This window comes from Phascolarctos cinereus, unplaced genomic scaffold (genome assembly GCF_003287225.1).
Source record: "Phascolarctos cinereus isolate Bilbo 61053 unplaced genomic scaffold, phaCin_HiC Scaffold_1;HRSCAF=81, whole genome shotgun sequence".
Taxonomy (NCBI): Eukaryota; Metazoa; Chordata; class Mammalia; order Diprotodontia; family Phascolarctidae; genus Phascolarctos; species Phascolarctos cinereus.
Genome location: NW_027555514.1, coordinates 33,889,101 through 33,961,189, shown reverse-complemented (window position 1 = coordinate 33,961,189; position 72,089 = coordinate 33,889,101). Strand labels below are relative to the sequence as shown.

The following is a 72,089-nucleotide window of genomic DNA, read 5'->3' as shown; positions in this document are numbered from 1 at the left end:
TACAAGACTAACAGAATTAATGCCAAGCCCAAAGTTAGAAAGCATACTCATTAATGTGGTTTTACCACAAATGATTTAAGCCTATAAGCATTTAGTAAGTCTTTAATCTGTACTATGCATTGTAATAAATGTTTTGATGATATACATATGTTTATGAACTGTGGTTAGATATTTTTTCTCTTGAAAATGACCAAAAATTGCCCAGGTACCCTAATTCTTTCAATAAGTGTCAACTACATTGAAAATGAGTCATATAGAAATCAATGGACACCATTGTCTTAAACTCTTTTAACATCAGGATGGATGTCTCCTAATGCTTAGTATTTAATAAACTTGAATTTGTTATTGTTAATATGATCTTATATGACATAGTCAAGGACTATAAAAAGTGGAAACCCAACTAGTAAAATTGGTCATAACTATAAGGAAATTTTTTCTCACCATAAATTGTAAAATTACAAGGTAACATGTCATTCTTCTGCTCCACAAATGGACTTTGGACTCTTACTAAGAAAACAAAGTATCAATAACCAAACTTTAAATTTATGAAGATTTTGTCTCTAACTCCCAGATAGGTTCTTATTATTATATACACAAGAGTGCACAAACGATAGTGACATCAATTAATGGCACCAGTGTTTTGGATGGGGGAAGGGAACTGAGAAAAGGAAGAATATGGAAACACCCATGGATTGGTGTTCAGACAGGTCAGATCAATTCAATATATAAGGTCCTTCTGTTGAGATTCAAAGAAAAATAATGAAAGTCCTTGCCCTCAAGAAGTTTACATTTTGAAGGAGAGGGAGGGAATATATAACATGTATCCAGAGAAACATAAAGCATATACAAAATAAGTAAGCTCCAGAGCAATTTCAATTTAGTACTGAAAAGTCTTTTATAAAAGGAGAGCTAGGGATTTGGATCAATCGACAAGAACCTATTAAGTGCTTATGCTGTGGCAGGCATTGTACTCAGAGCTGGGGGAGACAAAGAGGTAGAAGAATACCATCAGAGATGAGAAACCACCTTGCAAAGGCAGAATTTCAGACTCATTCATTAGATGGCAAATAAGCAGAGGTAACATTTAGTGAATGTTTGTTGCATTTAATTAAATAATACAGAACATAAGAAAAGTGAACATTAATCAGATTTTTAAATATATATAAATGACTTGCAGTGAATAATTCTCCTGGAAAATACTAGTTTTTAATTCCCAATTTTTAAAATGCCATTCAAACCATTTCATAGTTACCATATGATCCTACCAAACAGCTCTGAAAGACTTTCTCTGGATTTTTTTTAATGAACTGAATGGTTTCCAATAGCAACCAAGTAGTCCACTTGACATCTGGGACCACAAAAGCCCCAGAGTTCATCCATATGATGAGACCAGGAGAGAGAAAGGGGTTACAGCATTTTAATCATTTACATCTTTGGCAGTCCCCATGAGAAGACTTTTTTAATGTGGGGAACTTGGAGAGGGTTCAGCAGAAAACAGCCAGGATAATTAAAGCTGCATTGTGGATGGCTTTGAAAAATGTGCCACTGTCAAAAAGCCTGCCTGCATCCCTGATTCTTCCCTTTCCTAGTTATCACTACCTATTCATCCCATGCTCTTAGCTCTTATTTAAAACATAAGCAAAACAATAACAAAAAATTTATCAAAACATATGTCATTAAACAAACACTAATTCAGCACCTGGTTTGCCCAAGGCACTGTCCTGTGGTCCCATTTCCACAGAGCCCTGCTCTTCATTTTCAAAATTGATAGTTCCCAGATCCTAATCTCTGCCAAAGTCTTAATTAATGACAGACAATATGCTCTTAATAAGATAACCTTCTCCAAGGTAGCTATTTTCTAAAGAGGCAATTGTTTAACTAAAAGGAATGAATCTGTAATAGTTGGATTTTAAATGCAGTGTTATGCTGTTTTCCATACATGACATTGCATCTTCCTCTTCACCTTTGCATAAGCTATTTCCTATGCCTGGAATGCTCTCTCTCCCTGCCTCTACCTAGCTGGTATTCCTAGCTCCCCTCCAAGCTCAGCTCAAGGGACACCTCTTACAGGAGACTATTTGATCTCTCCATTTATTAGTGATCTGCTCCCTTTTTAAAATACTTCCTGTTTACTTGTATTTTATTTTTATATTTTATATATCATATGTGTGTGTGTGTGTGTGTGTGTGTGTGTGTATATATATATATATATATATATATATATATATATATATATATATATATATATATATATAGTTATTTTCTTTTTGTCTCCTCTATCAGAATGTGATCTCCTTGGGATCAGATATTGTGTTTTTACATTTCTTTGTATGGTAAATATTCAATAAATATTTGTTGGCTTTTCCTGACATATTTGTATACATATTGTCTCCTTCCAGTAGAATGTAAGTTCCTTGAGGGCAGGGTCTATTTCGTTTCTGTCCTAGTCTTTCCAGCACCTAGTACAGCAACTAGCATATAGTAAATTCTTGATAAAAAGCTTATTGACTTGAATTCATTTGAACTCTGAATTGTATCCCATGTAACTGATAGGAAGAATTTTTTTCCCCAGAACTGCTCCCAACATTTATGCCAAATGAACAAACTCAGCTGACTTGCTGCGTGTCTGATATCTTTGATGGACCACTTTGTCTTCTTTCAATAAGGACAGATTTGTTCAGTATGGCTCCTTGCCATCTTAGATCATAGAGAATCTTCTCTCTTACGAGTAGAAAGGGGTACATAGACACCTCAGTATTTATTGACTCTTTATAATTTCAAAACATACCTGTGAACTGGCCAGGATAAAGGGGACCAGAGCAAAAAGCCCCTGCACACACACATTTCCAAATAAGACATCCATCAGTGTGGTTATCTTCATCCACACCAACTCCTCCAGCCCCCACTGAAGAACAAATAACGTGCTTCCAGTGCAGAGGTGCTAGCAACTAAAGGGAGCTGTCCACAGCTGAAGCCCATTCAGAAGAACAAAGAGCTCAGTTAGCCAAAAATATAAGGGTTTCAAAGATACCCAGCACAACCACTATACTACGTGGGTCAGTTTGGAAATGTACCTCCATGTAAACCCAAACTTTTTTGTGTAGCTAGGTTCTTGAATTTAGACCACATTTTCCTGTTTTGCCTTTTGGATTTAGAAAATAAATAATTGGCATTTTAGAGCTTTAAGATTTGCAAAGAAATTTACATGTCATCTAGTTCGATTCTAACAACAATCTTGTAAGGAAGTTGCTGTCATTATTCCCATTTTACGTATGAGGAAACCGAGGCTGAGAGGGGTTAAGTAACTTTCCCAGAACTACACAATTTAAAAATGGTCTGAAGAATAATTTGAACTCAGATCTTCTTGGCTTCAACTGGAGCATTTTATCCACTGCATCCACCACATAACTGCCACTTCATTGTCAACCTGTACTTCAAGATTCTAAATACAACTCCTTTTCTGACCTTTCGCTTCCTAGACATCTTGCCTTAGCCATTCCAGTAACGGACCTTGTGCCTCAAACAAATTGCCTCTTGCTTCTAGACCCTCACTGAGACCTTACTGCTGTAGCCTACTTAGCCAGACTAGGTCAGGCTTCCATTATTGCAGATGGCATGGAAAGTATTCAACCACAGCCCTAGACAGGGCCAAAGGAAATAATACACTAACTCCTGTTCAAAAATTACACGGGAGTAATAAGATTTCAAATATTGCTAAAATCGATGTTGTTACTATTATTTTCCCTAGGATGTCTTTTGGAAGATATGGAAATGTTTTCATGACTGCACAAGTGTAATCCAAATCAAATTGTTAGCCTTCTCAAGGAGGAGAGAGAAGAGAGAGGAAGAGAGAGAATTTGGAACTCAAAATTTTATAAAACAAATGTTAAAAATTTTTGTTGATATGTAATTAAAAAAATAAAATAAGAATGTCTTTGGAAGGAATCCAAGTGCTTCCATTAGCTCATTGAGAAAGATTATTCTCAAACAGAAATCTAAGAAGTGACTGAAGCTTTCCTTCCCCATGGGTGATTTGGAATAATAGTTTCAGAGGGTAGAAGAAATCAAAAGTGGTCCATGGTCATTTTAAGGAGCAATATCTCACCTCAACCTTACCTATTCACATTTATAGGAAATGGTTTACATATGTACTGTCATCCTGGAAAGTATGCACACTCATCTGTGTTCTACATGGCAGGGTATCTAGGAAGGGCTCATCAGACAAAGGCCAAATGGCTGAGCATCCAACAAAGAAATTGCCAAGAAACTGGTGAGCCATTATTTTCCTTGGTAGTTACTACAACAGAGAAACTTTTCCAGGTCGTGGACTTCTTTGGCAGTCTGATGTAGCCTGTAGCTCTCTCTCATCAGAATAATGTCTTTATGTATATAAAATTAAATGCATAGAATTATAAAACAAACCAAGAAGACTGAAACAAAGATGTAAATTTCCCATCCAAGTTCATTGATTTCCTTGGGGTTATCTAAATAATAATAATAACAACAGCAACAACAACATTTCTATAATGTCTACTGTGGTCTGGGCAATGTGCTAAGTACTTCACAAATATTATCTACTTTGATCTTCACAACATTGGGAGATAGGTATTATTATTATTATCCCTTTTTAACTGTTGAGGAAACTGAGGCAAGCAAAGGTTGTGACTTACCCAAGATCACATAGCTAGTACATGTCTGAGACTGGATTTAAGTTCAGGTCTTCCTAACTCCAGCACCCTATCCACTGTACCATCTGCCTGCTTATGTCAGGCTCACTTACTCCATACCATGCTTAGCATTGCACCACTCAAAGCAAATTCTTGTTCAGTGCTTTTGAGTGCTTCCATAATCCTCCTTGTGACTTACGCTATCCATCCCTAACTATCCCTTGTTGTACTTAGCATTCGCGTTCTCTTCTCTTGACTTCAGGGGAGGAAGGAGAGTACAAGTGATGAAACAAAAAAGAATCAGAACCCATTTCATTGGAAAGGTCAATACAACAGCATAATATAATGTCTTTTCATTTAAAAAAAACTATGTGTGGCAGTGATGTCGATTCGGTATTTATCAAGTACTCCAACTCTGTCTTGTCATTAGAACATTCTCCAAATCTCTCCTAGAATGACTAAAACTCTTTCTGCTTTTTCTTTTTTTTTTCTTTCTGATTTTTCAACTAACTCCAAACAAAAAACAACTTTATGATCTGCCATATTGTTCTCATAGCTAATAACTCTACCAGGCAAAAACATTTCATCAACTTTATCAGTTTGTAAATCACTACTTCTAAAAGCCTGTGTTGGCAGCTACTAAGAGAGTGGGACTATAGCATCTAAAGATGGGAAAACCCCCTCATTTTCAAAATAATGAAACTGAGACCCAAAGAAGTTCCATGATTTCCTTAAGGTCACATGGCAAGTTAGTGGCAGAGATGGAATCCAAGCCAAGGTTTCTCTGACTTTCTAACTTAAATCCAATGATCATGTATATAATCACTCTGTGTTCCTTCCTTTTCCAGAGGGCAGGGAAACGTTAGCTTAGATATCAGGGATTTCTCCCTAGGAGAAGTCAATACTTGTACAGCAAGGAAGAGTTTTAGCCAAGCAGCATCAGTCTTGCTTCAGATTTCAGCCATCAAAGGGTTTACAGCATTTGTTACAAATTCCCTTTGTGTGAAAAATCTGATAGTGTCAGCTCAAAGCATGGCATCAGGAAGTGTAATATGCATTCAAATGATAAAATGGAAACTCTTTCCATCTACACATAACTAATGTTAAAAATATTCATCATCTACTTCCCTAGCCATGATTTTATAGGTCATCTGTTTTTGAAAGCTTTCAAAAAACTGTGTACGTCATTTTGTGGGCTAAAATTCTGGGACTGTGGCTGACCAAACACCCTCCTTTTTTCTCATTTTTTCATGCTTCCATTTTATTGCTGAGCAATCAAGAAACCTTTATTTACAAACTGCTTTTTGCATGTGTTTTCCCCTCTTGATTTCTCACAACACTTCTTCAGAACAAGCTTCCATTATTATCCTTTGTTTTCAATGGAAAAAAAAGGCTGCCTCCCTTCTATTTTTAATATATGTTGATGTTTCTTCATCTTCTCTTAAAAAAATGAGTGATCAAAAGAAAAAAATGTCAAACATTAACAGTCAAGGGGAAATGTCACTAATAATCAGAGAAAAATACATAAAAACAGTTGTCTTACCTCATACCCATCAAATTATCAAAGAGGATAAAATATGGAAATGGTTGATGTTGGAAGATCAGTGGTAGTTCGGGCATTAAACCACCACTGGCTGAGCTGAGAATTCCAATTCTCCATTGATTATGCCTAATTCTTACTATAAAATCAATCCATTTTGTTTTCTAATCATCTCTTTATACTTTATACTGTTTTTTTTTTAGTTCATTTGCCTCTTTGACATGTTACATACCTGCTCTTTCACTCAGTTGTCACTGATCTTTCTAAAAGTCAGTTCTGACCATGGCCCCAATCAAAAAACTCCAGTGGCTCCCTATTACCTCCAGTATCAAACATAAAAATCCTCTGTTTGACCTTCAATTCCCTTCATACTCTGGCTCCATTCCACCTCTCCAGTCTTCTTACACCTTATTCCTTCTCCCATGACCTATAATCTAGTGACATCAGTTTCTTTGTTTTCCTCATACAAGGCATTCCTTCTCCTTGTTCCATGAATTTTTGCTGGCTATACACCCTTCCTGGAAATCTCTCTCTCCTCATCTCCTAGTTGTAACTTCTCCCTGAGTTCCTTCAAGTCCCCTCTAAAATCCAACCTTCTACAAGAAATCTTTCCCTGATCCACTTTAATGGTAGTCCTTTCCCTCTATCATCTCTATCCTGTGTGTATCTTGTTAATATGCAGTTGTTTTCAATTTGTCTTCTCATTAGACTATGAGCTTCTTGAGGGCAGGGACTGTTTTTGTCTTTCTTTGTTTCCCCAGTGCTAAGCATACCATCTGGAACATAGTAGGAGTTTAATATATGCTTGCTGACTGACTGCTCATGCCACTATATGCCTCCCTATTCCCATGGTGAATTATATATTCTCTCTTGACACTCAATAAATGTTTGTGAAATTAAATGCATGAAGGAAGGCCATTTGAGTTGGGCATCTGGGTGAGAATTCAGCATAAGGGAAGAGGGAGGGCATTCCAGGTATAGAGAACAGCACGAACAAAAGTATTAGGGCCAGAGAACTCAGGCTATGTTCCCAAGGACAGTATAGCTGGAGTATGCCTGTCAGTCATCTGAAAGTTGTCCTGGAGAAATCCAGAGAGGCTTACAATCATGGATGATGAGCATTCTTAGGACTTTGCAGTTCTTTAAATCACATACTTGGGTACATGAAGGTTATCAGCTGCTTCATTAGAGAGGTCCCTCATGACTGAGATCATGGATACTTAAATATTCAAGTGTCAATTTTATAGTACACTGAAGCATTTTACCTACTCAATGTGTAGATCACCTCTGCACATGTTTCACAGGACTTAGAGCTTAGTTTTGCTGTTTTTATTTTTCTTTGGTCTAGATCTATGATTTTTAACAGTGTGAAGACATCTGTATGGAAGCTCTCTGTGCCAAGGCAAATCAGCAACTAGCTATTACCTGGGGTGCAGAGAGGTTTAGATAACTTGACCAGGATTACCTAGTCATTCTGTGCTGGAGTTGAGACTTGAACCTAGGTCATCCTTCCTCTAAGACTGAGTCTCTATTCACTAGTCCACACTATGCCTTACTAAATTATGATGATATCTACAGTAACTTTGTTACTGCTTTTGTGACTTTGTTGGTTCAATCTATAATCTGTTATAATTATTTGTGCATTTTTATTATATGTGCAGTTTGGAAGAGGGGTGCTAAGGGCTGATATTGCATCTCATTCATTTTTGTACCCATTACAACACACTTGCTCAATGCCTTACACAAGACAAGTACTCAAAAAATATTTGCTTAATTGAATCTGATTTCCAAGTCCTTTTTCAGAAATGCACCTCACCCACCTACCCCACCCCACCCCTGGAAAAAAAAATAGAAACATTGAAATAAGCAAAACCAATAGGTGTTCCCATGGGGGGAAAAAACTATCCTCTCTCCACTTGACAATGTAAAGCTAAGTCTTTCTGTACCTGCACAACCACAACAGGTCCCAAGGGACTTCAGAATTCATCTAGTCTACCCTCCTTATTTACAGATGAGGAAATTGAGTCTTACAGAGAAGAAGAGATGGGTGCAAGATTCCAAGGTAAGTAAGCATGAAAGAAAGGTCAAATTTTATCTCAGGGCTTCTTACTTACCCTGTTCTTTCCACTGTTTGGTACCTTTAATACCCAAGCATCCTCAATATACTCTTTGAACACAGATAACAGAATCATTATGATCATGTTGGGGAGTAATCATGTTCTCAAAGGGAAGGGAAATTTACTTCTCAACACAGCATATTGCCCAGCCAGAAATGTTGGCAAAAGTATTGCCTATAGGAAGACAATTGAATAAGATTTTGAAATCAATCACTTAATTAAGGAAAGAAAGAATGGGTTAGTGACTAGCACACTTGTCCTGGAGGAGGAAAGACATGGGTTCTGATACCACTTCCTATACATACGTGCTGTGTGACCCTGGCCAAGTTGTTTAACTTCTTCGTACCACAGGCAACTCTAAGACTAGAATTCAAAGACCAGTTTCCAATTGGCATCAGTGGAGGGAATTTCCACACCATGATTTCCCCACACTGAAAATCATTACAAGTACAGATTGAGTAATAATAATAATAGCATAACAAACATTTAAATTCACTTCAACGCTCACTTCAGCAGCATACATACTAAAATTGGAATCATACAGTGAAGATCAACATAACCCCTGCACAAAGATGACACACAAATTTGTGAAAAATTCAGTTTTTTTATTGCATATCCCTTTTTTTCCCCACAGAGAGAAGGTAGGAGAGAAAAAAAGTACTTGTTCATTGAAAACATGAAATTTAATTTTTAAAAATGTGAATTAATTCAAACATTTATTAAATGTCTGTTATATGTCAGGTTCAGGGCAGCTAGGTAACACTGGATAGAGTAAGAGCTTGCAATCAGGAAGACATATTCCTGCATTCAAATCTGGCCTCAAACACTTAGTAACTGGGCAAGTTACTTAAACTCCATTAGTGATCCTAGGCAAGTCACTTAAACTCCATTTGCCTCAGTTGCCTCATCTATAAAATGAACAGGAGAAGGAAATGGCAAATCACTCCTGTATCTTTGCCAAGAAAACCCCAAATGAAGTCACAAAGTGTCAAACACAACTGAACAACAAATATGTCAGGCACTGTATTAGATCTTGGGGATGGAAAAATCAGGAAAAAAGGAAGAAATGCATGAAGGAAGGAAGGAAGGAAGGAAGGAAGGAAGGAAGGAAGGAATCCACTCAAAAACCAGAAGTCATCAAATAAGACTTCTGAGCTCTAAAGCTAACTCCTATTCTTCAACTAGCTTTAATTATTAAATTGTAGTAGCTTTTATCAAAGATCCTATTTCATTTTAATTTGCATTATTTGTATCTGCATATACATCATATTCCTCCCATCCTCATTCCCCACAGAATATAAGCTTCTTAAAGGAAAGAGCTGTGTCATTTTCTTAAAAATTTTCACATCCCGTTACCTAGCACATTACCTCATGAATCACAGGTACAGACATGTTATAGATGCTCAATTAACATTTGTTGAATTAATTCCTATCATCCTACATCACATAGTCTGTTACCAATGAAGTCAGAAAGAGAACCCATATCTTGTTCGTTTTTCTGAGTCCCTTGTGCCTTCTGTGCTGTATAAATGCAGCCTTTAGGAGCTCGTTTCTCTGAGTTGCCAATCTTTCCCTTCACTGACAGTAAATCATGTTAATCACCATCCAAAAAGCACTCATTCACTGTGGCCACCCCACTGGTTGACTTTGAGAGCCTCCAGCCCTTCCCCTCATGACCTCTACAATGAGAGTCTGTGGGAGCTGCTCTACCAGGTGCTACTTTATGATGTTGCAGGCAGTCACAGTGTCTTCAAATATCTTTTTTGCTTGGGAAGCTTATCTGCCCTGGCAGTCTGTCAGTCATGTCCAGTGCACCACCATTATTTTCAGCAACCTTGCCACTTGGTACCAACTCCTAGCCTGAAGGCAATTAAGTCCAAAGGCAGTGGGGACCTCATTACCAGAGGAGCAGAATTGAGGAGGGCTGGGAGAAAGGAGTGAGTGGATATTGGGGTGGCCACAAATTAATCAGAATCTCCCCAATCCTCTCCACCCTCTTTACAAAGTAGCACTAACAGGTTCTTTAAGATCATTGTGAGTGGATTTTTGCTGCAACACTCAAATACATTTGAAAATTCACAGGTGTCTGTCAAACATCATGCTTTCATTTGTGAAAAACTTAGATTTTTCTTAAGGGCTACTCCATAATAGGAAGAAGAGATAATAAAAGAAAATTGTTACAGTGGCCCTATTTTTATTGGTGGACCAACTGCATGCTATGTATCCTCCTCTAATCTTGAAGTAAAGCCTTGTATGTTTAGGTTTCAAAATTCTAAATGTTTCCAATAGGGCAGTACATGGCGTGGTGGAAATGATACTGGACTAGAAACTGGGAGGTCTGGATTCTAATCCTGGGTCCATTCCCAGGTCTACCTAATGAATCCACCAACCGTCTACCCTCCTCCACCTTATTTCACCCTGGCCATCTTCCTGCCATATAGCTCTGCTCCCACAGCTCCTATTCTGGTGTCCTACTGCCCTGAATGGTGAGAGCCCAGCACTGAGCTAGCCCAGATTCTGATCATCCTTCTGACATACCACCATGCACATAATGTTTACCCTCCCTTTTCATCTCTTGCTCTGGGAATCATAATCAAGTTAACATTGTCATGGAAGGAGGGAAGGAAGGAAAGAAGGAAGGAAGGAAGGAGGGAAGGAAGGAAGGAAGGAAGGAAGGAAGGAAGGAAGGAAGGAAGGAAGGAAGGAAGGAAGGAAGGGAGGAAGGAAGGAAGGAAAAGAAGTAGAGAAGGAAGGAGGGAGTGAGGGAGTGACTGTGTTAGTTGCTTTACAAATATTGTCTCATTTGATCCTCACAACAATGCTGAAAGTTAGAGGTTATTATCCTATTTTACAACTGAGGAATTTGAACCAAATGGAGGAAAAGGTATGTTAATTGGGGTTATAGAAACCCATAGATCAAAATACCCATCCCTACTCACCACTCCCCTATATGTATTATCTCTCTTTTAGAATCATGGCTAACTGCAGATGAGGACTGTCATTCTTCCATATTGGTATTGCCAGTATTTAGTATGATCCATATCACATCATCATCGCTGCTAATATGTATATAACACTTTATGGTTTGAAAAACATTTCACATATATTACCTCATTTGAACTTCACAATAGCCCTGATGGGTGCCATTATTATCCCTGTTTTACAAATGAGGAAACAAAGGCTTATGGAGATTAAGTGATTTGCAGAAAATCACATAGCTGGTAAGAATCTGAGACGGGATTTGAACTCAGGTTTTCCTCACTCAAGAGTGCAGTGCTCTATACACACCTCAACAACTGTTCTATCAAGACCAACCATAAGGAGAGGTCCCTATCTGGAAGGGCACAGGGTTCCTTCATCAGTCCTTGCTTTCTACCAGAGTATTTTTAGTGCCAAGCTCCCCCATGGTAGACTTAGCTGCTGACAAATTAAGTCCTACCCTGCGTGTCTGGGAAAGAAACCACAACATGGTCCCAGCTGGGTCAAAGCAAACAATCTCGGTTCTTTGGATCTTCATCTGGAAAGATCACACTGGCATCAAGTGAGAAATAATGCCTCAATCACATATTACTAAGGCACAGAAAATACAGAGGCAGATGGCATGGGGAAAGTGCAGAGAACAAGGTGGGAGAGGGAGGCAGGCAGCATAGGTAATAGATGGGGGAGGAAGAGACACATAGTGTCACTTACATAACTGCAGATTAGAGTTGAAAGCCCTAGAGCAACATGGATCCATTACAGTTGGAGGAGCTCAAGGGGCAGAGTTTGGAGGTCCTATTCTTATAGAATTCTAGTGGGGGGATGGTCCAAGTTTTATCTGTACCATCTTAAGGTTATCTCATTAACATATTGTTTCTCTGGTTTTAATGCCAGTCTGGTGCTTATCTGCAGCTTGCAAGTCACAGGCCATTTATTGGAGCCTCACTGGCATCTCTTAATTCATCATATCATCTCTGGATGTGGCCTTGATCAATCTAGGAGGCAGTTTTGGCAAGTGGCTTGGATGTTCTCCCTTACACTCCTGGCCTATTTATATTGTTAGCTTACATTGGCTATTCACATACTTACTATACTAACTGGTGGATAATGTTATATAATTGGTATTCTAGTCCATTAATGCATTGATATTAATGAAGAAGTCTCCAGAGGCATGCCATCAATATCTCTGCTTGGCACTATGCTGCTTAACATTCTTGTCAATGAGTTGTATGAAAGCATAGATGACATGCTTATTATATTTATGGATTACATAAAAATGGAATAGAGAACTAATTTGTTGGCTGGCAGTTGGGATACAAAAAAAAAAAATCTTGAGACACTCGAATACCCAACCAAACCTAATAACACAGTAGGTTGCCCGTCCAACTGCATGTCATAATGGCAGGACAATAGGCACTCTTCATGCATTTGCTGTTGTTTTTTCTGGTCAGGTTGTTAAGTTAGTTACCAATCTATTTTGAATAGTTATGGATTCTAGTGACAACGCTGTCATATTCTGGGCTTTGAAAAATCAGCGTGATGTCATTCTCAGTTGTTGGACCCTACTATTCATTGGAAATCTCCATTTCATTTTTGCTCAACACAGGACATCCTCCACATTAGTGAACTTTTTTTAAGAGAGTACATGTCCTTCTTCTCTGTCTCATTTGATTTTCAGCCTCAGGATCACTGGGCAAAGTTACCTCAGTGGTTGAGTCAATTTAGGAATTTTGTGAGTTCAAGTCTAGTCTCAGAGAAATTTAAGCTGTGTAACCTTGCACAAGTCAGTTAACCCTGTCTGCCTCTGTTTCCCCAATTATTAAATATGACAAATAATAGTACTTACCACCCAGCATTATTGTGGGGATCAAATGAGATAATATTTATAAAGTACTTAGTGCACATAGTAGGTGCTTAATAAATGTATATTTCCTTTTTCTTTCATAATTATGTAAATGTGAAGATGTGTTCTTCTATAATCATCTGCAAAAGCCTATATATGCTCTATTCTTGGGTTTTTCATCACAGAGATGTGCAAAACTTGATGCAGGCATAAATTATTCTCATAATGATTTTGTAGAGTCAAGTAAGTAGGCATATGAATAAGAAGTTGCTCAGTCACTTTTTTATATTATCTATGATACTTTCCATTTTTAATCTGCTCTATGAAGTAGATTGAAAATTGATCCCTTTGCAACTTGAAATTGTGTCATTTCTAGGACAAATTCCTTCTGTATTTCTCTCAGGGGTATGCAGCAATTCTTCTTGACAGTCTTCTTAATTGCTATTTCTATTTCCTCACATATTACATTAGGTACTGAGTTATTAGAATCCAAATATCATCATTCTACCATCACTGACAATAGATCTCTACAGAAATCTTGGCAGATCTGTTCTATTTAATGCTGATTTGTTATCCATCCACTTTAATAAATAAATATTATTGGGCTGATCTAGCCTGGTTGGGAATCATACTAAGATTTCTGAAAGCTGATTTTCTCTTCCATTTCTTTTTTTATTTTTGAGAAGATATTGAGCATGACCTTCTATCATCATCCTTTAAAATGTTTTGCAAATAAATGAGCGTTACCCCTGGGCTGCCAAGTCTTTCCAGTGTCGAGGAGGGCAAATGCCTGCTACCTGAGGCAATTTCTGAGGTCTTTTGGTGTCCTTGTTGTGGAAATCTGGCTAACTTAGCATCAGTTAAATTTCTCTGATAAATGTGATAAGTAAAAGTTTATGTACCAGGCATTATGCTAGGTGCTAAAAACATAAATATAAAAATTAGACAGTCCCTACCCTCAAGAAGTTTACATTCTATTAAAAATTAAAGTAAATGTCATTTTTATCCATTTTCCTTTCTTCAGAGAAATCATATTGCAAAAAACTTGAAATAAATGTGGAGTAGAAAGTGAATATTCAATGGGTTGCTGAAAATGCTTGCACAATGAAATTTTTAAGCTAATTGCAAGGCTACATTAAACCAACATCACATGAACTCAAGTAATATCTCTAAATTAATTGAGCAGATGCTTGTAAAAAGACAGTAAGGCCCAAAAAAATTCTATTTTGCTCCCAGACGCTTTCCTTATCTTTCACTCCAACCATTCATTACTGGGCTAAGAAAGTCCACACAGCTGCTCAAAGCTAATATATTCAGAGTTCCCACAAGGACACATACAATTTTCACATAAGTGTGTTCCAATGTGCAAAGTCACATAAAACATGCTAAAGGACCAATACACGAAGGCAATTCCCAGGAACGGGAAAGTGGCAGAACTGGGAGCAAAGGAATCTGGGTTCTGCCGCTGAGTACGTGTCAGTCAGTCAGAGGCCTTGACCTCTAAAAGAGTCCTGCTCTTAGGAGGAAAGGGAATCAGCTCAGTAGCAAGCTTCAGTCAAGCAGCAAACTTATGAGACAAGATCATATCATTCTCCAATGCCCCCAAATGCATTGTCTGGGCAAGGGTTCACACAATAAAATGAAAGAGAAGAAAAAGAATCCAGGCCTGAAGTTCTCTCTGTTTGTCTGTCTATCTGTCTCTCTCTCCCTCTCTGTCTCTCTGATGGTGTCTCTATCTCTCTGTCACTGTCTCTGTCTCTGTGTCTGTGTTTCTGTCTCTGTCTCTCTCTTTCTCTCTTCCCCCCCATCTCTGTGTATCTCTTGGTCTTTCTCCCTTTCTCTTTTTCTCATTCTCTATTTTTCTGTTCTCTCTCTCTCTCTCTCTTCTCTCTCTCTCTTCTCTCTCTCTCTCTCCTCTCTCTCTCCCATCTCTGCAATTGCTATTGACAAAGTCTCCTTACCTCAAATGAAAGGGTTTTACTATCTAATAAGCCCTCTAAGGCCTTTTCGGTTTTAAAATTTTGATCTCCTCTAACTTCTGAGCCTCAGTTTCCTTATCCATAAGATGAGAGGCTTAGACTGACAAGAATCTTGGAGTTGGAAGGAACCTTAAGCGTCAATTTACCACCTCACACAAGGTTCTCCTAGCTTTTTCTTCTTTTCTTAAGAATAAATGTCAGGGCAGGTAGGTGGAGCAGTGGATAGAGCACCAGCCCTGGATTCAGGAGGACCTGAGTTCAAATCCAGACTCAGGCACATAATACTTACTAGCTGTGTGACCCTGGGCAAGTCACTTAACCCCATTGCCTAGCAAAAAACAAACAAACAAAAAAAGAATAAATGTCGGGGCAGTTGGGTGGTATAGTAGGTAAAACACTGGCCCTGGAGTCAGAAGGACTCCTGGCCTCAGACACATAACACTTACTAGCTGTGTGCCTGTGGGCAAGTCACTTCACCCCAATAGCCTCACAAAAAAAAAAAGAAGAAGAAATGTCTACGGGCTTCCCCGGAGAGGAAGGTAGCAGTACATGATTATCAAGGGAGTTCCATATTGCTATCAGCTGAACAAAGAGTTTAAACCCAAAAGGCCTTTACAAGATGACAAATAGACAGCTGGCGCTAGGTGGTGCCATAGTGCATAGAGTACTGGGCTTGGAGAGAGGAAGACTCATCTTCTGGAATTCAAATCCAGCCTAAGACACTTACTAGCTATGTGACCCTGTGCAAGTCACTTAAATCTTTTTGCCTCAGTTTCCTCATCTGTAAAATGATGTGCAGAAGGCAATAACAAACCACTCCAGCATCTCTGCCAAGAAAACCCCAAATGCGGTCACAAAGAGTTGGACATGACCGGAAATGCCTCAACAACAACAAATAGACAGCTGGGCCTACGAGCTGTCAGCTCTACTAGAGATTCTGTCACTTTCATGCCAGCTGGCTTTCCCAAGAACATCCATAGAGTCTGACTTGAAGAGAAGTTATGAAGAATACCTTATTTAAATAGAAATGGATATTGGTAAGCCCAAGTGATTGATGAACAGGAGTTCAGTTACAGGAGGGAATGGATAAGATGCACCTTGATACTAGAAAAAGCAGATATCTTTACCATTGCAGAGTGGAACACTGGAGATTAAGGATGACAATTCTCACTACTTGGGTAGCTGAGAGTCTGGCAGGATTTTTAAAATTGCCCCTCCAATAGCAGTGTGATACATAGCCAGCTTCACAATGAGAAAACTTTAATTTCCAAAGGAAATCCATTGCAGACATATTTATTTGTAGCATGTGAAGAAGAAATAAATATAATGAAAAGCAGAGTTCGTGCTGTGGCAATTCCTAGCTCCTTGACCATAGAGAATCCTCTATATATCAGTTTTCTCATCTAATGTGATGCAATTGAAAAACACTTATTAAGTACTCTGAACCAAGTACTGTACAAAGCACTAGGTTTACAGATAGAAAACCAAGGTGGCTCCTGATCTTAAGGAGCTCACATTCCTGTTAGGGGAGATGAATATAGAAGAGGGTTTAGTGTCAGGGCAGATGGAGTTCACAGGATGTAGCAGCAAAGCAGATGGTAAAGCCTGATGGATCTTGGGGAGAAATGGCAGAGCAGAAGATCCCCACCAATGACTGTTGGTAATGCCCAAGTGTTGGCATGGAGCGGGGTTGTGGGTTACCTAAGGGAGAGGTGGGGATGGTAAGAGTTCAGCATATCCAGCCTGAATGGATCGTCTAGCACCTGGTGGAAACTGGACAGTAAGGGCTATGGCAGGAAAGAGAAAGCTTCTTGGGATCTGCTCCAATCAGGCCCTCAGGTGTCATCTGAATGGCCAGTTGGTCTGGGTTTGGAAGGAGTTCTCCACAGATAATACTTATATTATCTTCTTCTTGTCTTTTTTCAGTCATTTCAGTCATGTCCATGACCCCATTTGGAGTTTTCTTGGCAAAGATACTGGAGTGGTTTGCCATTTCCTTCTCTGGTTCATTTTATAGATGAGGAAACTGAGGCAAAAAGTTAAGTGACTTGCCCAGGGACACACAACTAGTAGGTATCTGACACCAGATTTGAATTCAGGGAGAGGAGTCTTCCTGACTCCAGGCTCGGCGCTCTGTTCACTGCACCACCTAGCTGCCTAGCATGTACCATACGACATTTTCACTGTGAGTGAAATAAGAGATATATAGTATTTTGTAACCATAATCAATGCCAACAGCTTGGTGGCATAGTAGGTAAAGCATTAAACTTGGAGTCAGGAAGCCCAGAGTACACATCCTACCTCAGACACTGACTAGTTCTTATCACTTAACTTCTCTTAGTCTCCGTTTCCTCATCTGCAAAATGAGTACTTCAAAGGGTCATTGTGAAGATTAAATGAGATAATACATGTGAAGATCTTTGCAAAGCTTAAAGAACTATAAAGTGTGGTTTATTAATAAAAAGTGTAAGACATCATTATTTCTGGCAATACTGGTCTGATTAAAGCAGAATGACTTACCCATTTTCAACCAATAAAGTTTTTGTTGTTGTTGATTATGGGTCTTTTTTTTATAATCAAATACATAGAATGAGTTTATCCCTAGTGTTCCAGGAGGAAGCCTCAGCATTTTGAGTGATGGAAAATTGCCATTTAGCTGGGGAATGAATGAGCTTTAAATAGGTCCCATTATTTTTACAAGGTTATTATTGTAACAGTTTCATAATAAAAAAAAAAAAAGAAAAGAAAAGAAACCTGCCTTTCAATTCTACTCTTACTGCAGGTTTATGATCAGTCCATTAACCTCCAGCCAGCCCCAGCTTTTCACTTCAAGACACGGCAAGTTTTGAGCCATGGTTATTGCACAGAATAAAATTATCCTTTATTGGCCTACATAATGTTTCTGACAAGTTCGCTCTGTGAGTTTGTTAAGTAAGTCAAAGATAAAAAGCCAGAGCTGGGAAGCAGGAGCTTGCTGGAATTTTCAAAACTTTTAACCTATTTCTATGTTTTTGGCTGAGTGTATGGTATTTTGGTTTAAAAGTAGACTTCATAATCCGGAAGAACTGAGTTCAAATTCTGACTCTGACCCGTACTGGCTATGGGACCCAGGGAAAGTTCCTTCACTTCTCAGGCAACTCACTAGGTCTTTAAATTGCGGAGTAGGTGTGGATCGCTATTAGTAGAGAGTGTTTCCTTCCCAGGGGTTCCCTATATCAAGGACATCCCAAGTCTGGACATGAAACAGGAAATTCTGATTCATGATTCGACAAGGATGAAGAATTCATGATTAATAATCTTGTTGGAAGTAAAAACTTGTGACTACAATGCGATGTTTACATCCTGCATTTCTATTTCATTATATTCCCCCTGAGTACCTAGTATAGGTAGCATCTGACAAATAATAGATACGATGTTTATTGATTTTTGGTTAATTTTCTATAGAAGGGTGGCATATGACCCAAACTAACTTCTCTGTTTTATTTTTCTTCCATTTAAAATATTATTCAAATATATGGTTCTTTGCTTTTGTAATGATCCCCTACCAAACAATAGAAGATAAATCTGTGTCTTCCTAGATTCTACTTTCAGGAAAGGGCCCCCATAAGCAACTAACTCTCTCTGCAAAGTCACTTTAGTCCCTGTTTGGAAGCACTGGCTGGACTAGACACTATTCTTCCATGTATTTGGTTTCAAGATCTGAAAGTATTCAAGAGACAAAGTAGGCTTTTCTGACTATGGAAAGGCTAGGATGCCCCCTACTGTTGAAATGTGGGTTGGGGAAAGCTGTTTTATTTGCAGCTACCTACAGTGAGAGATGCTTCTTAACTGCCCTCCAGGACCCTAAAGTAATATTTAAACAAAGCACAAAGAGATGTCTACTACTCAGGTGAATAAATGAATGCATGAAAAATACACATATTCCTCTATATGCACATATATCCACGATGCCCTACCTGATAGAATAGTAGAATTTTCCGATTGAAGTGGACATGAAATAGGTGGAGAAAGACCTGACCTGACCAAAGCATTTTTCTGCCCAAGAAATACTAATGTGATTCACCCCCACCCCAACAAAGTGTATGATTTTATTTTTATTTCTAAGGTCTAGAGAAGTTTTCTGGCAAATAGTAGGTATTTAGTAAATTTTTATGGAATACTAGTTAAATTCTAGGTGGCATGGTGGAGTGTTGGACATGGAATCGGGAAGATATGAGTTCAATCTGGCCTCAGGCATACCCTTGTTGTGTAACACTGGACAAATCACTTAGCCTGTCAGCCTCAGTTTCTTCATCTGTAAAATGGAACTACTACTAATAATAATAATAATAATACCTATCCTAAAGTGTTGTCATGAGGATCAAATAAGATAACATCTGTGGAATGCTTTGAAAATCTTTAAGGTAAATAAAAATGTTACTTGAGATTATTCTATAAGAAAGAAAGAGAGAGAGAAAGAAAGAAAGAAAGAAAGAAAGAAAGAAAGAAAGAAAGAAAGAAAGAAAGAAAGAGAGAGAGGGGGAGGGAGGGAGGGAGACAGAGAGAGACAGAGAGAGAGAGAGAGAGAGAGAGAGAGACAGAGAGAGAGAGAGACAGAGAGAGAGAGACAGAGAGAGAGAGAGAGAGAGAGAGAGAGAGAGAGAGAGAGGAGAGGAGGGAGGAGGGAGGGAGGAAGGAAGGAAGGAAGGAAGGGAAGGAAGGAAGAAGGAAGGAAGGAAGGAAGGAAGGAAGGAAGGAAGGAAGGAAGGAAGGAAGGAAGGAAGGAAGGAAGGAAGGAAGGAAGGAAGGAAAGGGAAGGAAGAGAGAGAGAAAGAAAGAAAGAAGGAAAGAAAGAGAGAGAGAAAGAAACAGAGAGAGAAAGAAAGCAAGAAAGAAAGAAAGAAGAGAGAGAGAGAGAGAGAGAAGAGAGAGAGAGAGAGAGAGAGAGAGAGAAGAGAGAAAGAGACCTGAGTTTGGAGTCAAAGGAGCTGAGTCCAAATCCCAGCACTGTCCCAATCTATTTTGTGTGATCTGGGCTAGTTAGCCTCTCCAGACCTTGGCTTTTTCATCTGAAAAGAGAAATTTATACTAGATGACTTCTAAGGTCCCTATGCTCACCTTATTTTACAGACAAGGAAATGGGCAGAGAGAGGCGTGGTGATTTGTCCAAGGTTACATAGTAAGTTAGCATCAGAGCAGAGACCAGCACCCAGATATCCTGGTTCATCTAGGATGCTTTCAATTTCTCCCTACTTCCACCTTCCCCACCAAAAAAAAAAAAAAAAAGACAGCTGAAACATAACTTGAAAGGTGTTTGATTAGGTGTAAATAAAGTATATTACCTGATGAAATCTTAAAACTGGAAGAGGATAGAAGAGAAGTCTTCTTGGATTTATAGATAAAAAAGTGAACTAGGATCTTACAGAAAGGGAGTGTCAGGGCAGGGAATAGAACTCAGGTCTTCTGATGAAGGTTTCTTTTAACTTCAACCACAAATAAGTATTTATAGTAGTGGTTTAATGTAGACAGTCATTAATTTAATATTTATTAAGTGCCTACTATGCACCAGGCTCAGTTTCACGTGCTAATACAAAAACAAAACACTAAAACAGCCCCTGCCATCAAGGAGCTAACATTCTATCAATCAGCTAGCATTTATTAAGGTGCTACTATGTGCCAGGCACTGTGTTAATTGTCGGGGTTACAAGTCCAAAAGATGAAACAATCCCAACTCCCAAGCAGTTTACACTCTAATGGAAGAAACAACAAAAACATTTAAAATATAAGGATGTAATAAAGTGAATAAATGTTGTTCACCCTTCATTTTCAAAGAATGCCAATGACGTCACAGGGTGATGCTTTGCCTGGTGTGTGAATTGGATTTAAGTGAGGCAGAATTGCACAAAATCTTCAGCCTCACAATCTCTTTGAAGTCCAGTGGCAAGACAAAAGTCAAAATGACTGGCCTGGAATGCAGTGGATGACCTTGGCATCTTTGATATCTTACCAAGCTCTAAGCACTCCACAACGCCTGCTTCAGCCACCTTCAAGGCTGTTGGAACAAATTGTCCTCATCTATCCACTGTGCTTGGGGAAGTCTTCACATTCCTAGAATAGATATCTCCCTAACTCACCAACTGGTTTGAGGCCTATCAATTACCCTCAGACTGGTTTAGCCAGTCTGCCAGGACAGTTTTACTGGGATGGCTACTGCGCAGCTTCTTGGAGCCACAGGTGAGAGTTGGATGGAAGGTGAACACAAAAGGTGGATAAGCAGCCCTGAAAAGGGCTCAGCAAGCCCTCACACCAGAGATGCTAGTCCTCCCCAAACACCCCATACACCCAAAGTGAATAAATGCAAAAACATAAAGTGGGGATATACAAGGTAGTCCAGAGGGAGGTCACCAGTGGCTGGGAGAATCAGAAAAGGCTGTGGGCAGATGTTCACAGTTCAGCCAGTGCCAAATGCATCCAAAGTACACACAGTTTAATTGGAAGGGAGCCAGGGAAATGCCTTAAGCCAGTAGGAGTATTTGTTTTCTTTGAGCTGTCACCAAATTTTTAGTTTTGTGAACTTTTGTGAGCTTTGTCAACCACATATTTGTAAGACAAGTTGGCAACAATATGTGAGGTGATAGCGGCAGCTAGGTGGCGTAGTGGATAAAGCACCAGCCCTGGAGTCAGGAGGACCTGAGTTCAAATCTGACCTCAGACAATTGACATTAGCTGTGTGGCCCTAGGCAAGTCACTTAACCCCAATTGCCTCACCCAAAAAAAAATATATGTAGGGTAACATCAGCTAGTGAAGTTCCCAGATTTTCTGGGTGGGAGCAATGAAGAAAAGAGTTGAGAAAAATTCCCATAGCCTCCACTATTTGGTGTTCATTCAAAAAAGTCATTGAATTCTTAAACCTGCCAACAACTGTTTATTGAATGTTCACTGTGCAAAAGGCACAGTTCAGGGCACTGAAGAACATAAATAAAACAGAACTCCTACCCTACAGAAGCTTAAAAACAATACAGGACGTCAATAGTGTGGGGAAATAAACAATCTCCTCTTCCATTTCAGCCAAGTTTGTTAGGCATACATTTTTTATTAATGTTAAAAACATTCTTCTTGGAAAGATCATGATCATTTTCTCCCAAATTTAAAGTGGAAAAGCCCTCTCTGTTTAGTAGTTTCCAACATAATTTATAGTAATCATGAAACAAAAGATGAGGAAATACAAAGAAAAAAAAAAGATGTTGCCCTCAAATTGCCTACATTCTTTTCATGATTCCAGAAGATTTAGAGATATATCCACATATTTGACTCCAGTCAAACTATTATGGCATATACCAACAAGTAAAATAATGAATATGTATGGGCTTAGTTGATTGTGTTTGCTTGTTGGGACTTAGGATTGAGTTTACTGAATTGGGTCCATAGATCTCCTTCATGGTTCCCACTTTTCTCTCCAGCCCCTAAGAGGGTCTCTCTATGGGTCTATTCTTGGACCTAATTTCTTCTCCCTTGACAATCTGATCTACTACCATGATGTCAATTATCATTGTTCTGTATATGATCTCTCTTCCTTAGGTCTTATTTTCAGTTCCTCTTGGACAGTTCCTCCAACCTACACCCTAAACTAAATACATCAAAGTCGGAATTAATCATTGCCTTTCCCCCTAAAAAAAAGGGCCCTTTCTCCTAACTCACCTATTTTTGTTGAGAGCGCCACCATCACACACCTTCTGCTAACTTCATTAGGGCCAAACTGACTTACTTTCTGTTTCTTGTGTGCGGTATTCCATTTCCCATTTCTATACCTTTATATAGGATGTCTCCATGCCTGGAATGCATTCCTTTCTTATCTCAGCCTCTTGGAATCCCTGGTACTAAGCGTCAAAACTTTGGAATCATTACTCTTCTATATTCCTCACACACCCCAATATACATCCAGTGAGTCACCAAGTTTTGTCAAATTTATCTCTGTAATGTGTCCTGTATCTATTCCCTCTATTACATTTCCACTGTCACCCTACCTAATGTAGACCTTTATCACTTCTCCCTGGGATAGTATCCTAACTGGTCTCCTTGTTTTTGTCTCACCCTTCAACCCATCCTTCACATTGCTGGCAATATAATTTTCCCAGTGAATAGACCTGATCCCATTACTTCTTTTCTAAAAAACCAGGAGTTTGCCCTTATTACTTATTTAACAAAATACAAATTTTACAGCCTTGAGTCAATACCTTCAATAATTTCAACACTTATTATTACCATCACCTTCTTTCACAAGCACTATGTTCCAGCCACAGCTTTAACCAGGAATTCTTGCACGAGGGGCAAATTCAAGTGATGTGGGATATAACATACAACTCAGAGGACAATCTGCCCTAGGTGCATCCATGCTAAAAGAGACTTTCTGTATCCCCCAAAATCTGGACTATACCTCCAAGGCATGACAAACAGATCCTGAACTCCTCAGTTCTCAGAAGAAGGTAGAGGAGTGGAAAGGTGAGGAAAGGTGGACCCTAGAAGAGAGACATGACATTGGACCCCTGAATGATAAAAGCCCAGAAAAGTGGGAGAGAATAAGAAGAGCTATCACACGTGGCACAGGCTGATGGAAGATTACAAGGCTTAGGCCAGAAGATGGATCAGAAGAAGATTGTCTCAGGGAAGAAACATTTCCTCCATCTACCACAGTTTTTTGTGCCATCAAGCAAAGCCCAAATCACTCCACCTTACAATGGACTCCAGCCAAATTAAATGACTCATCATTCCTTCTACTTCCCAATTCCATGTTTACATTCATCCTGCCAGGCTGGAATGGATTTCCCCACCTCTGCCTGTTGAAATCCTTCTCTTCCTCCAAGGGGTCTAGACAGATGGCATCTCTATGATGAAGCCTACAAATACAATTGATCATCTTTTCCTTACAGATTAACACCATTCTAGATACACAGGACAGATCCAACAATCATCTTCTAACATGCATTATGTTTATTTTTGAATAAATCTTATATTCTTCATATTAGACAGTAAGTGGCTTGAAGAAAGGGACTGCATCAATAATTTTGTTGAATTGTTTATTTCTTTGGTTTGACCAGTCTGTACTCTATTTACATACAAACAATATTTTGGAACAGTTTAATACAAACTTTGAAACATCATCAGATCTCTAACTTCATCAAAGTGGGGATTCCCTCTACCAGTGCAGATCACCACCTCATCACACATTCTCACACTTGAAATTCTTGTACATATCCTTCTACCATAAATCCTCCAACAAGGACCTACACAGTGTCCTACAGGCCTTTCTATGGTTCTTTCATTTTTTTTTGTAGGAACCAGTGCAACAATGGAGCTGAACATCAGTTGTCTATCATTCTTGCTGCATGATGGCTCCATCCCCTTTTCCATTTATAAATTTTCTCAATATCTTTTATGCAACCTCTCACTTGCAATATTTTAATTAATCCTGGCTACAAATATAAATGTCTCATTTCTATCACCACATATATGAGTTCTTTTCTTTGAAATATATGTAAAAATGGGTCTCAATATGATTACCAATATATAAACAATTTTACAAGTCCAAAGGAACAGCATGTTTATTATCATAATAAAAATACTCACACTTTGCCTATTGTCACAATTTTGTTTCTACTTCAGATGGCTATCCTCACAGCCATCTTCTAGTGAATAACATATTACAAATGACATGGCAGAAAAAAAGGTGCTTCAAGCAAAATGATTATTCTACAATTTTAGCAGGAAAGCACATTATCATCTGTCTTTTACTGTACTCTTGTCTGAGTGTTTTTTTTAGCTATTTGAGTGGCTTTCCTCACTGAGTAAGTTGTATTCAATCACTGGATTCAGTACATGCCATCAAGCACTCACGAGCTTATGACCCATGCTGTGAAATTGATCAGGAGCCAGAGCCAGTGGACCTGAAGTCTATACACTGGTGGGCACCTCTCTCTTTCCTTTGTGGGAAAATGCTAGAAATATTTCCTTGCAATTTTTGTAGATTTCTGTTCCACATGTCTTCTGAGCATTAGGAAATGGGCAGAAGAAAAATAAATTACTAGGGAAAATAGGAGTATAATAATGGTTTCCATGCTTCCTAATTTTATTATCAAACCAGTCATTTTATACTGAAACACAAACTCATATGGAAAAAGTGGCTACTAAGGTGACAGAATGGAAATTACCTAATGATTTGTTGTTTGAACTATAAAACACATAACCGGGCACACTGAAGGCCATAGTCTATATTAAAATAACATGGAGAACAGACGTCGTAACTTAATATGATTTTTTTAATGGATTGGATTACCCAAATAATCTGGTTTGGCCCAGATTTTCCACTTTGTTTTGTATGCATAGGCCGTCTGAAGAATGATGATTTCTAAAAATATGTATGCATATATATTTGTATGTACACATACGTGTGTATACATATATATTATTTGTATTTATGCATTCATTCTTTTGTTGATTCTTAACTATGTTCATTCCAGAGATTATTGAGTCAATGGTGTCAAATCATTCAAAGTGATAATTATCTTTTGAACACGTGGTCAAACTTTGGCATATGCACAATTTTGCCCAAAAGTATAGACACACATATGGTCATTAGATTGTAAGATCACCCAAGTAGATTATTTAGTCCAATGGCTGGCCTGTACAGAGAAGGAAACTGAGGCTAGTTAGTTATTGGCCAGTAGGACTCTATCCTTCTTCTCTTCTCTTCTCTTCTCCCTCTACACTCTCTTACTCAGCAATCTCATCCACTTCCAAGGAACAATTATCAGTTCTATGTAGATGATTCTGAGATAGACAGACAGACAGATAGATAGATAGATAGATAGATAGATAGATAGATAGATAGATAGATAAAAGTTCTATGCAGATGACTCTGATAGTTAGCTAGATATATCAGAATTATCTGTAAATATATATGTTATATATGTTTATATAAATATATGTGTGTATTCTGTGTGTGCATATATGTGTGTGTATCCAGCCCTAAAACCTCTGCTAAAATAAAATCACACATCTCCAATAGGCTCTTGGACATCTCAAGTTGGATCCCCATAAGCATCTCCAACTCAATGTGTCCAAAATGGAGCTCATTATCTTTATCCCCAAAGCATCCCCCTTTCCAAACTTTTCTATTACTTTTGAGGATACCACCATTCTCCATCATTCTAGACTTACAAACTTGATATTATCCATGACTCTCTAGTTTCACTCACACCAAATATGCAATCTCTTACCAAATCTTGGTATGAAAGTTTATATTTTTACATTTCTGATATATCCCCTTCTCTCCACTCACACTACCACAACTCTAGTTCTGGTCCTTATCACCTCTTGCCTGAACTATTGCAAATGTCTTCTAGTTGATCTCCCTGTCTCATCTCTCTCCACTCCAAACCATCCTCCCCTCAGCTGCCAAGATAATTTTTCTAAAGCATAGGCCTGCCCATATCATCACCCTATTCAGTGAGCTCCAGTCACTATCAACTTCCAAAATTAAATATAATGTGCCTCAGCTTCTTCATCTATAAAATGAGACTGGACTAGGTCTCTCCAGATTTGAAATTGATGACCTTGATTTGGGTGATTTGTATACACGTGTACAGAAGGGACAAACCTCAATCAGGGGAAACTCCAGGTCTGGCACATGTATGAGCTGTGAGGAAGCCCAGACCAGAATAATAACTCTTAGGCCTCCTCTATTAGTATCTAGTGTCCAGAGAGAACTGAGTATCCTTAACATCTGAGAAAGGATAGCAGGAGAGCCAGAACAGATCAGCGATGAACACCAGCATGGAGTGAGTACAACTGGAGGAGACACAGAGAAGGCTTCCTAAGAGACCATAGCAGCCTGTTAGTCTCTGAATATCTGGTGGGAGCAACCCATCACAGAGGACCAGGACAGCTGGAACTGGACTTCCTGAGAATAACAGCACACACAGGAACTGTCTGATGTAATCAATGTAGGCTTTGGATAGTAGATTACCAACAGGGAGATGGTCTGGTTTAAGCTAAGTTTTGAGGGAAGCCAGGGATTCCATGTTCAAGAAACCAAGGCCCAGGGAAGTATAGTTACTTGTCCAAGGTTACATGAGTAGTTAGTGTCAGAGGCAGGATGAGGAGAAAATAAACGTTTGCTAATTGAAAACAATTTTTTTTAATTATAGGTGAAAAAAGACATGCCTTTAAAATATATGCTTAGAAATATGAGTTATAAGGAAAAATTTGGAAGCTAAAATGATCTAATTTATTAGCAATAGGTAGCATATGAGATCACCCACAGTGATTACAGAATTAGAATATGATATCTACTACTAGAATAAATCTGAATGTATATGAAAGTAAATGTTCAAAGTAACATGTTAAGGCTCATTCCTTTTCAGAAAGGAACAAACTCCACAAAAATCACAAGACTCATTATACTTGATTCCTTCTGATTCTTTTGGCATGCTGCATTTCATCCAGGACATTTCTCACAGACTCCACACAAACTTCTCCCTTGTGATGTTTCTTAGAAGCCAAATTCCACACACATTCAAAGTTCTCATCAGTAAGGTTGACACCAATATTCCGTAGTATCTGGGCAATCTATAAAGATAGCATTTTAAAATAAGTGCAAGTGTTATCTCAAAAATCAATATAAATAAAGTGTTCGGCCATGTCTATGCATGATAGAGAGGAAGGCAGTAGGGACCAAGGCTCAAAGACACAGTAGCTTTTGTTTAAGATAGTTCGGATTAACAGACACTCAGGGATAATGAGAAGAGAGGAAATAAAAGGTAGAAAAGAAAAAAGGAAAAGGAAAATGTAGGGTTACAAAGAAGGATGAGAAGCTAGAGAAAGAAAATAAAAAGTCAAAGGAGGCTTACAACTGTGAAAACATTAGGGGAAAGGGGAAACAAAGGAAGAGCAGAGACTGGGAACAGAGAAGAAGGCAAGAGAAGGGAGGGCCAAAAGTTAGCAAAGGAAGGCAATCATGGGCGGTATCAAATCAATTTGAAACAAAACTGGAATAATAAAAGAATAGTTCTGGAAATCCTCTTTTAAAAAAAAAAGTACCATCATAAATCAGAGAAGCAGACACGTCTGCCTTTGCAGAAGAATGACAATACCCCACCTCATTTTCTATTTCATTCACACTCAACAAGAGATAAGTAAGGTGATTGTTGTTGTTGTTCGGTTGTCCTACTCTTCATGACCCCATGGACCAAGGCACTCTAGACCCTTCTATCCAGTGAATAGTCTGAATTAATTTAGGTGTTAACTAATTTGATCTCCTTGCTATCCAAGGGACTCTCCAAGTCTTCTCCAGCACCACAATTCAAAAGTATTGATTCTACAATGCTCGGTTTTCCTTATAGCCCAGTTCTCATAGCCATGCACTGCTACATCACACTGGTCAAAATAATGGAGTCTTTCAGAATTTGTATTCCACATGCCAAGCTTCTCTGGGGGCCTTTCCCCTCATCAATGGCAACCCAATGTAGACTTTATCTTTCAGGTGCCAGGTTATTATCTATAGTTTGTTGCTTGACACATTCTATGGGACTAAAATGGATGTATACTTAAGTCTTAGCTTTCCTTCTCTTTAAGAGACTGGTGTGGCACAATGGGAAAAGAGCTGGATCTGGAATCAGGGAACATTAAATAATAACTAAAATAATGTCAAATGTGCAAAGAAAAGTTCTAGAAGTCCGAAGTTCACAGGAATTGGGTGGGGGGGAGCAGATAGAAACTGAATTATGTTTAAAATAGTTGGTGAAAAGGCCCAACATTTTCTCAGAATAGGAAGGGACAAGAGATGTCTACTGAAATATCCATGCTAAAGAAAGGGATACAGGCTCTTTCAATCCCAAGGGCATCCCAGAAATAAACCTCCAGGAACCTTAGTGGGAGCTACCACTGGCCTAGAGGAAAAAGACCACAGACCATCCCTTCTGAATTCTTTCCAGTTTACTCTAAAAGTAATAACTCAGATATACCTTGAGAGACATCTGAATAGACCCAATATGATTCCAAGGAGGAGTCTCTTTATATATATATATATATATATATATATATACACACACACACATATATATGTATATATATGTGTATATATATGTATATATGTGTATATATGTGTATGTATATATATGTATATATGTGTGTATATATGTATATATGTATATATGTATATATGTATATATGTATATATGTATATGTGTATATATATGTATATATATGTGTGTCTATATATATGTGTGTGTGTGTGTATATATATATATACATATATATATATATACACCATCTGTTTACAATGCCTAAAATTCCTATAATTTTCTACAATTAGGATCATTGATAGAGATTTGGAAGAGAACTTAGGGCTGTCTAGTGCCCTCTTTTTACAAAGGACCAAAGCCCTGTTAAGGTTAAGGGAATTACCCAAGGTGGCAGAACCAGGATTTGAACTTGAGCTCTCTGATTCCACAAGGCAGGAGCAGTACCATTGGAAAGTGAAATTGATTGTTTTTAAGCATACATAAAATACTTTTTAAGAAGTAGAGGAAAAAGTTAAGCTCCATAGTGAATATATGGGGAGAAAGAAACATTTCCTATCATAAGGTCAATTTGACAAACTTGGGAATTTCTGTCAGACAAGGAGGACCACACACCACAATGGCTGTGACTTTATGCTTACCCAACACCCTTGCTGAAACCACAGGTAAAGTACCTGTGAAATGAAATCACATATTGATGTACCAGAAAGATCAGACCTGGAACCAGAGCTCCAAGAGCTTTTTTCTTCTTTTCCTATTTGTTTGGGGTTTTTTAACTTTTACTTTTAGTTGTCCTGTTTTTGATGCATTTTAGATACTTAAAGATTTAAGTGTACACAAATGATTTGTTAATACATACAGATCTATTCCACTTTTCTTTTTCCATAGCTATGCAAAACCTTCACAACCAAATTTAGGGTTACTCAAAAGGTTCTGTGCTTCCAAAAAGCTTCAACTTTTTTTGTTTTGTTTTTTGAAGTCTAAAAAGGAAGATACAGATAGAATTAATATTTACTTGATACTTTGAAAAAAACATACTGTACCTCATCTTTTGTTCTAGCCTTAAAGAAGTCTTTTTCAAACACTCCCTTTTCACTGAAGATGGATGGGTATAGCAATGTATAGGCAGTACCCGAATCACCATAATTGGTTCTGTCGCTAACTCGTCGGTAACGAGGGGAAGCTATGTCAGAACGAATCGTCGGGACACCACACATGGGAATACCTACAAAATGAAAATTCATGAGAAAAGGGAACAAAATCTGCAAATTAGTAGGGGGGAAAAAAGCTCACATCAAGAGAGGAGGCATATAATAGAGAATATTTGACTGAGACTCATTCATATTATAATGGAAAAAGTCATATGGAAGTCTACTACAGACCTCTTGATCAAAAAGAAAAAAGGAATGAGTTTAAGAAACAGATAACAAACTTGGCAAAGAAGTACAACACTGAAATGACAAGGGATTTCAGCTATCTTGACATTTGCTAGAGTGCTCTCGACTCAAAGCAGAATGGCTAATAATTTCTTGATTTGTCTTAATTTTCAATAAAAGGGGAACAGCTTTTCTGTACCTGATGACTAATAAGGAAGGACTAATTAATGAAGAAAAAATTCCAGGAATCACGGAATCAGGAAATGCCAGAGAAAGAAAGGGCCTCAGAGTCCTACCATCCAATCCAATCTGACCTGACCAAGAATCCCCTCTACAATATCAGTGACAACTGGTCAACCAGTGGAAGTGAAAATAAGTAGAAACCTTGGAAGAAAGTGACCCTAAGAGTTTAGGATGAATAAGAAAGGAGTCTCTTTGCATAATCAGATGTACTCTATATTTTTGAAGGGTAGATTTGGGGAAGTGCAGAGAGAGGATTGGTAGGTACCGTGGTCTTAAATTCCATAGGAGATCCTAGTTCTGGAAGTATGGCGTATCCTCAAGAAAATAATTCTGACTTAACAGCTACAAAAGATTCAGAAGAAGGAAGTGTATAAAAATACTGAGGTAAATAGGAAAATATTTCATTGGCTGTGCTGAAATATGCATGACCCTGGCAGGTAACCTCCCAGCGCCCCAGACAACTATCTAATAAATAATCTAATAAACAACTATCTATAAATTGAAGAGCAGGTAGAAATCTGTGTTAGTAAAGTTAGGGAGTTCCCTTTACCAATGAAATCTAAGTCCTATCCAAAAAAGAAAGAAAGAAAGAAAAAAGAAAAAAAGTTATTCCACTGGCCAACAGAGATTTTTTTTAAGGCATATTTAGAAAATTGAAGCAAAGACAGTAAAATTAAAGATGAATACAATACAGTAACAATCCCTGAAAAGCAGTGTCAGGAGCAGTGAAGGTCAACATGAGCTGAGGTTGGCAATAAATCTAAGGACAAGGAAGAGAACAGAAGGGCTAGGCCTACTACTGGGTGGAGGTGGGGGTGGCGCAAAAGTAAAGGATGGTGAAAGACAAGACAGACAGTTAACATGGTGCAGCAGAAGGTTAGCCAGAAACTACAGTCAAAAGATCTGGGTTTGAATCCTGGCACTGCTGCTTTCTTACTTGTGTGACCTTGGGCATCAGTTCTTCATCAATAAAATAAGAGGGGCAGACTAGATCACCTTTAAGGTGCCTTGCAGTTCTTAATCTATCAACAACTCAACTCTTATTTCACTTGTATTTTCTCTGCCAAGGAAAAACATCTTTGAACCAAAAGGATAGGACAAAAATGGTTAACAGAGTGGATGCTAAAGGTAAGTGAAGGGGTGATGAAAACACCTCACCATTCTCAAAATGTTCGAGGCAACAGACCAGAATGACAAGCTCCACCCAGGGTCCTGAAAGAACTTTCTAAAGTGACTGCTGGGACATGGTCAATGACCTTTGGCATCCCAGCTGCCTAAGGGCTTGAATGGGCCAATAGCCCAGTTTTCAAGAGTGGGAAGAAGTTGGATTCTCCCAACTACGGGGTGCTGAGCTTCACTTTGACTGCAAAATTCTAGAGCACTTTTTAAAGGAATGGTTTATGAATACTTAGAAAGGAAATTGTAACCACTAAGAGACAGTACAAGTTCAAGAATGTCAAGCCAGACTGATGCCATTTCCTTTATTCATAGGATTCAAGCCTGGATTTTATGGAGGAATTGGACAAAGTCTCTCATGTTATCTGTGCACTAGATTGAGATATGGAGTCTGGGTATTAGATAGTCAGGAGGATATGAAACTTGTAGGGGAAAAGAAGAAGGGAAGGAAAGAGGGAGGGAGGGAGGGAGGGAGGGAGAGAGGAAAGAAAGAAGAAGGAAGGAAGGAAGGAAGGAAGGAAGGAAGGAAGGAAGGAAGGAAGGAAGGAAGGGAGGGAGGGAGGGAGGGAGGGAGGAAGGATGGAAGGAAGGAAGGGAGGGAGGAAGGAAGGAAGGAAGGAAGGCACAGGAGGGAGGAAAAGAAGGAAGGAAAAGAGGAGAGAGTCACCAATCTACAGAAGTTTGATGATAGCAATGGTGGTCATTGCCTTGGTCTAAAGTCAACTACTCTTAACCTGTAGTGATATAACTAGGGCAGGGCAAATAGGACTTTGTTCCAGGCTATTAAAACTTAGAGGGGCATATACCCTCTCCTAGTGGACTTCCAGCAAGCTTTCCTCCTCTCCTCCAGCTTCTACCTGGTAAACATGATGGCCTCTTACATGGTTCTCACTGCATCCTGGCATAAAGAGAAATGACCAGTGCTGCACCTTCTCCAACTACCAAGCCTCCCTGGAGGTCACCTACTTCTCTCCTCCACCTCCTTCTAGGAGTTAGCAGATCAAGTTCATTTCAGGGGTATAAGCCGGGCTCTATGGGTGAGAGGTCCCCTGCCCTGGCATTAATGAACACAAGTAGCTTGCCTGAAAGCCACCATGCCACAATGAAAATGAAGGACAGTGAACTCTGGAGATGGAATTCTGAGGCCTTCCTGTGCACCAAATGGGCTTCACCAATGCCTAATCTCACCCTGCTCCCTGCCCCAGCAGCAAGCCCCCAAGGAGTGGCCTGGAGCAAGGAATCTCACTCCCTCAGGCTTTTCTTTGGGATCTGTCCCCCACCCCTGCCTTCTCCACCCCCTACCCTGTACTTTCCCCAAGCATGGAAATTTCTAGTTACCATTCTATGGATCTACAAATATTATGTATGTTAATATCGACTTAACATGGATAGATTTGAGCTAAAGCATAAAGCTCATTATTCTTTCCTCCTCAGTGGAGAGATGAGAACCTCTCTCCCTCTACAAGGTCTCCTTCAGCTCTCTGAAGATGCGCATGATGGACAAAGGAATTATGGGGCTGGAAACTGGCAATGACAGTGAAGGACAGAGACAGTCAGTGCCGGAGACCCTTGGGAGAGAATACGCTCTTAGGGGATGTGGCAATGGATCGAACAATTTGGAATTATGCAACAGTAACAACCGTTCATGCCCTTTGACCCAGAAACTCCACTAATAATAATAGGTAACCTTCACATAGCATTTAAAGTTTTACAGAGCATGTTAACTATATTGTATCACTTAATCTTCACAACAACCTTATGAGGTAGGTACTATCATCCCCATTTTGCAGATGAGGAAACTGAGGATAAAAGAAGTTATGTGACTTCCCCAGAATCACACAACCTACTATATATATAAGGCAATATTTGAACTCATCTTCCTGACTCTAGGTGCAATGCTCTATCCTTTGTAACACCTAGCTGTCATTGTAACACCTACCTGACACTACTAAACAATTACCTCAAAGAGGTCAAAGGCATGAAGGTCATGTTCTCTGTCTCTCTCTCTCTCTGTCTCTCTCTGTCTGTCTTTCTCTGTGTCTGTCTCTGTCCCTGTCGGTCGTCTGTCTCTGTCTCTGTTGTCTGTCTGTCTGTGTGTCTGTCTCTCTCATTCTCATATACACATTTGTATGGGTATACATATATACAGTCAGAGCAAAAATTTTTGTGATAGCAAAACACCCGAAACAAAATATCGTGTGAATGTCATGAAATTTTATTTGGGCCATAACAAATGTTGAAGAAGAACTCAGACAAAAACACAGGAATAATAATAGCTAAAATATATACAGCACTTTAAGGTTTGCCAAAAGGACATGTTAACTTATTTGATCCTCTCAACAACTCTGGGAAGTAGGTGCTCTTATTACCCCCATTTAATAGATGATTAAACTGAGTCACCAAGAGGTTAAACAGTTTGCCCAGGGTTACGCAGCTACTAAATGTCTGAGGCAGCATTGGTACCCAAGGTTTCTTGTGCTCTGTCCACTGTACCATATGTTTTGATTGAAGAGAACTTGCTACTTCCTGGGGCATCCAGTTCCACCTCTGGCTAGCTCTTACATCAAGCATAAGCTTGCCTCTCTGCAATTCCTCTTCCTCCCTTCCCCCTCCAATGCCATTATAATGGGGTGTATGAAGCACTAGAGTGAAGCCAGCAGAGCCAGGAACTCAGTCTCCACAGTGACTACAACGATATAATTTCAAGAGCACCAAAATGAAAACCTCCGAGCAATTCTAAAGCTCAATCTTGGCCCCAAAGATGAAGAAATGCACTTCCATCCTTTCTGGAGAGAGCTGGTAGGTGACTGTGAATGTGTAATGTTGCAGATACTTCCAGCAGCCATCACTGCATCAACTGGCTTTTGAATGACTCATCATGAATAAGAGATCTGGAAATTACTCTGATGGAAAGAACAAAAGGAAAAAGGAGGAGGGAGCAAAGGGAAGAGGAATGAGGAAGAAGAGGAGACTGAGGAAAGAGGAAAAGATGAAGAAGGGAGGAGGCCAAGGCGCCAGCAACTGGGAGGGAACCAAAGAAGGCATTTAATCCTCCCCTTGCCAAAGTAATTGATGTCTACTCTATTCTCAAAGAATTCTGGGATGGGTAAATACCCTTCATAACTAATCACAGTGAAAGTCAAATTTTTATAAGATGTTCATTTTGCTAAGCTCCTGATTTGCCATTGTTTCAGCCTAGCTAAAATACAGAGAATGTTGTCTTGATGTTTCCATGTGTCTCTTAGTTCTTTAAAAAAAAAAAAGTCTAATATACTCACTCATTGGAGAAATGCCTCCTACAACTGAATTAATCTGAGAAGATGATGTTTTATAATCAGCAAATACTTTATCTGTTGGTCGTGAGAGAGTCAGAGGAGTTTTCATTGGTTTCCCAGGTTCTTCTTGTACAATATCTTCAGGTTTGATCAGAGGAGAGACCTGGCCCTCTAATTCTGTACCAGTAATAAGGAGGCACTGAGGATCTTCTGACATTTTTTTCCCTTTTAAAAAAACAGCAGAAAATGTCTACTGTGATCAGTACCAAGCATTTCCAGCTGCCATTACTTAGGGTCAAATGATGAAATTTTCTACTTCTTGCCAAAGTCAGTCAGTTGTTTACAAAGGCTTACTATGTACCAGGTACTGTGCTAAGCTCTGGGGGGAAAAAATGCCCCTTGCCCTCAAGTAGCTTCCATCTTTATTTTTCTTGGGATTTTTTGAGGCTGACTCTCCCTAACTTGTCCAGGCTGGAAATACAATGGCCACTCATGGGCCAGTTCCAATACTGACGATCAGACCAGCTTTAGCTAGCTCCATTTTTCCAACCAGGAAAATCTGCCCTTCATTATGTAGCCCTCCAATCCTGGGATCACCATATTTGTGCCATAGTGTGGCAATCAGCATAGCCCACTGCAGCTCAGAGCTCCCAAACTCAAGTGATCCGCCAACCTCAGCCTCTTCAGCAGGGACCGCAGATGTGAGCCACTCCTGGCTAAGTAATGCCATTTTAATGACAACATTTAAATAACTTGGTACACACAAAATACATACAGAGTAGATGGAAGACCATCTCAGAAGGGAAGGCATTAGCAGCTGGGAAAACTAGGACAGACCTTCTATAGAAGATGTAGCCTTTCCATCTTGCCCAGGCTAGAAGCCAGGGGCTACTCACAGGCCCGATCCAATCACTGACCAACACTGAAAGCTTGGATCTGCTCTTTTTCCAACTAGAGCATGATTGTCTTCTAGGCAAATGACTGGCCCTCTGTCCCCAGGGGCTCACCACACTGATGTTGTACTTAACGAGGACACCCAATGGGCATAGCCCACTTCCATTCAGAGCTCTGGTGCTCAAGAGATGGGGCAGCCTCAGCCCTATTAGAAATGGGAAGCACAGGCATGCACCACCAGGCCAAGCTTATCAATGCTTTTTTATCCATTCATTCGAACCATTTTAAAAATCACATACCTCGGATGAGGATCTTTTCTTCAAATTCCTTAATGGGTAGTTTGTCTTTCCAGTTCAGAAAATTGGTGAATTCTTGGTAGTTAATTTTGCCGTCCTTATCCAGATCACAATAATCCAACAGTTCATCCAGAAGCACCTCATCTAGTTCTAGGTTCATCTGAGAACAGGCTCTCTGGAGCTCTTGTTTGTCTATCAACCCATCTCCTTTCTGTTAGAAAAAAGGTAAAAAAGCAAAAGCATGTTCTGCTCCTACATGCTTCTGCATGGGGGCTATCTCTCACCTTGTGCAAATGAAATGAAAGTCACTTAGCATTACTGCAAGCTTGCTACTGCATAAAGTTACACGTCTACATCAGGAATTGATGATTAAGCTGCATTGGTCTTTATTTTGTAGATATTATATCAACTAGGTAGCAGGTTATAAACATTGGTCAGAAGCATAAGTAGCCCTAGCTATGCGTGGATCACTTGGCCACATGTGACCGTACATATGTACCCTCCACAAGCGTGCCCTGGCACACAGGCTCTTGGCATAGAGGCGTCCCTCCTTCACACATCTCTCCTAGTCATGTGTATCCCCTAGAGGCAGCCAGGGAGGCACAGTGGATACACAGCTGGCCTGGAGTCACGAAGACCTCAGCTCAAATCCAACTTAGCTATGTGACCCTAGGCAAGTCCCTTAATCTCTTTTTGCCTCAGTTTCCTCACCTGTAAAATGGGGTTATAATTGGGGTTGTTGTAAGGATCAAATGAGATACCATTTGAAAAGTACTACAGAGCCTGGCATACAGCAGGTGCTATATAAATGCATATTCTCTTCTCTACATGTGTGCACTCTATTTGTATACCCTGGACAAGTGGGCTTTCCATGTCTGTGGCTTTTTGGCCATGCATGTCTTGTACTCTTCCCTACTAGTGGCATGGTAGCCTGTGGGAGAAGGTAGCCCATGCATACGTCAAAAGGAATCTTCTCAATCTGAATGAGTATGTTCTTGGAGCCAGGAAACTTGAGGTCCCAAGGGAAATACTCTATTCAACAAAACAACCATTTATTAGCTGCCTGCTATACCATAAGCTAGGTTCTGGAGAGACAAAGGTGCCAAATGTTGCAGCCTAGCTTTATCAAGTATCTTTTTTCTTTGAACTAATAATTGGTTTGAGTGGTAAAGAAATATACCAGAATAGGTTTAAGTGGCTTTTGATCCACAGAGTGCCCCAAAGCTGGGGTTACTTTTCTGGAGATTTACATTAGAAGCAGGGGGACAGACATCATAGAAGGGAAGTATGCTACATATTCTTAAGGGAATGACATGAAAATACTTAAAATATTACAATGTCAAGGCATCACTCCACTTCTGAATTTGTGTATGAAACGCATAACTTGTTTTTCATTAGAAATGTTTCTTATAATTCAATTGAATTTAATTGAATTGAATATGGGTCTCCTACTGAACCAGATTCCAGGCACTCGGGTAGATGCTAGGGATACAAGGATAAAAGTGAAACAGTCCCCCTGCCCTCCAGGAGTTTCCTTTAACTGGGTGGGAATAAGATACATACAGATAAGTCAACACAAGATAACTCAAGGACAGAAAGAATGCAAACATCTAGGGAATTAAAAAAAAAAAGACTGCCCTAGGAATGACACCTGAGTTGAACCTTGGAAGACGATAAAGATTCTAAAGCAGAGATTCCAAATCTTTTATGTGTGTCCTGGATCCCTTTGTCTGTCTGGGGAAGCCTGCAGACAGACCCCTTTTCAGAGTCATGTATTTAAATGCCCAAAATAAAAGAAGATTACAAATGAAAGCAATCATATTGAGATGCTGTTATCAAAATTGGGGCAGCTAGGTGGCATAGTGGATAGAGTGCTGGGAAAATTCATTTTCCTGAGTTAAAATCTGGCCTTAGACACTTACCAGCTATGTCATCCTGGGCAAGTCACTTAATCCTGTTTGCCTCAGTTTCCTCATCTGTAAAATGAACTGGAGGAAAAAAAAATGGCAAACCACTCCAGTATCTTTGCCAAGAACACCCCAAACAGGGTCACAAAGAGTCAAACATGAGGGGCAGCTAGGTAGTGCAGTGGATAGAGCACTGGCCCTGGATTCAGGAAGATCTGAGTTGAAATCCAGCCTCAGACACATAACACTTAATAGCTGTATGACCCCAGGCAAGTCACTTAACCCCATTGCCTAGCCAAAAAAAAAAAACCAAAGAGTCAGACATGACTGAAAAACAACTAAACAAAGTTATCAAAATACATATTTTGAGAGAAACAAAATTCACTGATCCCAGGTTAAGAACTCCTGCTCTGAGATGAGAGAGCGTTCAAGGTGCTCAAGGTGTGGAGAAGGCACAGAGAGACAAAAGCTCTGATACAGAGGTCGGCTCTGCCACTGTCTATGACTGTGGGGAAATCACTTCCCCTCACTCATCCTCAGTTTCTCCCTTTGCAAAATGAAATAGTTGCACTGAATGACCCCTATAGTCCCTTCTACCTCTCTGTTCCCATGGCCAACAAATCATGAATTACTGTGGTGATTGTTTCTATAGCTAAGTAGATAGTTATTTAGCTGGGTTTGCAAGGTAGGTGTCAGGGTTGACTAAAAAAAAAAAAGAGCAAAGCTGGAAAATCAAATAGACAGAGGGTGTCCAGCCAAGGAGCAGATGTTCCTTTCATGTTTCAATGTGCTGTGGTGGCCTGAAGATTCTGGATCGTGTCCACTAGCAGAAAGGGACAAAAGGTCAACGGAATATAACCAGATGCCCAAGAGAGAAAAGAGCCAGCCATCTCATTTCTTTTGTATGCAGGCACTGTTTGTGCTGAGTAAAATGCCTTAAGAGACATGACAAAAAAGAAGATATATATGTAAGCAGAGTTTTGCCGATATTTGGGATCTGGGCCTCTAACTTCAAAAAGTTACAGGAGCCCAAAATTATTCTACAGATGTCTAGGGAGCAGTTACTTCTCCCAAAAACCACCACCAAGCAAGCAATCACAAAGTGCTTACTATGAGCCAAGCCCTGAGCTAAGACAGCACCAGGGGGGAACGTGGGAGGGGGAAGCTAGGTGGTGAGGTGGACAGAGCACCAGCCCCGGAGTCAGGAGGACCTGAGTTCAAATCCGACCTCAGACACATAACACTCACTAGCTGTGTGACTCTGGGCAAGTCACTTAACCCCAATTGCCTCACAAAAAGAAAGCACTGAGGGTACAAAGAAAGAGAAAAACAGACCCTGCCCTCAAATAGCTCCCATTCTAATGAGAGAGACCACATGCAAAGAGCAATGTATCTAGGAGATACATAAAGTGTAAGTGAAAGGTAATGTCAGAGGGGAGGCACTGAGGGATGAGGGCATGGATATTCAGGAAAGAATTCCTAGAAGGTAAACTTTGACCTAAGACTTGGAAGAAGTCCACAGGCAAAGGCAAACAAGTGGAGGAGACGTGGGGGCAGTCAGTGAAAAGGTACGAGTGGTATGCGAGAAACAGCAAGGTCACTGCAGCTACATCATAGTGTGTGGAGGGCAATAAAGTCTAAGAAGAGAGAGAAGTAGGAAGGGGCCAGGCTCTAGACAGCTTTAAAAGTCAGGCTGAAGAATTCCATCCTGGCGGCAAGAGGGAATCGGTGGAGTTTAAGTAGAGGGAAGTGGAGGTGACATCATCAGACCTGCACTTTAGGAAGCTCATTCTGGCGGCTGAGTGGAGGATGGACGGGAGTAAAGAGTGACATGGAGCAGGAAATCCAACCAGAAGGCCATTGCAATAGTCCAGGTGGGAGGTAATAAGGGACCACCAACATCAGGGTGCAGGCTGTATAAGTGAAGGAGATGCTTTTAAGGAAAATGTTGTAAAGGAAGAAACCTTTGGGGAGGATTAGAATACGCGAAATATTGTACCACTTGTAGTGATGAACATTTAAATAGTGTGTATGACATTTTGAGACCAAAAGGGTCCTTAGACCATCTAGCCCAAAGACCTTATTTAGGATGTAAAGTGAATTGCCTAATGTCGGTTAGTGAATGAAAGAGTCAGAACTCAAACCCACTCCTTCTGACTTTGTCCAAAACATCACCTACCAATATCTAAATACAGGAGCACTGCAGCGCCGGGGTGGAGAAACACTCAGAGTAGCTGTCCGGTCCTCTCAGCTATTGTCCAAGGAAGAAACTCCTGTGGACAAGAGGTCATCCAAAACCCCACCAAGTGCCAACAAGAGGCAGCATGTGCCAGGCAAGGCAAAACCCTGCCATCACCTCGACCATCATCTCCCCTCAGATAGACACAGCCCAGGAATGTAAACCCAAAAGCCTTAGGAAAGCAGCATCACTCAAGTCATTGGATCTGCTCCCAGCCAGGCCCCACAGCCCATTGAGGGGATAAATCGTTGTGGGGAAGGGGCCTGCCTTCCTCATTACCACCTACCAGCAACAGCTTTGGTAAATTACCACCAACAGGTGGATGAATGCAGGAGCCCCAGGCCACCAGTCCTGCTTCTGGTCTAGCCTTCACAACCATTGTCTAGGGAAGCAACTCCTTGCAGACAAAAGACCAGCTATCCCAAACAGCTGCTACTCACAGAGCAGGTAAACCAAACTTAGCAACAAAGCACCCTGAAGGAAAGACAGGAGGTATGCACCGGGTAGGTCAAGCCACCACCACCTTCACCACCATCTGCTCTCAACCCCTGATGGAAATAGGCCAGGAGCGTGAATCCCAGAGCCTTTGAAATGGCTTCCAGCCCACTGTCAAATGATTGAACATCAGAAAATAATGTGATTTAATCAGTAGAAATGATATTAGAGAAGAGGCATGAGCATCTACTTTGATTCTGCCCCCTAAGGACCATGAGACCTTTCCATCTGACTTGCAGCTGAAACCTTCCTCTACCATTAGAATGGGAGCTTATGGAGGGCAGAAATTGTCTTACTGTTTTATTTGTATCCCCAGCACTTAGCACAGCACTTTGCACATAGTAATAAATCATTCATTCATTCATACATTCATTCATTCACTCATACATGAATGTAAAGCTACTCAGTAAACTCTGCTGGCTCCCTATCGCCCCCAGGAGCAAATACAAAATGTTCTGCTTGACATTCAAAGTCCTTCATATCCTAGACCCCTCCTACCTTTCCAGTCTTCTTACATTTTACTCCCCAACATGTGCTCTTCAATCCAATGACGCTGGCCTCCTAGATATTCCACAAATAAGATATTCCATCTCTTAGCTCCAGGCATTTTCTCTGTCCCCCATGCCTGGAATGCTATTCCTGCACCCAGACTACTTATCTCCCTGGTTTCCTTCAAGTCCCAACCAAAATCCTATCTTCTACAGGAAGTCTTCCCTAATTCCTCTTAAATCCAGTGTTTTCTGTCTTTTATTTCCTATTTATCCTGTACAAATAGCTTGCTTTTTATATATTTGTTTGAATGTTGTCTCCCCTTTTAGACCATAAGCTCCTCGAAGGCAAGGGCTATCTTTTGCCTCTTTATATTTCCTCAGTGTTTGACACAGTGCCTGGAACATAGTAAGCACTTAACAAATGTTTATTGATTGATGGGTGGATATAGATAGCAATAAATGTGCACTATCTTTTCTATCAGGGAGTTTTACATTCAGTCCATTCCTATGTATACTTTTTTCCTGAAGTAATCTTTGAAATTGAGCTAGATTGGAATGAGGAGGATAAAGTCCTTGTTTTAGCTGACATATCTAATTTTAGTTTGTTGCTAATTTTCAAAATAGCCAACATCTAGTCTGTAATTTTACATGCTCAAAATCACATATAAAAGGTTTTGTGTCAAGCAAGATTCTATATAAGCAAATTGGGTAGTTAGGTATTCTCTAACCACTAATTTGTGAGAAAGTGGAGTTGTTTGTATATAGATGTTCTTATAAAATCAATTCCATTTGAATAATATGCATTAAACTATTACTAGAGAGCAGGAACATTAATGTACAGTTAGTTGGTGGAACTATGCATTGATCCAACCATTTTTGAAAACAATTTGGAACTATGTTCCAAAAGTAGCTAAACTATCTATGTACTTTGACCCAGCAATACTACTACTAGCCCTATAACCCAAGAGGTCAAAAAAAAAGAGGGAAAGGACCCACATGCACAAAAATACTTATAGAAGAAGCTGTTTTTGTAGTGGCAAAGGTCCGGTAGCTAAGGGATTGCCCATCCACTGGAGAAGAGCTGAACAAACTATGACAAATGAGATACTAATTGTACCTTAAGAAATAACAAAAAAGATAGTTTCAGAGAAACTGGGAAGACTTCTATGAACGGATGCAGAATGAAGTGAGAAAAAAATACAGCAAAAAAATAGAATAAAAACAGCATTGTTCAGACAAACACTTTTGGAAAACTTCAGAACTCTAATTCAATTGAGTGAGGATTGTCACAGGCTGGAGAGAATAAACCAAAAACATCAACAATAATAACAGATAGCATTTGTATTGTGCTTTATAGTTTGAAGACTCATAATAAAGTATGCTACCCACCTCCTCACGGAGAGGCAATGGATTCAAGATGCAGCATGAGACACACTCTTTTGGTTATGGCCAATGCAAAATATTTGACTATATGCATTTGCACAAGGGTTTTTGCTTTGTTTTTTGTTGCCATCATTGCTGGGATGAAAGAGAAATATTTATTAATCGAAAAGAGAAGAAAGAAATTTTTAAAATTAAACTATTGCTATCTTTCATTCCAGTAGACATATAGAGGCCTTGAAAGGAACCAAAAGGGACCTGCAATAAAACAGGCAGTAGATCATTTTAAGTGATAAAAAAGCATTAGAAAAACAAATTTAAGCATTATATTCAATATTTGAAGGCAAGTAGGATACCATTCTTATTTTAGGAGAAATTGAAATTCTCTTCCTGTCAAGCATCATCATATAGATAGTCCTACTTACCTTTTTCTCTGGGTGAAAACAATGCATAGATCATCTCGTTTCTCTTTTTTCTCCCACTTTCAAATTGAATAACTGGTAAAACTTTAACTAAGAATTCTAGTACCTGAGGCAAAGTCGGATGAGAGAAGAAAGAGCCTCCCTGGGGTGTGGGGAGACCTTGGATTCTAAGACATGGAGACATCACTACTGATCTGAAGCAATCCCCATCCATGAAGGATGTGGTAAGGATCCCCAAGCCCAGTAAGCATTCCTACCAGGAAAAGATACAGTTTATTTCCCAGAAACCATGGCCCTAGACCCCTTTGCCATGGCTGATAGCCCACAACCAGCACTGGGAATGGATGGCAAGGATTGAGACAGTAAACAAAGGGCTCCAAGGTAGGTGATACCAGGTTCCAGGAGGGATGCCACAGCCTCCCCGGATGTCAGAAACCTGGAGCAAAGCCCTAATCACCCTACCCTAATTATGGCCCTAATAACTGGCAAATCTACAGAGTCTGGGTGGAAGTTTTTTGACGTGAGTCACGTAGCTGCTCTTCTACAGCACTTAAATTCCTAAATAATTCCCTAACTCTCTGCTTAGACCTGCCTACATTTTCTAGTTTGGAAAAAATCTAGGTTCTAGGATTTTTTATGACATCTCCACAAGACTGATTTGTGTGAACAAAGAAGTAAAAAGCCATCACACCACTGACCTTGTCAAAATGCCGGAACGCCTCCAGCAAAGTGTCAAAGTTGTGATAGTTCACTTTCTTCAGATGCTGACGAAGTGCAGCAAAGACGGCTCGCTCCCTATCCTTGCCATGAAGGTACTGGCCTGGCAGTCGATTGTAAATGAGGTCGCCAGCTCCTGTTGGAACACAACTACAGCATCTCAGGGATAGCAATACTATTCCCATTTGAATAATGACAGTGATGATAATACTACTAATAATAATAATGAATAAACCTCTTTTGAAAAAAAGTCTAAATCTAGACCTAGACACTTAAAACAACTGTTACCATTAAAAATACAGTTATCTATAGATATGTGTCTGACAAAAGCCGGCGGTTTTGCACTGTTTCACTGCTTAAGAAGAAATTACTTTCTCAAAATCAATTTTGTATCTTATTACAAAAATTTGTATTTTGATATTCTATCTTCAATTATCTTCAATTTCAAATTCTATTGTCAATTATCTTCAATTTCTTCAGTGAGAGTTTACCCTCAACAAAATCCATTTTCAATTAAACAGTTGGGCTGGATGGAACAAAAATAAAGACTTTCAGGAACTGTAGAGTTCTCCAGCGTCTAAACTTCTCATTTTATAGATCAGGAACCAACGTCCAAAGAGGCTGTGATTTGGCCAGTGTTGGCAGAGTCTGCACCTGAATCCAGGCACCGTTAACTCCAAACTGAGCATTGTTTCCACTGCACCAAGAAGTCTTATACTAACCAATTGGTTATTTGATGTGTAAAATAGAATTCCACCAAAAGTTCCTCTTGAAAGAAGCCTTGTAAGGGGCAGCTAGGTGATGCAGTGGGTAGAGCTCCAACCTTAGAGTTAGGAGGACCTGAGTTCAAATCCAGCCTCAGACACTTGACACTAGCTGTGTGATCTTGGGCAAGTCACTTAATGGTGATTGCCTCACCAAAAAAGGAAGAAGAAGAAGAAGAAGAAGAAGAAGAAGAAGAAGAAGAAGAAGAAGAAGAAGAAGGAGGAGGAGGAGGAGGAGGAGGAGGAGGAGGAGGAGGAGGAGGAGGAGGAGAAGGAGAAGCAGCCTTGTTCTAGGGGCAGATAGGTGGAGCAGTAGATAGAGCACTGGCCCTGAAATCAGGAAGACCTGAGTTCAAATCCAGCCTTGACACTCACTAGCTGTGTGACCCTGGGCAAGTCACTTAACCCCAAGTTCCTATCTCATTGTTTTGTATAATTAAGGAAGTCTTTAGGTCAGCTGGGTGGCTTAGTGAATAGAGAGCACTGGGCTTGAAATCAAGACTCATCTTCATGAGCTGAAATCTGGCCTCAGACACTTACTAGCTTTGTGACCCTGAGCAAGTCACTTAACCCTCTTTACCTCAATTTCCTCTTATGTAAAATGAACTGGAGAAGGAAATGTCAAACCACTATAGTACCTTTGCCAAGAAAACCCTAAACGGTGCCACAAAGAGTCAGACACAACCAAACACCAACAAAGGAAGCCTTCAATGTTTCAGCAATCAGGAGATTAGTAGGTTTTAACCGTCTGTTGACGGGTTTATGGTCAGAGCTAATTTTTGCATTTTGTAACTCACCATCATATTGATGTGCTAAGAGCACCTAAAAAGGCCAGAAACCCTCAGTTAAAAAAAAAAAACCACTGACGTGAAAACAGAATTGTCAGTACAGGCAGGGATTAGCAACGAGTTGAAGAGATGGTATGCCCCAATTGCTTATATATAGTCCAAACTCAGCAGAAGTCTGTTGATTTGAGGCTATATAATTTCAAGCCTAATATATCTCAACTTATGTTTTTCTTAAGGCATTCAATGTACAGGGTGTTTCAAACTCAAACTGAAGTTGGATACTTGGAGAATATGTGTGTTCAAAAAAAAAGATAAGATAGGCTGGTCACATGATGAGAGTGGATGGCCCTCCTGGTCTACTGGCCACCCTGAAGATGCCAAAAGGGTGGGAAGAGATCTCCAGGCATGTTGAGTAGACCCTCTGTAGTAGATTTGTTGGAGGACATGGACCAGAACAGCATAGGATGTGCAGGACTAGAAAAGTTCTGAGCTAACTTTGAGTCTTTCCCACATCAGTTCATTGTCCACTCAACTGTCAAAATGATCTTCATAAAGCACAGATTTGACCACCCCACCCTCACCCCATTCAATAAACTCCAATGGCTCCCTACCACCTCCAGGATCAAATATAAAATCCTCTGTTTGTCATTCAAACCCCTTCATAACTGGTCGCTAACTACCTTTCCAGCATTCTTACACCTTATTACCTTCCATGTACTCTTCAATGCAATGGCATTGTCGTCCTTGCTGTTCCCACCACAAGACACTAACTGTAGATTTCCTGACTGTAGACCTTCACTGGTTGCACCATGCCTGGAATATTTTCCCTCCTCATATCTACCTCCTGGCCTCCCTGGCTTCCTTCAAGTGTCAGCTAAAATCCCACCTTTCCAGATTCCCCTTAACGCTAGTGCCTTCCATCTATTGAATATCTCTAATTTATCCTACATACATCTTGTTTTCATGTTGTCTTACCCATTAGACTTGAGACCCTTGAGAGTAAAGACTGTCTTTTGCCTTTCTTCATATCCCTGGAGCTCAACACAGGATCTGGCACACATAGTAGGTGATTCATAAATGCTTGTTGACCACCTGTATCCCTCTTGGGAATATATGTGTCAATAAGATAATAGATCCACTGTAGTATTAGATTATTAAGAATGGAGACTAGACCCTGTGATTTGATTGGTCTAAGAAACTCCAGATACGGCCACTTTCTCTTCCAATGTATCTTAACACCTTCACAGCAATTAAGAATACTGGAGCATTGTGTAAGAGTGATTTGTATAGTCAAAGAGCCAGTATGCATGAGAGGCAGAACTTAATCCTGCCTCCAAGGTCAGCTGTCTACCCATAATAACATGTGACCTCTAATGACTTGAAGATTAGTCTCAAGTATTTGGTTGTTCATTGCACTGCTTAAATCTAAATCAATAAGCATTTATTAAGTATCTGCTCTCTGCCAGGCACTTTGCTAGGGTCAAAGGATGCCAAGGAAAAAAATAAATGTATTATTATCCTTTTCCATTTGGCTGCATAGGCATATTTTATATAAGGAGGTTGTATTTGTTCAATAAGATCCAATTTTTTTTTTAAGTTTAAAGGGACACACTACCAGGGAATGAAGCTTTTCATCCTTCAAATAAAATGACACAAAGTGAATGTTTCTTTTCTTCAATTTGTTTTGTTCCATTAACAAAAACACAACCTTGTGATTTATCTTTTTTTAATGTGAGACTTGTAAAGGAAGGCAATATTTAATTGAATTCCATGGTTTTTTACACTTTAGAAGAAAGCTATATATTTACCGTATTCATCTGGACGCAGAAATATTCCAAATGTGTGATCTGGTGGAACATTCATTGTTTCTGCAATGCTATCAATGAAAACAAACGCTGTCATTAAAATACTTGTCATGTAACACCCCTAGAATTTTAAATATTCCCCCCATACATTGTTAAATGGAGGATTTATAGGTGAAATACAGGCAAGAATCCCAAAGAGTAAGGCACTGAAGAGTTTCTATCTTCATTGGGAGGAGGGAATGTTCACACCAGGTTATTAATGATGACAATGAGAAGGAGGGGGAAGATGGTAGTGACAGTAATAATACTTTGAGAAGCTTTATTTAATCTTGATCACTTGGTTGAACTAGAAGAGTTAGGCTGATGAAAAAAATGTCAATGCTTTGACAAATCTTTAATTTGTCAAATGAGATGATGTATGTAAACTGCCTTACAAAACCTTAACCCATGACAGACGTTTAAGCTGTAATCTTTCTTGTTATCTCATTTTTCTCATCTAGTTGCATGGAATTTGGTTTTAAAAAAAAAAAAACTCTCCTAGGACAGATCCCTATCCTGTTATTATTCTTTTATGTTGAACATAGAATTATTTTCTTTTTGTTGCTTAAGGCAAAAAAAGCAAATTTAATATTTATACTAAATACTGTCTCAGGGTCATCTCTATCTGAATTCAAAGTAGGTAAAAAGGATAAAATAGTAATACTTCACAATTAGATAAATAGTGCTTTATAGTTTATAAAGAACTATACAGACATCATCTCATTTGATAAATTATGTCTGTCAAACATCAAAGTTGCTTTTTCTTTTAACAGCATATCTCTTCTACTTAAACCTCAATGAAAAAAATAAAGATTAAGTAAATCTGCTCAAACTGACACTTAGTCTCATGTGCCCCTTGCTGTAATTATGGCTAAGTACTACAGTATCCCTGATTTTAAAAACCAAAAATTCCAAACAGACCCCATTTAACATAGAAGTGAAATAATATATGCAAATTTGGGCTCATGGAGGTAGTTTTGTTTTGTTTTGTTTTGTTTCGAGACTAGGCCTCATTCTGGCCAGAAATATAAACAATGGCCATTCGTGGGTCCAACCCACGGTGGGCATGGAAGCTTTGTTCTGCTCTGATTCTGACCTGGGCTGGTCCACCTCTCCTTAGGCAACTTGTGACCCTCAGGGCTCATCATATTGGTGGTGAGGACACTCGATCAGCTTTAGCTACTAAAGTTCAAAACTTAGCACAAAAGCAATCCACCAGTCTTAGACTCCCTAGTGGCAGGAAGTAGTGCTTATGCCCTGCTGTGATATGGCTTCTTAATCAATATAAACCATCACTTTGGGGGTCACCAAAGCATTAAAATTTTGCTCATGATCAAAATTTAAAGATTCTTCTTAAATTTAGCAGAAAGATATATTTAAAAAGAAAATCAGTGCTGAGCACATTATTTTTCTAAAACAGTAAAAAAAAATCTATTAGTTGGAAAATTTATCTTTAACTTACGGATCCCAGACTTTTCCAAGTTTGTGTTGAAACTTTTCATTGAAGTCATCGACTCTTTTGGAAACTATTTTACTGCCTTTTTTCCTGTAAAATTAGAAAAAAATAGATATTCCTGTTGCCAAAGTCTATATAGCTTCCAAGTATACATACGGTGAAGAATATAATTGCATTTAAAAGTACTTATATACATATGTAAGTACATTTTGGGCATAAGGAAGATATCCTATTTCAAAAGCAATACCATATTAAAAAGAAAACATTATTTGTTCATTTTAGAATTGTTTCTATGCAAATTTTAAATTTACTTTTAGAAATTCGATATTTGTCATTCCTCAATTGATAAATGGTCAAAGGATATGAACAGGCACTTTTTGGATGAAGAAATCAAAGCTGTATATAGTCATATAAAAATTCTCTAAATGGTTGTTGATTAAAGAAATGCAAATTAAACTAATTTTAAGATACCATCTCACACCTATTGGATTGGCTAAAATGACAGAAGAAAATGACAAATATTCAAAGGGATATGGAAAAATAGGGACAATAATACACTGTTGGTGGAACTATAAACTGATCCAGCCAGTTTGGAGAACAATTTGGAATTATGACCAAAAAGTTATAAAACTATGTATGCCCTTTGACCTAGCAATACCATTATTAGCCTGTTTCCCAAGGTGATCAGGGGGAAAGGAAAAGAATCTGTATGTTCTAAAATACTGATGGCAGCTCTCTTTGTTGGTGGCAAAGAACTAGAAATTGAGGGGATGCCCATCAATGGCTGAACAAGTTGTGGAATGTGATTGTGATGTCATACTACTGTGCTGTCAGAAATGATGAACATGTTGACTTTAGAAAAACATGGAAAGACTTAATAAGAAATAAGGAGTAGTGACATGAGCAGAACCAAAAGAATGCTGAATACAGTAACAACAATATTATTCAAAGAATAACTGTAAATGACTAAGCTATTCTGAGTATTATAAGTATTCACATCAACTACAAAGGACCTATGAAGGAAGATGCTATCCATCTCCAAAGAAAGAACTGATAAATACAAGTATGTATAGTATGGGGGTGTATGTGTGTGCGTGTGTGTGTGTGTGTGTGTGTGTGTGTGTGGTATGTGTGTGAAATGGTGACTTTCTCTAGTGTAGGGCAGAGAGAAAGAGAAAGAGAGAGAAAGAGAGAAAGCTCTGAACTTAAAATATAACAAAAAAATAAATTAAAAAAAATTTTTAATCTGACATTTTATGAGACATTGTGATAATCTATAGCATGATTACTAAATAGAACAATATTGTTTTATCATTAGATTTCTTAAATGCAAGAGATATTTGAAGCTACGGTTTGCTGAAAAATAAAATATGTGTGCATTTCCTGTCCTATGCAGATATTGCCAAGCTGAACAAGTTTCTAGGGAAGAGTGACACTCTGTGGAGAAACAAAAGAATAGACCAAAATATAAATTAATTCAACTTCTCTATTTCTTGTTCTATTTCCTAATTGTTGGGTTCCATAAAGTTATTCTGAGATCTCACATACAATACAACAGCATCATAGAATCTGAGATTTAGAAGGGCCCTCAAAGATGACCTATTGCCATCCATTTCTGACTAAGAATTCCTCTGCTACATCCCTAGGAAGTAGTCTTCCAGGCTCTGAATAAAGACCTCCAAGGAGAAGACATCCCACTCTCTCCCAAGGAAACTCATTCCACTCTGGGAAAGTTCTCCTTGTTACACAACTTTTCTTCACCACCAAGCCTAAATCTGCTTCTATCACTATGCACTTCAAGCTCTCTTCTCACTAGTTCAACAGAGTAAATCGAATCCCCCTTCCATATCACAGCTTTGCAAACATTTGAAGACAGACAGCATATCCCCCACCCCAATTCTTTTCGCTAGGCTAACCATCCCCAGTTTCTTCAATGAATCCTTGTGTGTTTCCAATCCTTTTGCCAATCTGATCTACATCTTCTGAACATATTCCAGCTTGTCTGTGATGTTCTTCCTAAAATACAGTCATCAGAACTTAACCCAATATCCCAGATGTGTTCTAACCAGGACGGTACTCAGTGGGAATGTAGCCTATGTCATTTTTGTGTAAAAAACTATTTTTCTAAATCTTAAAATATCATTCCTGTATTTGCCACTTGTGTGACTAATCATAATTTTCTAGCATAATTTACTATTTAACCAAGTAGAACTTTTTCAACTTCATATTTTTCCCACTTAGTTCATAGACCACTATCTAAATTCATCTTAAAATATCTTCTGTATTAGTGGATGGAATATGTGGAGGGGATGAGAGAAACAGCAACATTTTGAGTCAGTTCATCCACTGTATCCAGGAGTTGAAGAAGCAAAGGGGGTAAAATTGTTATATAACATGAAGATTCTCTCAAGATGTTCCAACCACAAAAGATATGTGGGAAAGATTTTTTCCACAATCTTGAATGGGAGCCAGGGGGTTTCCCTATGGAATTTTTCTATATCACTGAATCAATGATCATAAAAATTATGCTTTTAGAACTTCCTATCATGCATGAGCTTATGGCTTCTCAATGCAACCAATGATAACATTAACTGATTTGGCAGCCCTATCACACTGAAACTTAGATTGTTTGCTATCGCTTAAAACCTCTCAATCTTGTTTACAGAGAATGATTGTATAGCCACAATTCCCTCACTGTGTACTTAGTAAAGCAGATGTTCTGAACCCAAGCATAGAACTTAATACTTATTCCTATTAAATCTCATCTTATTCACGTTAGCTCATCATTCCAGGTCATCAGCTCTTTTGGGACCCAGACTCTTTCATCCAAAGCACCATCTATCCCTCCCAACTCTGTTTCATCTGCAAATTTGACAAGCATGCCTTCTACGGTTTCATCTGACAAAAATGTTGATGAACACAGGGGCCAAGGCTAGATCCCCTGGACACTCCACTCTGTTGCAAATAATACCAAAACAAAAACAGATCTTGCCATTTATGTTTCAAAAATAACCTCTGGGGGGGTGGAACCAAGATGGCAGAGGAGAGGCAGCAAACCAGCTGAATTCTCTCAACATTCCTCTTCCCCTCTAAACAACTTTAAAATAGTGCCTCAAATTAAATTTTTGAGTGGCAGAGCAAACAACAAGTCGAAGAGAGATATTTTTCCACCACAAAACAAAAAGAGAAGTCTGTGACACCAGGGTAGTAGCCGGTCTAGAGCACATGCTGCAGCAGCACCAGTGGCAGACTTTGAAGGTGGTGGCAGCAGCAGCAGCTTTGGGAGTTCTCAGTCCAGAGATGGTTGGACAGCTAGTCAGAAAGAGATTACAGGAGACCCTTTGCTAGCATTGGGTGCAGCTGGCACTCTATGCAACTCTACCACCCACACACAGTTCTAGATCACAGTTCCAAGGCTGTGCTGGTGGTAAGTCACAAGGGAGCAGAGGACTGGTCTCAGTTTCAGAGCTAAGAGGAGCATTAGAGCTTGTGGCTATTAGGGGGAAGGGGTTTCCTGGGTAAAGACCAGAGCACAGACGCAGCAGTGACCACAGCTCTCCCCACATCACACCACTTTGGAAGGACTGAAAACTTGTAAACCCCCAGAACTATCTCTGAAAAAGGCCTAAATATTGGGACAATGCCTCTCCACCACAAGCTGAGTAGAGCCCAACTTTAACATGAAATTCAAATCTAAAAAATAAGCTAGAAAAATGAGCAAACAGCAAAAAAATAATTTGACCATTAAAAGCTCCTACAGTGTCAGAGAAGATCAAGACACAAATTCAGAAGAAGACAACATGAAAACAAATACAAAGCCTCAAAGAAAAATGATAATTCAATCAAAAAGAATTCCTGGAAGAGTTAAAGAAAAAATATAAGAGTGGTAGAGGAAAAATTGGGAAAAGAAATAAGAGTGATACAAAAAAATTATCAAAAGAGAATTCACAGCTTGGTAAAACAGGCACAAAAAGTACTGAAGAGGGAGCAGCTAGGTGGTGCAGTGGATAGAGCACTGGCCCTGAAGTCAGGAGGACCTGAGTTCAAATCCTGCCTCAGTCCAAACACTTGACACTTACTAGCTGTGTGACCCTGGGCAAGTCACTTAACCCCCCCCCAAAAAAAAAGTATTAAAGAAAATAATACCTTAAAAAATGAAGTTGGATGAATGATAAAAGAGGTACAAAAATTCATTGAAAAACTGAAAAAGCAGACTTAGGTCAAATGGAAAAGGAGGTACAAAAATTCACTGAAAAAAAGAAACTCTTTAAAAATCAGAATTGGCTAGATGGGAGAAGAGATATAAATGCTCACTAAAGAAAATAATTCTTTAAAAATTTGAATTGGGCAAGTGGAAGCTAATGACTTCAATTAAACAATAAAGCAAAATCAAAGACTTTTTTTTTTAAATAGAAGAAAATGTGAGCTATCTTGCTGGAAAAACAACTGACCTGGAAAATAGATTGAGGAGAGATAATTTAAGAATTATTGGACTGTCTGAAAGCCATAATTTAAAAAATAATAATCTACACATCATATTTCAAGAAATTATCAAGGAAAGCTTCTATATCTTAGATCCAGAGGGTAAAATACAAATTGAAAGAATATATTGATCACCTCCTAAAAGAGATCCCAAAATGAAAACTCCTAGAAATATTATAGCCAAATTCCAGAGCTCCTGGGTCAAGGAGAAAATATCGCCAGCAGCTGAAAAGAAACAATTCAAATATCATGGAGCCACAGTCAGGATCATACCAGATTTAGCAGCTTCAAGGATCAGAGGGTTTGGAACATGATATCCCAGAAGGCAAAGGAGCTAGGATTTCAAGAAAGAATAACCTACCCAACAAAACTAAGTATATACTATGTTATAGTATATACTATAGCATAGCACATACAATAGTGTAGCTTTGTTTTGTTTTGTTTTGTTTTGTTTTCGGGGGGGGGGGGGGGGAATGGATATTTAATGAAACAGAGCACTTTTTCAAGCATTCCTGATGAAAAGACCAGAACTTAATAGTAAATCTGGTATTCAAACACAAGACTCAAGAGAAACATAAAAAGGTAAACATGGAAGAGAAATCACAAGTAACTTAATGTTTTTAAAGCACTGTTTACATTCCTATATGGGAAGAAGAGACTTGTAACTCCTAAGAACTTTATCATTATTATGGCAGTTAGAAGAAGTCTACATAAACAGAGGGCATGAGTGTGAGTTGATTACATTGGGATGATGTAAAAAAAATGAAATAGTGAGAAAGAGGGATTCACTGAAAGAAGGGGGAAGGGAGAGATCAAAAATGGAAATTTTTCTCACAAAGAAGAGGCATACAAGTAAGAGCTTTTTCTGTGAAGGGGAAAATGGGGGGAGGGGAAAAGGCAGGCAATTTTTGAGCTTCAATTTCATTGGAATTGGTTCAAAGAGGGAAGAATATATATACACACTCAGTTGGGTATAGGAATATATCCAAGTCAGTAGGGAAATCAGAGGGAGAGAAGATAAGAGATATGAAAGTGATGATTAAAAAAAAAAAGGTGGACTAAGGAAGACAATGGTCAAAAGCAAATTAAGAGTTTTTAGAGTTTTGAGGAAAGAGAGTGAGAAAAGGTAAAAATAAGAAAATAGGATGGAGGGAAATACATAGATAGTAATAACTGTGAATGTGAATGGGATGAACTCACCCATAAAATGGAAGCAAATAGCAGAATGTCTTAGAAACCAGAATTCAGGGGCAGCTAGGTGGCGTGGTGGATAGAGCACTAGCCCTGGATTCAGGAGGACCTGAGTTCAAATCTGGCCTCAGACACATATCACTTACTAGCTGCATGACCCTGGGCAAGTCACTTAACCCCATTGCCTAAAACCAAAGAAAAAAAAGAAAGAAAAAAAAAAAGAAACCAGAATTCAACAATATGTTATTTACAAGAGACACACTTGAAACAGAAAGACCCTTACAGTTAAAATAAATGGCTGGAGCAGAATCTATTATGCTTCAGTTAAAGTAAAAAAGGCAGGGCTAGTAATCAGACAAAGCAAAAGCAAAATCAACCTAATTAAAAGAGATAATCAGGGAAACTACATTTTACTTAAAGGTACCATAGACAATGAAACAATTTCCCAAAAGTTTACATCAGGTATCTCTGATAAAGGCCTCATTTCTCAAATATATAGGGAACTGAGTCAAATTTATAAAAATAAGTGCCACTCCCCAATTGATAAATGGTCAAAGGATATAAACAGGAAGCTTTCAGAAGAAAAAAAAATCAAAGCTATCTATAATCACATGAAAAAAACTCTACATCACTATTAATTTTTGTTGTTCACTCATTCAACCATCTGACTCTATGTGACCCCAGGGACATTATCCATGGGATTTTGTTGGCAAAAATACTGGAGTGGTTTGCCATTTCTTTCTCCATTGATTAGAGAGATGAAAACTAAAACAACTTGGGGATATTCATCTCACACCCATCAAAAAAGACAAAAGCTGGAGAGGATGAGGGAAAAATAGGTACATTAGTGAACTACTGGTAGAATAATGAACTGGTCCAACCATTCTGGAGAAGAATTTGAAACTAGGCTCAAAGGGCTATAAAACTGTACACACCCTTTGACCCAGCAATAACACTTCTAGGTCTAAATCCCAAAGAGATAAAGAGGAAAGGAAAAGGACCTATATGTACAAAAATGTTTATAGCAGCTCTTTTTGCGGTGGTAAAGAATTGGAAATTGTGGGGGTGCTCATCAGTTGCGGAATGACTGAACAGGTGTAGCATACGATTACAATGAATTACTATTGTGCTATAAGAAATTATGAGAAGGATGGTTTCAGGGGTGGAGGAAGAAACATGGGAAGATGTCTGTGAACTGAAGCAAAGTGAAGTGAGAAGTACTGGGAGATCATGGTGGACAGTAACAGCAATGTTAGAATGGTGATCGATGGTGAAAGACAAGGCGCTCTGATCAACACAGTGATTCAAGATAATTCCAAAGAAATCATGATAAAAAAAAAAATGCTATCCACCTCCGGAGAGAGAAATGATGAGCTCTGAATGCAAACTGCAGTATAACCTTCTCACTTTATTTTTGTTGCTTTTTTGTGATATGGCTAATATGAAAATATGTTTTGCATGATTCCCCATGTATAATATACATAATTTTGCTTGCCTTCTCAATGGCTTGGGGGGAGGTAGAACAGAGAGACAGAATTTGGAATTCAAAATTTAAGAAGAAAAGAATGTTAAATATTTTTAAAATAACCTCTATTATTTGTGGATGCTTTTGGAGCAACCAACTAACTTCTTTTAAACATCTCAAAAATCATTAACTCATCTTAATGGCTTACCATTCTAGAATGCTTTTTTTTAAGTACATTCAAAAATGATGCTATTGATTCAATGTTGATAAGGTCTTTTTTTCCCTTTGGCAGTAATGCTGATGACTTAGCTGCACGCTCTCATGTCATCCCCACTGTGGCCAAAGGTATGTCTGTAGCTGGCCCCTGGTGTGAGGAAGGGAGTCAATAAGACAAATAGATATATCATATTTTACCAAATGAGATGCAGTGGGTCATAGCAGATAGAAGGCCAGTTTTAAAATCAGGAAGATCTGTATTTAAATTCTAATCCTGATAACCCCACTGGTTAATCCTGGTCAAGATTTAACTTCTCCTTGTTCCAAGCAAGTCTCAAAAACTCCAAGTTACAGACCACCCTTGTTGATCTGGGAGGTAGATCCCAAGGAAGAAGAATTCTGTGTTCTCACTGACAGAGCCAGTTTTCAATGATGATGGTCAAAATCTCTAGCCTAGCCCTGTAGCAGCTACAAAGTCAGCTGAAGGGTATAACTGCCCACAAATTTTCCTGAAATCCAGGGCTTCCTTGCCCTAACAATCATATAGACTCATTTTTTTCCATTATTAGATAAGAGATTTCTATCCCAGGAGTTTCTCACATAAATAAAATCACAGATCCAGACTCCACCCAAAAAAAAATCTTCATAACCGCATACCTTGATTTTCCCTTAAAGTCTCCTGGAATATATGATATCATTCCTCCAATAAAGTCCCATGCAATGCCTCAGAGTGGTGTTCAAGTACCTTCCTTCTCTGCTTTCTTTCTCAAATCACCCAGCCCTGGGCCCTCCCAGAAACCATCCAGAGCTACCCCACCCCCTTAGTCCCAGAAATCATCTGGCTAGGAGGCAAAAAGACTCACCAATAATGAGGGAGCCATCCCCCTCTTCCTTTCCCCTTCCTTCTAGGTAACCTGATGACTCATAGGTCTTGGGTAAGATAAGAGTCAACAATTCCATTCATTCCAATGAGATGCAGGGCTACTAGGCCTCACCATTTGCATTGCCATTGGACCCTAAAGCCCTCCTGGCCTTACCACCTAACCTATCTCTATACCACATACTCCCCTAAGTACTCCCCACAGCTACCTATGTAGCTTAAAGAACTCTGGGCTCCAAGAACGAACCAATGAGCAGCCCACCTGTCCGCCAGCCAAGGACCAACCTTGATCATTTCAGAAAGGCTCGTTGACAGAAGTTCTGCCATATACCGTAAATTTTTCACCACGTAAATCAACCCTGTTGTGGTGGGAACAATATCCTAACCTCATCCTCTATGCTAATTAAGCTAGTTTTTCCCTCCAAGCTATCTCCAGGATTTAATTGGCCTGGAGGATGAAGGCTATTACTGTGCACAATGATCTCCCTGTTCTCACTTCACTTTGCTTCAGTTCACAGATGTTAACCTCCTTGGATGAAGCTTTGGTAGCCTCTGTCTGTACTGACATGGTTTCCTGCTCACCTAAGGATATGAAAAGGCCCGCATACGTGATGTCAGGGCTCTTCCAGACTGGGTGAATGTCCCAAGATCGCACAAGTTACTTCACCCTGCCTTGTTGACCAGAACTTCCATGTGAAATTTGTAGGGAGAGAAAGGAGGGTTGAGTCTATCCAAGCTAAGTGCTAGAGTATCCTTGTTATAATCTGCACTTATAAAGAGAATACCGACAACATGACTAATGTGAAAATGTTTAATAGGAATGTATATGTGTAGCCTCTATCAGATTGTGCGCCATCTTGGGAAGGGAGGTGCAGAGGGAAGGGAAGAAAAATTTAAAACTCAAAAGCTTATGGAAGTGATTGTTGAAAACTAAAAATCAATTAATTCATTAAAAATAATAATTTGCTTATTTTTTTATTTTTTTTTTATTTTTAGGCAATTGGGGTTAAGTGACTTGCCCAGGGTCACACAGCTAGTAAGTGTCAAGTGTTTGGTTGAGGCCAGATTTGAACTCAGGTCCTCCTGACTTCAGGGCCAGTGCTCCATTCACTGTGCCACCTGGATGCCCCTAAAAATGATAATTAAAAGAAAAAGAGAAAGGATGCCCACATAATGAATTAGATATCTGAAAGCTTCAAAGTATGGAATCATTGCATAAAACTTGCCACAGTGTCAAACTAACCAAAACTTTGCAAATCAGTTGTCCAATTAAGCATAAAACAAGGCTAAGAGGTAAATGTCAAGGTATCAGTTTTCTGTTATATACTCTCTGGGGCCTTCTTAGCAGAGTGTGGAAAAGCATATTGCCTTAAAGAAACTTTAAGAATCCTAGGGCAGCTAGGTGGCGCAGTGGATAGAATACTGGCTCTGGAGTCAGGAGGACCTGAGTTCAAATTCAGCCTCAGACGCTTGAGACTCTCTGGCTGTGTGACCCTGGGCAAGTTACTTAACCCCATTACCTAGCCGAAAAAAGAAAGAAAGAAACTTGAATCTTATAGAAATCACCAATTCAAGATGTTTACTCTTCTGAGTTGAAATGTCATGTGTCTAACAATTACTCTGAGAAACAACATAATTTAACTTACATTTGTAGCTCGTGGAGCCAATGAAAAGATTTTGCCATAGTTCGACCATCGTTAAAATGTGGCGTTTCCCCTCCATAAGTTTGAAATCTATAAAAGCTTGCTGGGTTATATTTCCTATTCTTCATTTCCCCTGTAAAAGAAAAGAGGCTTCTCATTTATACCAGGAGAATGATTTTGTCAGGGTCATGCTTCTGAGAGGCCTTCAGAAGAGGCCCTGGACACTGACAAGAACCAAGAATGCTTTGGTGACCATGGGCAAGTTACTGACCCCAAGAGAGACGGTACTTAGACGTTAGTGGATATTCCTTAGTTACAGGTAGTGAAGCACCTAACTCACAGAGTCGCTTCAAGGATTAAATGAGTTAACATAAGTAAGACAATTTGGCAATTATATAAACTCTAACTATCATTATCATCATTGTTATTATTGCCATCATCATCATCATCATCATCATCATTAGCTTCTGTGAGCTTCAGTTTCCTCATCTGTAAAGTGGAGGAGTTAAACTAGATGACCTATATGGTCTTATGCAGCTCCGAAATGTTATGACTTTATAGTATGTGGTATCTTTGTGGACGTCTAAGAAGATAACTTGAAAAGAATATTCCACAGGATTGTGATGAGAGAGATAATTCCATAGATATAATTTCCATATGATACAAATATTGGCTCTGGGCCCCAAAAGAAAATGAGAACCAAGACATTCAAACAGAGCTTTAATAAAATCAGTAATAATAATGGTTAACATTTATATGTAGTGCTTTCCATTCATAAAGTGTTTCATAGGTATTAACCCATTTGATCCTCACAGGGATCCTGTGACAAGCTGTTGCTATTCTAATTTATAGATGAAGAAACTGAGACAGAGATAAAGTGATTTGCCCAGGATCAGCCAGCTAGCAAATGTCGAAGTCAGGCGTCGAACTCAGGTCTTCTGGACTCTGGGCCTAGTGCTCTATCCATTGTGCTACCCAACTCTAATTCTTTCTGCACAGATAAGCTATTTATGTTTAGTGGGTAGAAGCAGGCAAGATTGTCGCCTCCCCTCCCTTGGTGAAAGGCAAGAGAAGATGTCAAAATGGAAAGACCCATAATTATTAGGGAAATCCCTGGGTTTCTGGATAGTAATGGACAACTAGGTGGTGCAGTAGATGGAACACTGGGCTTAGAATCAGGAAGGCTCATCTTCATGCATTCAAATCTGGACTCAAACACTTACTAGCTGTGTGACCCTGGGCAAGTCACTTAACTGTTTGCCTCAGTTTCGTCATCTGTAAAATGAGCTGGAAAAGGAAATGGCAAACCACTCCAGTGTCTTTACTAAGAAAAACCCCCATCAGGTCAGGAAGAGTCGGACACGACTGACATGATTAAACGATAACAACGGGCAGTAAGTCAGCTTGCCGGCTTCTAGGGCGAAAGCTTTAACCCAGTCTCACTGAAAACTGACTCCAGGCAACAGCATCATCGGAATCCTGTATCCTTAGGATAGCACTGGCCCTCAATCCCTAACAGGCAAATAATACTTTAACTACAGGAACCTCAAAGGGAAACCTTTATAAGAATAAAAATTCCATGCTCCACCACCTCTTTTTTATTATTCCTTAGGTCATGTTGTGGCGTTTTCTTCCTCAAGATATGTTCTGGGCTAGGCCTGACTCAGGTCAATGCCCTGGGAGTTTTATGGTTAGGATATTGCTTCTACCATAAAGGGAAAAGCCAGAAAACAGAAAAAAAAAAAAAAAAGAAGATGAAGAGTCAAAAAGTAATGACCGCAAGAAGAAAGCCAAACCTGTAAGTGATTTTCAAGGTATGACCCCAGAGTAGAGATGAAGTTTAGGAAGTAGCTAAGGAAGCATAAGTTCCATATGATGCGAACATTGACTAGATGGAGCAGTGGATAGAGTGTTAGGCCTGGAGTCAGAAAGACTTTCTGAGTTCAAATCTGACCTCAGACACTTACTAGCTGTGTGATCCTAGGTAAGTCCCTTAGCCCTATTTGCATCAGTGTCCTCATCTGTAAAATAAGCTGGAGAAGGAAATGGCAAATCATGACAGTATCTTTGCCAAAAAAAAAAACCCAAAACAAAAACCAAATGGGATGGCCAAGAGCTGGACACAACTGAAAACAACTGGACAGCAACCAAAGAAAGCCCAGGAGACATGCAGCATGTGCATAGCAAAGGTAAGCGGAACGGGTCATGGCTCGTAGGGGAGAACGGGCCCTGATGGCAGATCCAAGAGGGTGAGGCAATCTGTGCTGGAGGAGGGCCCAGGGTGGAGGCAAGGCTAATGAGGGGTAAACTGGGAAAAGGGAAAGAAGAGGAGAAGGGAGAGAGTGAGGAAATACCCTACAAGGGTTACACAGTGTAAGGCAGGGGTGGACCCTCTAGGTCCTCAAGTGCAGCTTTTTCACTGATTCCAGTGGTGCGAGATATCATATGCCTCTAGTTGATTAACATAAACTGCACTCATAAACTGTCCAAAGCTCAAACACCTAAAAAAGACTTAACATGCATTCATTAGCCTCATTACACCCCTACAGGCAAGCTATCAATTTACAAGCTTTCAAGAACATGGTATATAACCACTGACTTTTCAAGGTCATATGGCAGCTTGGCGACGGGTTTAAAAAAAAAAAACACAGAGCACTGAAGTAAGCCTCCCAGTCTTTTATTATTTCCAGGATACACTTAACAACAAATCGGCAAGGAAAATTCTATCATAAAGCTCTATTCATATCTCATGTTTCTTTGATTGGCCACAGAATGCATCCAGTAATAATCAATTATTAAATGAGAGCATTTGAAAAAGAATAAAAGTCTTCCTGATATAGTGGCAGGGGCCCTGGTTTGGGAGCCAGAGGAACTAGATGCAAATACAGATTTTCAACTTAGTTGCAAACTTAGTCTATGACCTGGAGAAAGTCACTCCAATTTCTCTGGGCCTCAGCTTCCCCAACTGTAAAATGAGGGACTTAGAGATGATCTCTAAGGTCCCGTCCATCTCTAAATCCATGATCCTTAGATCTAGCTTAAATCAAACTAAAGTTAAGTTGTCTGAAAAATTCCTTTGATTTTTTTTATTTCTGTGAGATATACATGTTTGTATATATGTGTGTATGTGTGTGTGTATGTGTGCATGTGCATGTACGTGAATTCTTCTGAGTTCCCCTCCCTCAGAGAAGGAATGGCTTGGGGAGTAAGCAGTGCCTGTTTTTGGAGTCTGACCCTCATACGGCATGGTCTCAAATCTCTTCACCATCCTGGTTGCCAACCTCTGGAAATCCCTCCATGAGTTTTTCAATGGCCTTCCTAAATTGTGGGGCTCAGAACTGAAAACAAAACTTCAGATGTCATCTGAGCAAAGCAGAAGACAGACCTACCACCTTTATTCTTGCAAGCTATTCCTCTTGTAAAATATAGCCCAAGCTCATATTTGCCTCTTTTGGTCTGTTCTTACACTACTGTCCTTTGAGCTTGAAATCCACTCAGATCCCGGGTGGAAGAGGGATCAAACCCCATGAGGACTTCCCCACACTAATAGGTCACATATTCTCCATATATATTGTCCCTATGCTAAACCTTAAACTTTATGAGGATAGGACTTAGGAATCTATACATCTCTTCTGATGCGCTACACATAATGGGCGTTCAATAAATGGTTAACAAATGAATCAACGAATGTGTTTTATAAACAGTTTATATTTCTATGTATATGTTCCCAATTACTATGATCTTACCTACATAATAATCATTGTGGGAGACAACGTACAGCTCATGTCCTTGATTTGCTTCTTCAAATACCTGTTCAAAGGATTTTGGTGGATTCACTATGTCTCTGGCATTGATCTCTGAAGGAAGAACAAATCAATGTGAAGAAGTAAAATCAATCCATTTAAAGATATTGTTAATGCATGAGAGAGAAGAGAAGAAGGGGAGGGAAGAAGAAGAGAAGAAGGGCAGAGAGAGAGAAGAGATAGAGAGTGGGGGAAGGAGGGAGGCAGAAGGGAGGGGAGAGGGACAGACAGGGGTAGAGACAGAGAGAGAGAGACAGAGACAGAGACAGACAGACAGACAGACAGACAGACAGACAGAGACCAAGGGAGGAGAGTGTGGAGAGGGGAGAGGAAAAAGGAAAGAGGGGACAGGGGACAGGGAGACAGAAGACAGGAGAAAGGAGAAGACACCGAAAGGAATATCTCAGAGGTGTTTCAACTTGTGCAAATAGCATAACCACTGACTGCCCATGAAGCCCAGGATGAATATCAATTTGTACCTTTAAGTTACAAACTATGCCACAGCCTCCCCCACGCCCTGGAAGACTAAGGAATCTCCAGACTAGCTGAGGCATCTTTGGATGTCTCTGGAATCTGTTTCAAGCCAAGCCATCTTCTTGTATATATCCAGGAAGACTGCTATATACAAGGCTGGCAGGCTATAGCCAGCCTAGCTGAAGCAGTAAGACTATCTAAGGGAGAGGAAGGCGCATATGCCAGGCAAGCCAAGCTCCCCCCCACCTGCCACTTCCCCCCCTCTACGTCAGACCCCAGTGGGAATAAATAGCCCCTAGGACTGGCAGCACCCTTTAGACCACAGGTCCTGTTTCCAGCCTCAGCCCCTACAGCAGCTCCCTGTGGAGAGGTGTCCTGTCACCTGCTTCTGTGGGACATTTGGCCAAAGCTACTGAAGACCCAGGAGAAAAAGTCTCAGCACCAAAGTGCTTGGCATGGCTAAAAGGTTCAGCACCCAAAACTGACAGGATTCTATTGGTGGAAATAACATTTAAGATGCATTGCCACTACACACTAAAAACCATGGGCACTTTCCCTCTGTGTTTTGTCCCTCATTAAACTGTGAGCTTCTTGAAGGCCAAGGACTGTCTTACTCTTCTATTTGCATATACAGTGCAGCACAATAAACAGAGCGAGTGCTTAATAAATTATTTTGTAATTCCTGGTTCAGAGCACACCGAATCAAAGAATAGCCCAAGATCCTCAAGGCCTCCCTGTTAAGCTCGGAACCTCAAGGGAGGTTCTGAGATGCTTTGGGTCTCTGAGGCTAACGTTGTAGGTCTGGCCTGGACTGACTGTGAACTCTTTGTGCGTCACCCTTTGTCGTTAAGGTGACCTAAGAGCCCAAGAAACTCACCGAGATCAAAAAGGGTTGGTTTGAGTTCAGGGGCCTTCCTGGTATCAGTAGTTCACTAATGTACCTATTTTTCCCTCATCCTCTCCAGCTTTTGTCTTTTTTGATGGGTGTGAGGTGGTACCCCCAAGTTGTTTTAATTTTCATTTCTCTATCGCTTTCCAATTTTCAGGAGCTCCTAATAATTTAGGTTTTCCATTTTTTGACCTTGTTACGTAGTGTTTGATCTTACATGCTTAAACACTTAAATGCATCAGGTTAAATAATTGCCCTGTCGATAAATCAGTTTGATAAATTTTAATTTCTATATATTTAAGTGAGGGAGGAGGGTGCTCCTGTAGTACTTTCTGCAGATAATATAATCATTTTGGCCCAGGAAACCATACTCTATCTCTTCCATTTCACAGCCAAAGATGACTTCATTCAGGGAAAGGGAAATGATGAAAACATACGCATCAATATGGCACAGGAAGAAGAGTTCTAGATTTGGAGTCAGAGAACATGGGCCTCAGTTTCTTTGCCTATAACCTGAAAGTGTTGTACTAAATGGACTCTGAAATCCATTCCAGCTCCAGACTTATGATTCTCAGGTCTTCCTCTTCATCCCAACAGGACGATCCTCCCATCTTGGAAGCAGGACCCAGGGCCTGGTAGATGCCTGCCACAACCATGCCCACAGGCTGGGGGCTTGACATAGATACCTGACCCCCTGTAATCTATCCCATTACACCAATCTTTGCATTCTTAACGATCACATACATTGTTTCTATACTCCACACACACCACAAATACATGACATTTCATCACACTTCTGAAGAGGATTTATGCTACTACTATTGCTTTTGTTACCTCTGAAGGTTGGTACTCCAAATGTTGTATTAACTGTATCAATACATTCAGGTAAATTTTGCGTTTGATCGTGGGACCTCCCTAATGGCGCTCTCCGATTACTGAAATAGAGTGATTCTTTCCTTTCCTTAAATCTTTGTAGAAATGTAGAAATAGGAGGTGGATTGACCAATGGACCTACCTTAAAGGAATCGTACATAACATGATTTTAAAACACTAAAGTAAAGATATGGGTCTAAAATATAATATTATTTTAAAATCTTAGTCTGTGAGGGAAAACATTTGGTAGTAGAGGTTATTAAAAAGCAAGAGAAATAGTCTGCTATTCTAAGTCTGATCTTCTCTCCTTGTGAGACATACCAGAGTTGAGACATGAGAAGGAGCATAACTTTCTGCCTGAACTTGTGGCTGTCAGTGAGCCCAGGAGCTCTAAGGTTCTATAGTGCAGCTCTCCAAATCACCATCTCATCAGCTCAGACATTCAGGGATACAGGGACTATGGTAGTGGCAGTAAAAACAGCCCCCACATTCCTAGAACTTTACAAACTCTTTCCAGATACTCTGCCATGATCTCTAATTCCAATTTGTCTACTAATTATATAACAAATAGCAAGCCTACTTTTACCCTGTCTCACCAACATATTTATATCCTAGGGAAAATAGATGTTTCCAAAGGTGTGTCTTCTCTTTCTCCTTCAGCAAAGTCTGAGGGAATCTCTTGTATTTCCTGGAAGGAAACGCAATGTCGGCGCCCTACTTAGGTATTCAGTCTATGGATGAATTCTAACACATTTCTCTATAATTCCTTTTCTGTTTGCTTTGGGATTTTTTGCTACTCAAGATTAACATGCTTTTCAGAGGATGAATGGAAAATCCCATTATACCAGTAGGATCAGGGGAAAGCTTGAAAACTAGTACCTAAATTTCATTGATCCATGATTTCTATATTTTCTACTTCAGAAGTTGAGAATTAACAGGAAAGAAAATTACCTTGAGTGATTTATCGCTTTTTTTACCATGTGTCAAATGAGAAACATCTGGATCATTTGCTCTGCCATAAAATATCCGTTCAGTACCAGGATCAGGATATCTGGCTTTATAAAACTTTCTCTCAGTGGGTGGAGTCAAAGGCTGACAGAGAGAGAAGTGGGAGAGGGAAAGAGAGAATTATTATGATTAAAAAACTTTTTAAAATTTAAAAAAACCAGGGGCAGCTAGATGGCTCAGTGGATAGAGGACCAGCCCTCGGGTCAGGAAGACCTGAGTTCAAATATGACCTCAGACACTTACTAGCTGTGTGACCCTGAGTGAGTCACTTAACCCCAAATGCCTAAAAAAAAAAAAAAGGAAAGAGAAAGAAAAAAAACACAATTTATAGTAATAGAATTCTATGACTGTAGTGTCTGTGTATAAAGCATAAATGAAAGTCTTGGTTGTATCTCTTTTCCATCAGTGGATCCTCTCTCTTCATCTACAAACATGCTCAGGTGTCCCCAGCCTAAAAAGAAACCTAACTTCATCCTATACCCTTTGACCTTCTCCCATTATTGTTTTGCCAAAAAATCCCTTGAAAGAATTGTGGAATATGTGAGCTGTCTACCTTTTCATCAATCAACTCACTTCTTAGCCCCTTAGAATCTAGTCTTCAACACCACCATTATATTAAAAATCTCTCAAGTCTGTAAGGGGTGTCCTATTGGCCAAATCCAACTACTTTCCCCTCTTCATCTCCCCTGACCTACAGTGTGAAACCACTTTTCTCCTTAAAACAGTAAGCTTTGCGAAGGTAAGGACCTCGGCTTTGAAAATCATTCCTATCGATCACTTTAAAGATTTACAAAATACTTTTCTTGCAGTGACTTTGTGAGGTGTAGCAGTACATTTTTTTAATTGTCCCAATGATTTATTGATTTAGGGAATTCCCTGGTGAGGAAATCCCCTTAACTGATTCCTACTCAGAACTGTTCCACAACTTATATTCTAATACAAACATAGTTAGTTCCATATTACAGGTGATGAAATTGAGGCTTGGCAAGGTTCAGTGCCCAGCCTCACAAAAACAGTAAAACACAGAACCAAGGCATGAATCTGATGCCTTCTGACTCCAGGTCAGGCATTTCTTCCCGTTATTTCCCATTTCCTAATTCCTAATCTTGTTCAATGTCCTCAACATAGTAGCTTGTCTGAACTAAATAGAAAACTCTCTCCTTTTTTTTTTTAAAGGCAACTGGGGTTAAGTGAGTTGCCCAGGGTCACACAGCTAGTAAGTGTCAAGTGCTTGGTCTGAGGCCAGATTTTAACTCAGGTCCTCCTGACTTCAAAGCCGGTGCTCTATCTACTGTACCAGCCAGCTGCCCCCTAGAAAACTGTCTCTTGGCAGCTAGGTGGCACAGTGGATAGAGCACCGGCTTTGGAGTCAGGAGGATCTGAGTTCAAATTTGACCTCAGACACATAACACTCACTAGCTGTATGACCCTGGGCAAGTCACTTAACCCCAATTGCCTCACCAGAAAAAGAAAAAAAAAACCTGTCTCTTCCCTTGGCTGCCTGGTGCTACATTAGCCAGGTTCTTCCCCTAACTCTGATCACACCTGGTCTCTAATTCCTCCCTCCTTGGCCCTTTTCTTTCTGTTACCTCCGAAAGGGGAGCCTTTCCCAAGACACAGGCACATATCTCTGACTGCTCTGGTCTATGTCTCTACTGCAGTTCCCATCTGTAGAGCAAATTCAGCAGAAATAGAATTACTTATCATCTTTCCCCAAATAAGTTCCCCCACTGTCAGCTGGTTTTGGCTGGTGTTTTAATTTGTGACAAGGGGGACCAGGATGATGGAGGAAAACAAAAGGAATCAACAAAGCTTTTTTACAATAACATTAATATACTCTTGCACCCCCTTTGAGTCTACCTAAACACAATGCAAGCCTAAAATATTATATATTATACATATAGTGTATATATAAAGAGAGAGAGCATGTGTATATATCTATGTTTATAAAAAAAAGTTATAGAATTAATTATTTTTAGTGTTACCATTTTCTGTTAAGTATCAACCATAAGAGCTTAGAGGCCATATAATACAAGCCCCATTTTACGATGAGGGGCTTGAAGTCAAGAGAGTGAAAGTATAAAGACATACAGATGTGCAAGGCAAGATTTCAAGAAGTAGAGACTACCATCAGTATGAGTCAGAGGCAAGACCTAAACCCAGACTCCATATTCCAATATCCTCAAGCCAAGGCCAGCTCTCTATCTAATGTCACATTACCAAAAAAAAAAAATTTAAATAAAACTATGAAATCCTGGGATCATAGGATCACAGATTCTCCTGAGGAAAGAACCTCAGAGCACAGCCAGTTAATCCCCTCATTTTCCAGAGAACTAAACTGAGGCCCAGGAAGTGGTGATTTTTCCAGTCCAGGAGTAGGGAACCTTCGGCCTCCAGGCCACACATGACCTTCTAGGTCCTTGGGTGCAGCCTTTTGACTGAGTCCAAGTTTTACAGAACAAATCCTTTTATAAAGGGGATTTGTGCTGTGAAGCATGGATTCTGTCAAAGGGCCTCACCTGAGGTCCTGGAGGGCCAGGTATGGCCTCCAGGCTGCAGGTTCCCCACCCTTGCATAATCCCACACCTTTATTTTGCAGATAAATAAATTTAGGTCCCAAGAGGCTAAGTACTTGAGCCAGAACTGGAATGGTAGGCCTCAAGCCAGCGCTCTTTCTCATTGCACCTTGAGTTCTAGTATGTTTGGAAGCCTCGAGTCACCTTCACCTCTGGCCAAACTGCTAGAAGAGGAAAGCCTCTAAATATTCCCAACATTCTCTTTATATAAGCTTAAGGGAGAATACTGAGAGTCAACTAAATTTTCTTAAGGTCATATCTAAGGCAAAGAAATAAACATGTATCTATTGACAACACTCACTGGAGGCCATTTTTCAGTCAAACAGGTTTCAGCTCTGTATCCAATTGGAATAAGCTTCCCTGCCTAAAGAAGAGGGAAAAAAGTAAGAGATGAAAACTAGAAATATTAGCACTGTCAGGAATGAAAGTGGCTTTGGAACTTGGCCTGGGCCTGTGTTTTCAAGGGAGTCATGATCCCAAGTAAAATTTAAAAATAAATAAATTAATTAATTAATTAGTTGTGTATGTCTAGATACCCATATATACTAGTATATCTTCATAGAATCTCAAATCATAGCATACCCTCCTTAAGAAGGACATAATGTCACCAATGTGACATTAAACGATAATAAACAATGAAGGGAAAAGTACTTTTTTCAATTACTTTCTGGGTCTAGAACGGATTTTCACTCAAGGACTATAGACATGGAAGGGACATCGGAGGCCATGGGAGTCCAATCTCCTCACCTCAGAGATGAGAAAAGGGAAGCTCAGGGAGGTTTATGAACTTGACCAAGGTCACACAAGAGGTGGGCATTAGAGATGGCATTTGAACCTAAGGCTCCTGAAGGATTCTAGAGCCAGAGCTCTAACAATGTGAACACCATTTTTCCTCTGGCTAGACTTAAATGTGTCCTGTTATACACCAGTGGGGCTGAAAGAAAGGGAGAACATTAGCAAGACAAGTGAGAAGGATAATGGGAAATATGGAAAAAATGCTGGGAAAATGAGGAGTGGGAAAGTAAATATCTAATATGGGGGAAGTGGAGAGAGAAAAGCTTTTGGTAGGTTTTTAAAGGAGAACAAGGCACGTGTTCAAAGATGGGTGATCAGAAGAAAGTACATAGGGCAACATGCAAAAGGTGCATTATAAGGGGCATAAAGCATATCATCAAAAGAAATATGTGATTGGAAGAGGCAGATCCTTCATGGAGTCAGAGGAAGTGATAATAGAAAGAACATAAGTGCTGTACTGATGCATTCAAAAGGTTAAAAGACCTAAAGGACTCTAACATACCCAGTATGGAGGGGTAATGAGAGGACATGGGCAAGAATCAAATACGGAGGTTCACATCTGCAAAGTGGAGAGACTACCCCACTAGGGAACTGATGGATCATGTCAGTAACCAAGAAACAGAGGTCCAATATGGGAGAGGATGTTGGGAGGCAAAGGAATAACATAAAATTTCTACAAAATAATAACTGGTGTCCATAAACCACAGTCGCATACCAGTGTTCAAATTTAATAGTAATACTAAGTACGCTAGTGGTCCCAGAGAAAGGTAAGGGGAAGGAGGAAGAAAGGAAGGAAGTGCGTGTGAAAGAGAACTCAGAACTCACACATGGCCAGCTAGGATTACGGTCAAAAAATTTCCCACGATAAATGGGTCTGATATTATCTGGAGGCTCCACTCCCGGTTCCAAATCCTTCGGAAGCTTGGGAGGTTCTTCGGGCTTCGTCTTGAAGATGTATGCTGGTGGTTTTATCACCAGCCCTACCGGGTCCTCGCTCTCGGGTTCCAAGTTACGCATCACCCTACTGGGCAAGCCAATCTCCGAGCCGACTGGGGGCTCCTCCTCCTCAGAGGCTCCCAAGTTCTCAGGGCAAGAGATCTTCGCTGAGAGCTCACTCACTAACCCCATGTCGGGCTTCGGACAAAAGGGGGCTTGCCTGGCCAGCTTCTCCTGCATTTTCTCCAGATCCCTCGGGTCCCTCTCGATGTCCCTGGCCGTGGGGGGCCGGGTTGATAATCCCAAACCACTCCTCATGCCCAGGGCAGCATCTGTCTCCATCGGGGGCTGCATGTCACTCAGGAGGCTTGTGCCCTTGGTGCAGAGAAGCCCCATGGGGCGCAGCTCCCTGCACTGGCCCCCGCCTTTCTCCACGTAAGGCAAGTTATCCCCCTCCAGGCAGCATTTCGAAGACTGCACAAACTGGGCCTTCGGGCACGGGGGAGGCGAGATCTTCAGTGCGGGCAGCCGTGGGGGATTGACCGACCCCACCGTCAAGCCTTTCTCTGGGCTAAGAGCTGTCCTTATTCCCTTGGGGTTATTCAAGACCTCTGAGACCTCCATCGCCCTGGGGCTTCCCATCTCCGCCGAGGGACCGGAGTCTGATTGGGGCTCCATGACCGCAGCCTCGGGTCTAGGGATATGAACTCACTGCCCTCCAATCCCGGGGCGCACGAAATGGCCCAGAGAATAAGGGAGAGTCACTGTTTAAACCGGTTACCTAGGGAACGAGGGCGGGGCTTGGTGTGTTCCGCCCCCTCGAGCCAGTTTTCCTTTCTCTCCTAGTTCTGGGCCTTTTGCGAGCGTTCCGTTGCAAGAGGAAAAGGAGTAGCTTACCTGCTCCCCGCCGGCTGCCGGGGACAGGATGTCTCTGAGCCGCTGTTTCTGTCCTCTGAAGGGGTCAGTGCTTGGAAAGGTGCTGACCTCCTATGACTTCTCTAACATATGGGCCTTTTGGAAAGTTCATAGATTCAAAGGTTTAGAACTGGAAGGGACATTTATGGGCAGTGAAGCCCAACTCCCTTATTTTACAAATGAGGAAACTGAGGCACAAAGTGGTTAAGTGACTTGCAACCAGGATCACACGGCTAGTAAGTGTCTACGATTAGATTTAAAACCAGGTCTTCCTGACTCCGAGGGTAGCGCTTTTCTCCACTGCTGTTCACTGCCTGTTACAGAATAAGTGTTTTGACTCGATTGGTGAGAGACAGTGAAGGTGTCACTTAGAAGCATAGCTTTTTAAGCAACACTCCTTTCTCTCAATTGGAATTGTTTGTATTTCCAGAACTTCATTTTTGAGAGCTTCCCATCTCTCCTGGGCTAAAATCTGCTTTCCCAGAATTTAAGGTACATGTCAGACTATATACCCAGATCTCTTCTTTAGTTCTATTCCAAATTCAAAGATGTTCCCTTCACCATCACTCCAACAATCAGTTTTCCTTATTGGTGAAGGTTAGTTTTTCACATTTCTGGGTATGGGAGGGGAGAAATCACAGGATAGGGATACTAAATTTGCATCAACATTTTTATAAAGCTAGCACACATTTGCTTTGCATCAGGAATTCCAGAGCTGAAAGAACAAGCCTCCTGCCCATGAAAAAGGTACTAGATTTGGAGTCTGGAGACCTGGGTGGAAATTCTGTCATATTGTAATGAAAAGGTAAGGTGGAAAATGCTTAGATGTTCCACTCTGAGCCAAAAGTTCCAGTAGACGTCTAGATAACTGAAGTCTTCCAACGCTAACATGTCATATCTCCACGTCAATCATCTAATGCTTCCTAAAGGCCTCATCTTTTCCCTCATCCTCTTCAGCTGGTCTGTAGCATATTCCTATGATAGAATCACTTCTACTCCT

The 72,089-nt window shown here is 39.9% G+C and overlaps 1 protein-coding gene and 1 non-coding gene across 2 annotated transcripts; one reads left to right on the top strand and one right to left on the bottom strand.

Annotated features, from left to right (window-relative positions):
* The first annotated feature begins 8,824 nt into the window (after positions 1–8,824).
* On the top strand, positions 8,825–8,931 carry LOC144455273 (U6 spliceosomal RNA). Its single transcript, XR_013483994.1, has one exon. It is a non-coding gene; the product is annotated as a U6 spliceosomal RNA (small nuclear RNA).
* Positions 8,932–24,206: 15,275 nt separating this feature from the next.
* EFHB (EF-hand domain family member B) lies at positions 24,207–70,917 on the bottom strand. Its single transcript, XM_020987196.2, has 13 exons — positions 70,064–70,917; positions 68,745–68,807; positions 65,811–65,951; positions 64,821–65,001; positions 62,567–62,677; positions 58,824–58,953; positions 48,950–49,033; positions 47,452–47,519; positions 44,073–44,227; positions 36,444–36,651; positions 35,254–35,475; positions 30,224–30,405; positions 24,207–27,729 (listed from the first exon to the last, which is right to left on the bottom strand). Exons 1-13 carry the CDS (start codon positions 70,850–70,852, stop codon positions 27,559–27,561), a joined length of 2,505 nt encoding a protein of 834 aa, XP_020842855.1. The 5' UTR covers positions 70,853–70,917; the 3' UTR covers positions 24,207–27,558.
* Positions 70,918–72,089: the final 1,172 nt, after the last annotated feature.

Coding starts and splice junctions, on each gene's coding strand:
- EFHB (XM_020987196.2), bottom strand. CDS start 70,852: ATGGAGCCCCAATCAGACTCCGGTCCCTCGGCGGAGATGGGAAGCCCC. Junction 68,808..70,063: donor GTAATCCTAGCTGGCCATGT/GTGAGTTCTGAG, acceptor CCTCTTCTTTAG/GCAGGGAAGCTTATTCCAAT. Junction 49,034..58,823: donor TGGCTCCACGAGCTACAAAT/GTAAGTTAAATT, acceptor CTAATTTTACAG/GAAAAAAGGCAGTAAAATAG.